Source organism: Streptopelia decaocto, assembly GCF_964273445.1.
Source record: "Streptopelia decaocto genome assembly, chromosome: 10".
NCBI lineage: Eukaryota > Metazoa > Chordata > Aves > Columbiformes > Columbidae > Streptopelia > Streptopelia decaocto.
Window position 1 is genome coordinate 1 of NC_138665.1, and position 72,089 is coordinate 72,089.

Here is a 72,089-nt window from a genome sequence, read left to right on the forward strand (position 1 = left end):
AGGCGGCGCCGCGCGCAAGGGGGCGTGGCCTTAAAGGGAGGCCGCTGAAGGTCCAACCCGAGCGTCCCCCAAACCCGCCATTTTCAGCCCGTTTCGAGCTTTTTTTACCTCGTACCGCCACCTCCAGCCCCGCCGCGGCTCCGCCATTTCCCTCCTAAGGGCTGAAAACCTCACCCCGACGCAAACCCAGCGCTTAATTAAGGGGCAGAGAGTGTTCAATAATGAAGGAAGAGCTAGTAAAGAGCGCTAATTGGCGCCTTCCCGCGGCGGCCGACTGGAAAAATGGCGGTAAGCCACTGCGCATGCGCGGTTGCGACACGAAGGCGGCGGCGCATGCGTGCAGGCAGTGCTTGTCACGGCGCGCATGCGCAGAAAGTAAAAATGAGGGCGGGGGAGAAGGGCGGACGCGCGGGCGGGAGCTGGGCATGCGTAGTACGGGAAGTGAGGGCGGGAGGGAAGGGACAGGCGGGAAGTGAGGGAAAACCGCGGAGAAATGGGAAAAAACGGTGGAAAGGGGGGGAAAACAGGAGTGAACTGGGGAGAAATCGGGGAAATTTGGGTAAACTCCGGGGGGAATTAGGACAAAATGAGAGAAAACTGGTGGAATTTTGGGAAATCAGTGGAAAAGTGAGAACATTTGGGATGAAATCTGGGGAAAAAACGAGGAAATTTGGGGACAGTGAGGTAAAAATTGATGAGAAATCAGGCAAAAAAACAAGGAAGTGGGAGCAATGCAAAAGGAATTTGTAGAAAATTGGGGGGCATTTGGGGAAAGTAGGGGAAAAATTAATAAATTTGCGGAGATTGGGGGAAAACTGAGGAAATGGGAAGAAAATTTGGGAAAATTGGGAACTGGAGAAATTTTGAGGGAATGGAACAAATTTGGGGGAAAATAGTGGAAATTTAGGAAAATCAAGGGGAAACTGAAGAAAACTGGGAGGATTATAGCAGGAAAACAAAGAAGTTTAGGGAATATTGGGGAAAATTTGGGGAATCCTGAGGAATACTGGCAGAAAATTTGGGAAAAAAATGGGGGAAAATCAAGGAAAATGAGGACATTTGGGGTTGAAGAGATGAAAATTTTTGGGAAAACGCTCAAAAATTAGGGAAATCGGAAAACTGAAGAAATTTGGGAGACAATTAGAGAGGAAACCAAAGGAATTGAGGGAAAATAGGGGGAAAGCTGAAAAATAAGGGAAAACTGGAGGAAATTGGGGTAAAATTTGGAAAACCCGGGGAAAACTGTGGAAAAATGAGGACTTTGGGGGAAAATGAAGCAAATTTGAGTGAAAATGGGAGAAATTTGGGGACATCAAGAAATTTTGGGGAAAACAGGAAAAAGTGAGCAGACAATATGGGGAAATTTGGGAAAGATTATAGAAAATGGAGGACATTTGGGGAAATCACGGAAAACCTGATGCAATTCATGGAAACTGCTGCTAAATTTGGGTGAAAACCCGCAGATCTTGGTCAAAAAAAAGGCCTTTGGAGGCTCCATGTCACAGCATGCTCTTTATTTCTCGCCCCGCCCCTCCCGTGGCCCCGCCCCTCCCGTGGCCCCGCCCCTCCCGTGGCCCCGCCCCTCCCGTGGCCCCGCCCCTCCCGTGGCCCCGCCCCTCCCGTGGCCCCGCCCCTCCCGTGGCCCCGCCCCTCCCGTGGCCCCGCCCCCGGCTCTGTCCTGTGCCATCCGCAGCAACAGAAATGATCCATGTGTGTCGTTTACTAAACATGGGGAGCTGACACCTTAGGCAATGGTGAGGTATGTGGCGGTGTGAGGTGGATCCCTCCGCTCTCATCAGTGCCTGGTGGCTTTTCAGGGTGACGTGGGAGTGTGATCATCCTCTGTGTTGGAGAGGTGCACGCCCATGGCAGCTGGGAACGAGACAAAGGGACAAACAATCTGCCCTCACTCTGCACTGAGTCACAGACCATCCTCTTGCCTTGCAGGACTCGCTCTGTTCTCTGTGAGTGCAGCAGAAATGCTGAAGATTTCCGACATCCAAGGATATTCCTCAGGGGAAATGGTGGGGGAGCTGTAAAAGAACCTGGAGCTGCCTTTACTACTGCTGTTCCTTACCCCTGGGTGTGCAGATGCTGACAGACCTTTCTGCATTAGATGTGCTTTCATCACACAAATTTGAAACTGGGACTGGTCCTCGCTGCTACCCAATTCTGCAGAGTCAGGCTGACCTTTCAAGAGCCTGCAGGCAGAGGCCCTGCTTTCTATTGCACATTCGACCAGAGCACTCAGGCCTTGTACCAACCCAAGGGATCAGAAGGACAGTGTGGGAGTGGAAGGAGAACAGCTCCGGAAGACCAAGCGCTGGTGCTTCCTGTCAGTGCTGGACTCTCTTCCCCTCTTCCCATGCACACAGAAACTGTGCCCGTAGCTCCAAAAGAACCTTAGAGGAAGCATTTCAGGATCAAAACAAAACAAAAGTATCAGTAGGGAGCCTGAGGCGTGGAAATTACTTTACAACCTGTGAGGTTATAAAGAAGGTATGTTTATTCAGCACTGGGCACACACGGGGATAATTCCTCCAAGGTGTGGCAAATGCTCAGCGGCCACTAACGTTTTAAAATGCTGTAAAGTATTACATATTCATGAAAATTCTAGGAACGCCTATGCATATTCATAACCTGTCCCCGAGAAGGTGGTTCTTATTACAATGAGTTCTGGGAAATAATTTCCATAGTCTTCACCTGCAGCCCCTCCTGGCTGTGCCTGTGCAGTGATCGTGAACTGGGGTCTTCTTGGCTGTGCACTTTTACATCCAGCCTGGTACGCTGGGTTGGCTGGAGCTCAGACTGATGAGCTGGTTAGAACTGACGTATCTCCTGTCCTGTGCCCAAGTTTCTGCTATTTAGTTCACCCAAGGATGCAGCTAGGTTTTTTTAATCTTTGCAAGGCCTGGGAAGTCATCAGCGAACTCCTGTTTCTCATACAATAAAGTTACGCAAAGCCCTAAGCTAGGCAATTGCTATGTGGGTTAAGGGTTAGCTTTTTAACTGTTAAGTGTTACTTTAAGTGTTAGTTGGTTAGTTTCCTGTATCACACTTAAACTTCTTTAAATACACAGAGTGTCGGGGGTCAAGACCCCGGCATGGGTCCGGGCCTACGGCGACGGAGGAAGAAATGTAACCAATTCAATGTGAATTATAAACATGCTTCATTTTATTGACAGCGAGCGCAAGCTTTTATAACAGTTCTATTAATTATGCCTACTTGTCAAACACCGATTTGATAGCATACGTAATGAGCCCATCCCAACATACATAATGAGTCCATCCCCTTCTGTGGCCCCCTGGTATGTGAGTTCCCTCGTTATCTCGGAGCTGCCTCCTGGTACTTGTTTATCCAGGCCTTTCTCAGGAGCTGCCTCCTGAGACTGTGAGACTTGTTTGTGCAGGCCTTTCCCAGGCAATACCTTCTCACCCACCCTTGCTCAGCTCATGCTAACTGAGGCCTACTCATGCTAACTAGAAGAGATCCTCTCCGTAGAGAGGGTCTCATGCCCTTTCTCTCTTGGCCATTCTCCAACAACAGAGAGCACATCTCCTCATTTACACAGCCATTCAGTCAGAAAATAAAACCAGGTAGTGAATAACAAAGGTGATAACAACATTATTACAAGTAAAAGAACTACAACTACTACTAACAATGCAGGCTGTGCCTGCAATGAGTTACACTATGACTGCTATGCAGAAGATCTTGGGCAGCTTATTGCTCCAGAAAAAAGTCCAGTTATCAGTTTCCATACTGCATCCTTGAGATCCCGGTTCCTCATGCTGTAGATGAGAGGATTCGTTACTGGAGGTACCACCGAGTACAGAACTGCCACCACCAGGTCCAGGGCTTGGGAGGACATAGTGTGGGGCTTCAGGTAGGCAAACATAGCAGTGCTGACAAACATGAGGACAACAGCCAGGTGAGGGAGGCAGGTGGAAAAGGCTTTGTGCCGTCCCTGCTCAGAGGGGATCCTCAGCACGGCCCTGAAGATCTGCACATAGGACAGCACGATGAACACAAAACAAACAAATGCTATGAAGAGACTGAACACACTAAGCCCAAATTCTCTGAAGTAGGATTGTGAGCAGGAGAGCTTAAGGATCTGGGGGATTTCACAGAAGAACTGGTCCACAGCATTGCCCTTGCAGAGTGGTAGTGAAAATGTATTGGCTGTGTGCAGGACAGCAATGAGAAATGCACTGCCCCAGGCAGCTGCTGCCATGTGGACACAAGCTCTGCTGCCCAGGAGGGTCCCGTAGTGCAGGGGTTTGCAGATGGCAACGTGGCGGTCGTAGGACATGATGGTGAGAAGATAAAACTCTGCAGTAGCACAGAAAAAGAAAAAAAAATACCTGTATAGCACATCCTGAAGAGGAGATGGCCCTGACGTCCCAGAGGGAGTTAGCTATGGCTTTAAGAAGAATGGTGGATATGGAGCCCAAGTCAAGAAGGGAGAGGTTAAAGAGGAAGAAGTACATGGGTGTGTGGAGGTGCCGGTCACAGGCTATGGTGGTGATGATGAGGCCATTACCCAAGAGGGCAGTCAGGTAGATGCCCAGGAAGAGCCAGAAGTGCAAGAGCTGCAGCTCCCGTGTGTCTGTGAACGGCAGGAGGAGGAACTGGGTGATGGAGCTGCTGTTGGACATTTGCTGCCTCTGGGCATGGAGCACTGTCATAGGAGGAAAAGACAGTTAGGGGACACCTCTTAGCAAAATCAAAGCCATTTCCCATACACCCTCCCCTGCTCCACACCCCCTTGTCCTTTTCCAGACCTTCCTCCAGCTCGGTGTCTGAGCCCTGGGTGGTGCTGGCTGGAGGAGCCGTGAGCAGCAGGGCCTGTGCCCGCTGGCTGCCGAGGAGTCAGCCCTGCTCTGCAGCCGGGGCCATGGGAACGGGGGCAGGGGCCAGGCCTGGGGTTCAGCTGTGTCAGACGAACCTGCTCCTGGTGCAGAACAGCCTGTCAGCATCTGCACTCCCAGTGGTAAGGAACCGACGATGGCAGAAGGCAGTTTCAGAGGTTTGGGGTCTCCACAGCTCCTTCTTTGCTCCCACCCTGGAAACTGTTGTTGGATGTCAGAAACCTTCATCATTTCGGCTTCACTCAGGGAGAACAGAGTGAGTCCTGTGAGGCAGGAGGATGCCTCTGCGTCGGTGCAGAGTGAAGGGAGCTGCTCTGTCTCTGTCTTACTCTCAATTGCCTTGGGCTGGCACCTTTCTGAGAGGGAGGCTGATCACACTCCCAATGTTACCCTGAAAAGCCACCAGGCACTGCTGAGAGCAGAGGGATCCACCTCAGACCATGATATGTCTCACCCTTTCCTAAGATCACAGCTTCCCATTTCTAACCCAGGACACACCTGGCACATTTCAAAATACCAACAGCATTTTCTCTGCATAGCATCTCTCTGCTTATCTGTGGGGCTTTCAGATAACACAAAGATACTATAGAACAGGTTTGGAAGAAAACCTTAAGGAGATAGCCAAGTGTCCTAATGATGGCATTTGATTCAGGGAGGTTCAGCTCATTCCCCAGCCCCACAGGCTGCATTGCCCACAGCCCCACAGCTCAGAGCAAAGCTGGGACGTGTTCCCGTGGATGCACCTGCAGGAAAGGACCCACAAGATCAGGGTGTGACTCTGCAGCTGAAACTGCCATCCCCAGCGAGCCTGACAGCAAGAACAAGATCCCAACAGCAGTGACCCAGAGCAGGGGAGCAAGAAGGACAATGCGGTGAGGGTGGGTGTGAGAGAGGCCAGGGCAGAGGCAGCCGGGCACTCAGACAGCATCACCCTTCCCCAGCTGTGCAGCCACCTCCCAGACACCAACACTGCGGGCAGCTGCTCTCAGCCCCTGTGCTCTGCAGAGGAACTGCAGCTCTGGCTGCACAGGAGCTGCTTCATGCCTTGGAGCCCCCGGCCCTGAGGGCAGAGGCTTTGCTGGGTGGGAGAGGAGGTGAGGGGGCTGCTCAGAGGAAGAGCTCTGAGTTGGATGGCATCATATGGAGGTTTCTGTCTTCTCCCTCCCACAGCATTTCTGGGTTTTGTTTGCTGTCCTTCCCAGATCATGTCCCTGCTGCCTGGATGTTTTCCTCCTGGTCTTTCCCTGTCCCATGTCTTTTCCCTGTCAGTGCTTGCAGACCTCATCCCACCCTCTGTGCACTCCCTCTGGCCCTACAGAAATGAGCCTGTTTGCAGGGCACAGCCTGGACACATCTTCCTGTTTGCAGGTGGAAAAGGGCAGGTCAGACTAAGGCCAGTGGGTCCAGTATAGTTGACTCCGGTTCTGTCCACAGGGAGAGGACTGGCTAAAGGCATGTGAGGAGGCTCCTATCAGACCTACTGACCATTCAAAGTTATAGCTCAGTGGTCTCAGTTACTTGTTCAAGCATGAGAGCTAGCTTTGATTTTTTCCAAACAAGTTCCCCAAAGAAAGGTATTTCAAAAAACAGACTCACGAAAGCTACTTAGTTTCACAGTAGTGCCTGCCTTCATCTTGCCCTTGAAAACTCCCCACAGATATGTCCCAGGGTAATCTGGAGCTTCAAGCTACCCTGGACCACACAGCATCCTCTGAACAGCAGAAGGACCCTGTCCTGCTGGGGGTCACTCCTTCCACCCACAGCTTCTGCCATGGGATCTCCACGGGCAGGTTGAGTGCTGACCCTGGCAGGCAAGAGAGTCCCTGCCCTGGCACACAGCGCTGGGGTGCAGGGACCCTGCTCTGCAAGAGAGCCCTGGGCACCCCTGCCTGCACACCGAGCAGCACACCCTGCAGTCATCCCAGGGAGCAGGCAGCCATCACACCCAGTCCTCTGATGGTTTAGTGGCAAACCCCTGCTCTGGAGCACACACTTCTCCCTTACACTAGAAAAATTCTGAGTCCTCTTGATATGTTCCATAAACGGTGGCACGTGTCAGCTTTAGAAGATCTTTCCAGGAACTACAGCTGTGCTGCCCTACACACAGACACTTACTGTATTAAGGGCTGTGAAGAGTCTTCCCCTAGTGAACATTAACCTCTCCTCCTACTGCAGATTGCCATCTCTTCCTTACTTGTCTCTCCTTAGCACCTGCAGGCAGAGCCCTCACCCTGCTGCGTGTGCAGAGGAGCTGCTCCTGGGCAGAGCTGTCTCTCTGCAGCGCTGCCGCTGCCATGAGCTCCCTGTGTCCCAGGAGCCCAGCCCAGCTCAGCAGCACTTTCTCTGTCCCCTTTGGGCTCCCTCTTCAGTTTCAGCAGTGTCATTTCTCATATCATGAAAGGAGTCAGATGCAGGAAACACCTTTTCTTGGGCCATGTTTAGGGAGGACACCCAGAGAGGGAGAGGGAGGGATCTCCTTTACCCCACTGAGGGAAGCAATTCATCTCAGTCAATCAAGGCATCTCATCCTGGGTTTGTAGTCCTGGGGCTCAAATGCACTCAGTTCCCTCCCATGCCTGACAGGAGCCCACATGAGCTGGGATTCCTCTTGCCTCACTTCAGGTGGGCATAAAATAGGCACCTGCATGTGATCTCCTTTTCTAAGCTCCCCTGCTAATTAATGGAGATGGAGGTCAGGAGTGAGGTGTTCAGATAAAAATGTCTGATGACATGTGGCATGCCAGAGGTGATCTAAGATTAGTGCAGGTACCTGCAAACTCAAATGGAGCAGTTCATACAGACACAGCAAAATCTGAGGGCATCCTCTTGGAGATTGTTGGGAATTTCCTTTGCCCAACTGAAACAACAGTTTATGCTCAAAATAAGGTCAACTGAGCTTTTCCGTACTCATCATGTTCAGGGCAGCATATAGAGGTGTTCATGTGAATGATTTGAATCATGTGCCATAGGGAGAGCTCAGTGCCTCTCTTCATCTGTTTTTACTGGATCATGGCTGGCTATATTGGCAGTTGCCTCATCCTCAACCTCACACTGCCTTACAGCACTCAGGGTGCCTATTCAGTTTAGTTCAAATCAAGGTCCACAGAGCTACATGAGATGCCAGGGCTTGCAGGAGCAGCAGAGGATTTACAGAAAAGTAATCCCCATTCAGGGCAGGTGTGTGACAGACACCCCAGATGGCATCGCAGGGATTGGGATTTTCTGCCTGCGTGCCATTGGCAGGTGCCATCAGTCAGGGGCATCAGTCATCAGATGTGTTCGGAGAGGCAAGGCCTGTCCCCCGTCTACCCAGCAGCTGCAGCATTGCATGAACACAAAGCCCATCACACTGGGGTCTTTAATCACACCCATGATGATACAGTCAAGGAACAGACCAATCATTTTCACATTGTGCCTGGATATGTCTTGTCTTCAAGAACAACATCCTTCAAGCACAGCAATGATCCTGTCGTGGTTTAACCTGAGCTAGCAATCCAACAACAATAGCCACTCACTCACCCCTTCCCCCTCGCTCCCAACAGGGGAGAAACTTGGATTGAGATAAACTAATACACTACTGGTAAATATATATATAAAATAGAAATAAAAGATATGCAAGGCTATTCCTCACGAACTCTGTCCACACTAAGCAGCCAGTCCCAGGAAGCAACACCCCAGTCCCAAGCAGCTGATCCCAAAGAGAGGAAAAAATTGAAAAAATGGAAAAAGGCAGAAAGGCCTCTGTAAAATGACAAAGGGCTGAACTAAACATCCCGGTCCAAACTCCCTGGGCTCTGACAAAAAGAGTGAAAAAGCAAGTGCAAGAAATGCCTGAGAGAAAAAGAGAAACCAGAAGGCCACAACTCTCTTTAAGTATGAAGCATGACACTAATGGGCTGGAATACTCTTACTGGTCAGTCTGGATGTCAGTCAAGCTCTGCCCCATCTCTGCCCCCTTTCCTTGATGCCTCACACCTGTGGGCAGAGCTCAGAATGTCTCAGACCAGAGCAATTAAAAACTTTAACTCTGTGCTGGGGTGTTTTCTCTTGTTCTCAAAACAAGTCCAAATAATGACTGTGCTAGCTATGAAAAAGAAAGATTTCTAAATGCACGAATAAAATTAGCTGCTTTTAAATCAAACCAGCACAGATCCTTAAGAAAACTCAGTTGAACACAGAAAGTGAATGCAACGACAATGAAAATGAACTGTTGCTACATCAGGAACAGTTAAAGAAGAAACAGAGAATGTGGGACCACTGGTGAATTTAGTAAGAGTAGGTGTAGGTGGATCTGAGATAGTCTGTGACCTCTTTTTCTCATTTACCAACAGGCAGGTCTCCCGGGCCTTTGAGCTTTGAGACAGAACTCTGGAGGACAACATCCTGTGGGCGCTGGGTTTCAAGCCAGGGGTTGAGTAAACTAGACTCTTACCCATTCATGGGACTGGAGAGGTTTCATCAAGGGTGCTGGTCAGCAAGGTGAGCTCATGTGGGTGACTGAGCACAGCCACCCCAGCAGTGGGCATTCCCCATCCGGCAGACTGAGGCATGCACACAAGATGGAAACATCTTTATCATCCCTGATTTGCACAGGAGGGGCCTTCCTGCTATACTTTGTAGGACAAACCTCTTCCCGCTCTTTTACCTGCAGACATCAACTGTTTTCTCGCTGGTTTCAGATATGATATTTAAGGTTCATTAAAGCCATCAGCCATCCCCTTGCTTCTCACTGACATCCTCCCCAACCCTCTCTCTCAGACCTGCAGATGGCTGAACACTCTTGCTCTGGATGACTCACTCCATGGGCTGCAGAAGACAACCTGCCTCACCATGACCTTCACCATGGCCTGTAGTGGAATCTCCACTCTGGTCCCTGGAGCACATCCTGCCTCTCCTTTTTTCTCTGACCTTGGTGTCTGCATATTCTCATATTCTCACTCTTCTCTTGAGCTGTTGTTTCACAGCAGGTTTTGTTTTTTATCCCCCTTCTTAAACATGTTGCTGCAGAGGTGCTACCACCATTGCTGATGTGCTCGGATTGGCCAGCAGTGGGTTTGTCTTGGAGGCATCTGAAGTTGGCTCTGTTGGATGTATGGGAAGCTTCTAGAATCTTCTCACAGAAGCTGCCCCTGTGGCACCCCACTAACAAAACCTTGACATGCAAACCCAATACAGAAGTCTGCTATTCTCCTTGCCCTTGGGAGGTCAGACCCTGATATTTCATGGTCACAACAGCCAAGGCTGACACTGTTATTCACATCCATGACCAGCTCTTCCTGCTTCGTGAGTAACAAATTCACGAGTGTCACTGCAGTTGGCACATCTGGAAGCTGTCCTATAAAGACCTGCGTCCCCAGCCGTGCCCAAGGACCTCCAGAAACATTCAGAGTTGTTTACATATTGTTTTAGTCTCCTTCCACTTAATGCCAAGGTCATCAAACTCCTCAAGGGGAATCTGGAGTGATTGACCTGGAAAAATCATTGGGTCATGTGAGCTGTTGCAACATGTGTCAGCTGTTATTTCCTCAAGATCAAAGTCTCTTCTTGAACACTGTCAGGCTTGGGGCCGTGACCGCCTCCCTGAGGAGCTTGTTCCAGTGCTCCAGCACCCTCCTAATGTCCAACCTAAACCTCCCTTGGCACATCTTGCTGCCATTCCCTTGGGTTCTGCCATTGGTTGCTGGAGAGATCAGTGCCTACCCTTCCTCCTCCCCTTGTGAAGAAGCTGTAACTGTGATGATGTCTCCTCTTCATCTCCTCTTCATCTCTGACGAAGGGTGAACAAACCCAGTGACTTTAGCTGCTCCTCATACAGCTTCCCTTCCAAAACCTTCAGCACCTTTGTGGCCCTCTTCTGGACACTTTCCTGTAGCTTGATATATTTTTTATCCTGTTTGTTAAGCAGGACTTTCCCTTCATAAACCCATGCTGGCTGGGACAAATGATTGTGTAGTCTCTCATGTGATTTTTCATAACTCTCATAATAATTTTCTCCATAATTTTGCCAGACACAGAAGTGAGACTGACAATCCTGTAGTTGCTGGGGTCATCCCTGCTGCCCTTCTTGGAGATTCTCACCTCACTACTGATACTCTTTTCCCTCATTTTTGTCAGTGGGATGACCAGAACATCTTTCCTGAGATAGAGAGAGAGAGAGAAAGAGAGAGATTGGGTAGATAGTTTGAAAAAGCCCTTTTTCAACACCATCTTCCATCACCTGCTAAACCTCCTCATCTACAGCTTGTGGAGGAGAAATTTTCGGTGCATGGAATCACTAAAAAACATTCAGGAAAGTTGTGAACTGCAAAGAGAGCCCATTGAAGTGTTGGGCCTGTGGGAAGAAATCACTTCTGGTTCTCTTCTGAACTGTCCTGAGGACCTGGACAGTCATGTGTTGTGCCCTGGGCACACCTCTGGAAGTGTGGGATATTGAGAAGGCTTTTGTTGTCAGAGTGACTGAGAAGGCTGGCCAGTGTCATTGTCCCTGATGAAATTCAACAAGGGCAAGTGTAGGGCCTTGCACCTGGGGAGGAATAACCCCAGGCACCAATACAGGTGAGGGGTTGACCTGCTGGAAAGCAGCATTGTGGAGAGGGACCTGGGAGTTCTGGTTCACAACAGGTTGACCATGAGTCAGCAATGTGCCCTTGTAGCCAAGAACACCATTGGTACCTGGGGTGCATTCAGTTGGAAGAGACCCTCAGGATCATGGAGTCTAACCATTATCTAAGTCTAGCACTGAACCATGTCCCTAAGAACTTAGTCTAAAGGCCTTTTAAACCCCTCCAGGGATGGTGACTCCACCACTTCCATGGACAGACTGTTCCAATGCTTGACAACCCTTTCCGTGAAGAATTTTTTCCCAATATCCAATCTAAACCTCCCCTGGCACAACTTGAGGCCATTTCGTCTTGTCCTATCACTTGCTACTTGGGAGAAGAGACCAACACCTTCCATGCTACAACCTCCTTTCAGGCAGTTGTAGACAGCAATAAGGTCCCCCCTCAGGCTCCTTTTCTCCAGGCTGAACAGGCCCAGTTCCCTCAACCGCTCCTTATCAGACTGGTGCTCCAGGCCCCTCACCAGTTTCGGTGCCCTCCTCTGCACTCTCTCTAGTACCTCAATGTCCTTCTTATGATGACGGGCCCAAAACTGAACACCATATTCAAGGTGCGGCCTCACCAGTGCCCAGCACAGTGGCACAATCACTTCTCTAGCCCTGCTGGCCACACTATTCCTGATACAGGCCAGGATGCTGGTGGCCTTTGGCTACCTGGGCACACTGCTGGCTCATGTTCAGCTGCTGTCAATCAACACCCCCAGATCCCTCTCTGCCAGGCAGCTTTCCAGTCACTCTTCCCCAAACCTGTAGCGCTGCCTCGGGTAGTTATGACCCAAGTGCCAGACCCAGCACTTGGCCTTGTTAAGCCTCATACAATTGACCTCAGCCCAGTGATCCAGCTGGTCCAGATCTTTCTGTATGACCATCCTACCATATGAGAAACTTCTTTACTTTGAGGGTGCCAGAGCACTGGAATGGGCTGCCCAGAGTGGTTGTGGAGTCTCCTTCTCTGGAGGCATTCAAAACCCACCTGGACACATTCCTGTGTGATCTACCGTAAGTGAACCTGCTTTAGCAGGTGGGTTGGACTAGATGATCTCCCGAGGTCCCTTCCAACCTCAGCTATTCTTTCATTCTGTGATCCCAGCCAGACCCAGCACAGTGGTATTCAGGGGTCTCTTCCAACCTGCGGTATTCTAGGATTCCATTAATCTTTTCCTTCTAGAGCTCTTTGAAGACAGAAAAGACAGAGGAAGAAAAAAAAGGCAGAAGCAGAGATAGAAAATGCAGCAGTGTAAATATAGCAATTCCTGAGGAACCTTTCTCCACTCAAAACCTTGGTAGGAGATCTGTTAGATAACTTGGATGAAATAGCTTACTTTTGTCTGCTCACGTAGTGGACAAGGAGGTTGGGTTGATGGTTGGGTACGGTATGATGCAGACAGTTGTATTTCAGGACCTCATAATCCAGTAGGAAGTCAATGGCTGTGGAGGTGGATGTGAAGTCACTTCTGCCTCTAGAGGTGACAGGCAAACAGCAGGAACATGGCTGGGAAAGGCACTGTGAGGTCACTTCTTTCTGAAACAGCTGATAGGTCAACCCTTGACTCATGTCTGGGATATGTGATTTTAAGCTCACAACTACCAGTGTCTCTGACAGGGCAGCAGAAAGTACCTGGTTGGCACATTGACTGTGAGATTCCCCTCTGCCAAAGGATCTGTGCTCTCTCCAGGAAGGGGGCTGTTATTTTGGTTGTCATGTCTCTTCTGCCTGAGCACATGATAAGACAGCAGCAGGCACAGGGCTTGGTCATGTATATCTGAAGAACTGAAAGCTTGGAAGAACATGGTGAGGTTACTTCCCTCTGGGCAGGTGATAGGCCACAAGAAGGCTGATGGTGAATATATGGAAATACCAGGGGGACAACAAGGTGAGGAAGTGAGATGGGTGTCTACAGCCTACAGGGAAACAGAAGCACCTCTGAGACAATATAGGACAACCTGTGGTGGAGTTGGTAAGGGGCTCTGGCAAGGCTGGAAGTCACCAAGAGGACCCAAGTTTTCATCCCCTTGGCTATGGCAATCATCTCTGCTACCCAGGCCTGTGAGGAGACATGTCCTCAGGCAGTGGGGCACCTCATGGCCTTCTTGCAACCCCCAGTAAGACTGGGAACTGTCACACCATTGTCCTTCACTTAGCATCACGCACCACATATCCCTCTGCCCCAGGAAGAGCCCTGAGCAATGTGTGAGGGACAGGATCTGCCTTCCCAGGGGCTGGGGGTCAGGGCTTGACCACTGTGCTTCATCAAACGAAACCAGGGATTTCTCAGCATCTGAACTGCCTGCACATTACCTTTGCCTATCTGCCATCATGGCCTCCAATTATCTGCTCTAATAAGTCCCTGGGGAGGCTTTGGTAGTATTGGCCCTCTGTGGAACTCATTAATACAGTATTTTTTTTCTTCTGACTTTGACTTCTGGAAAGGTTTATGCAATCTCCTTGATTGCACATGAGGTTCAAGGACTAGGCACCAAATGTACCATGGGGCTCATTACGGTGAAGAAAGTCCTAACAAACCATGTCTCTTCTGGTATTTTTCTTCTAGTCTTGTACAGTTAATTAGAGAGGTTTTCTACTGCAGTTAAGGAGAACGATTTCAAAGACCTTCTAATAGAAATTACATTTTTTTGGTGAAGGGTATAGTTTATTATTTTTCAGTTTAGAGAAGAGGTGATTGCAGCATTATCTGAATGATGTTGTTCGAGGGTCTCTCCTAAGGTGGTCTGGACTGGCTGGAGAATCTGTCCCTTGAGGTCTGACATTGTGGACAACCTTGCTCCATACCTCTCCAACCCCAGCTCTCATCGGCCACCTGGGACTTGCACCCCTTTTCCTTACGTCAGACTTCTCCACTGCAGTCTGCAGCTGGATGTTACAGCTCCTTTGCACCAGCTCCCACCTGCTCTCCTTAGAGACCTTGCTGCACACAGGCAAAGAGGCATTTTTCTTTGTTTTTAAACAAACAGAAGAAAACTTACAAGATCCAACATTAAAATAAAACATGCTCCTCAGTGATATGCCAAGTACAACCTACCACCAACGAGGTTCAACTTCCACAAGACATAACTATGCAAACAATGTTTTAGACAGAAATGAAATTATAAAATAAACACAGTTAAGGAGTTGGCCAATGACAGAATTAGACAGGGTACTGAAAGATAGGAAGTCCTTTAACTCCCTGAAGCTGGAGTGACACTGGCTTCCTCCAGTCCTCAGGTACCTCTCCTGTTCTCCAAGAGAGGAAATGGAGCAGTTCATAGAGACAGGGCAACATCTGTGGGCATCATCTTTGAGGCTGTTAGGAATTTCCTTTGGCCAACTGAAACAAAAGTTGATGCCCAAAATAAGGGCAGCTGAGCTTGTTGTGTTCAGGGCAGGTAACAGAGGCAGGTGTGTGACAGACAACCCAGACAGAATCACAGGAATTGTGATTTGCTGTCTGTGTGTCATTGCCTGGTGCCATCAGTCAGAGGCATCAGTCATCAGATATATTCAGAGAGGCAAGGTCTGCAGGCATTGAATGAATATGAAGAACATCATAGCTGGGGTCTTTACTCACACACATGTTAATACAGTCAAGGAACAGATGAACCATTTTCACAATGTGCCTGGATACACCTTGTCTTCAAGGACAACATCTTTCAAGCACAACAATGACCCTTATGAAAACTCAGTTGAAAATGTAAAGGGAATGCAACAGAAACCAAGATAAGCTGTTGCTACATCAGAAACAGTTAAAGAAGAAACAGAGAATGTGGGACCACTGGTGAATTTAGTAAGAGTAGGTGTAGATGGATCTGAGATAGTCTGTGACCTCTTTGTCTCAGTTACCAACAGGCAGGTCTCCCAGGCCTTTGAGCTTTGAGGAAGGACTCCGGAGGAGATCAGCCCCCAGCGGATGGGGATCAAGTCATGGTTACTTGAGCAAACCACACTCTTACCCATCCATGGGACTGGAGAAGCTGCATCCAAGGATGCTGGTCAGCAAGGTGAATTCATGTGGAAGACTGAGCACAGCCACCCCAGCAGCAGGCATTCCCACTGGAAACATCTTTATAATTGCTGATTGGCACAGGAGGGACCCTCCTTCCTGCTGTACCTCTAGGAGAAACCTTTTCCTCTTTCACCTGTAGACATCAACTGTTTTCCTTTGCTGGTTTCAGACATGGTTTCAAGGATTCGCTAAAGCCATCAGTCCTTCCCTCATTTCTCATTGGCATCCTCCAACCCCCTCTCCCAGATCTAGACATGACCAGTCACTGCTGCTGAGGGCCAGTGACTTTTCAGAAGAGGCCTTGAGCATTTTGGATCTTTCTGGTTCTTCTTATAATTATCCTCACTGCCTCTAGAGCTCATGGTGAGCTTTCCTGGCCATAACAGGGCCTTTAGACCATCTCTTACAAAACAGCTCTCTTTTTATGATGATCTGTGCAGAGTAGGGTCAAGAAACCCAACTACCCTCAGAGCCAACCAACAAAAATGTACCATAGGCTGTGAGTTCAGTATATACCTATTTTTTCTTCTTTCTTTATAACTCGGGTCTCAATATTTATGGATTTAATCTGCTCTGCCATTTTGAAATAATTTAAAAGCCTAGTTCAGCATGTTTTTGGTGTTTATTTTTAACCCAAATGAATATGCAGCACTGAAGTGGATTTGCATATATGGAGCAGCTTCATACAATAGGTACTTCAAGAGGGTAAATATCTCTGACAGCAAGTGGAAATTGGTGAAACTGTGGGGGATAACTGTTGTTTCAGATAATATTTGATATGCATACAATTAAAAAAAAAAAAAAGGAAGACAAAAAAAAATAAAAATAAAATAAAAAATAAAAAAGACTAGTGAAGGTGAATAACCATGAAAGAAACAGGAAAACTGCAAACTACCCAATCAATGGTGCTCTGCAGAAGAAGGATGGATCTGTACATAATATGATGCAACACACTTGGAATCAGCACGAAGAGAGGACTCTGAAGGGAGTACCCTGACTGCATGCAGCTGAAAACCAGAGAGGTGGCGGTGTGCTGAAGGGATGGGGAGAAGCGTCCTGGGTGAAAAAAACCAAAAAAGTGTGGGCGACAGAAGACTGAAGAGATGTGGTTTGCAGAGATTTGCAGTAGTCCTTTCCAGGTCTGAGCAGGATGAGCTTTGGAGACAAGGAAAAACAAAGCAGTTCCCAAGCGTGTTTCGGAATTAGTGGTACTGTCACTAATAAAAGAAAGAGGAAAATGCTAATTCTTCATTATGATAAACTAAAGGTCTTTCATTTCCTTTCCACCAGTTATTCTTACTTGTCAAAGCATGTGTAGTTTTTAGTAATTCACCTCTGGCATTAAGTTCTTAGAATGGTGCTTCTTCTCTCACTGCTATCTGTTATCATTTAAAGATTATACCTCTTAAACAGAATTGCCCTTAAATCCTGCCTGCTCTGTATATTTGCTCCCTGATTTTGGTGAGACGGGTGGAATGAAATAGTTTTTTCACTGAAAGGAGGCCAAGATAAAGATCCTGGATTTCTGAAAAGGCACAAAGGAAGGCAACATTTTTGTGGTGTTGTGACTGGTACCCTCTGCTTCTGACCTCTGGTGTGCACTGACACGACACTCTTACCTGCATTTCCAGTGTCTGAAGTTGTAACTGCAGCAGACACCCTGGAAGCTCTGATCTCCTACCCTGCATTCCAGCATGGAAAATTAAAGTAACCTCATCAAGAAGTTGGTTTTGATTCTCTTCACAGCCTAAAGCACCACATGGGTAATGACACTGGCCAGGAAACATGAAGATGAATCAAGGTGGGACTGGAGACCTCCTAAGCACAGGACAATGTCACCTTGAATCACCCATGAGCCTCCGCTGCAGAGACCCTCAGCTACACCTGTTTCCTGCAGCACACTGCAAGGCACAGGTTCACGGAAGGGGTTTTGGGAAAGGGACTGATGAGGCAGTCTCTGGTAGAGTATCACCAACCCCAGGGTCAGACTGGGTGACACTTTGGTGAGCTGAAATCCTCCAAAGGTGGAGATCATCGAGAGTCCCTGGCTGTCCTGCTGCAGGGCAGCACCACCCCCCGGTCAGTTTTTCCTAATGCTCAGTTCAAAGCTCCCTGGAGGGTGTTTGTGACTGTTGCTTCTGCCCCACCAGCTGCCACTACAGAAAGGTTTACCTCCACCATCATCTCTCCAAGTAGGTGTCGCCTGCTTTTAGACTAGCCTGTGCCTCCCCTTCAGCAGACTAAGATGCCAAATTGACTCAGTTGCTCCACAAAGCTCATGTGCCCCTAACCCCACCATGACAGATGGTCCTCTGGACCTTCTGCAGTTTCTCCATCCTCATTTCAAAGTGGGAAGCCATAATAACTGCCAGGGCCGCCTTCTCAGGGCTCCTCAGCCGGTCACATCACAGCCTGTCCCAATGCACCAGGTTTACTCTGCTCCCAGTGCAGACCTTGCCTCTTTGCCTTGTAAACCTTACAGAGGTTTCTGTTGGCCAAATCCACCACTGTGTGAAGGTCCCCCTGCACTGAAACTACAATACGTGACCATTTAATGTTTGTGGGCCACTGCCTCAAGCAAATGAAGAATATGAAGAATTGCAGAACACTACAGGTGATGAAAGAAAGTCATGCACTCAATGGAGTTTCTACCCAAGGCAGAAAATACCACAACAACCATCTCAGAAATACCAACAGGGTATGAAACAAGAAAATAATGGACAATGGGGAAAGGATTAGTGGGGTAGGATGTTCTTTTGGGGGGTATTAGGATAGCAAAAGAGAAGATCTTGGGCAGGGGTAACCAAAATAGAAGCAAAGGATGTGGTCAGGGCTGTTTGGGGGCACCTCCAAATTCCTTCTGTGAACAGGGAGAGCCTGAGCGCTTTCCCTAATTTAAAAACATGAAGGGGAAGGAAGGAGAGTATCATTCAGTCTGGAAGGAATCTTCAGACATATAACAACCGATTTCCCACTCAAAGCAGGGCCAGATTACTCAGGGCTTTATCCAAACACATCCTGGACCCTTTCTGGGACAGAGCTATCATGTGATCCCCAGGAAACAGCTTTTAGCATTTTACTTTTTCCATGCTGGGAAAGTTTCTCCCTATATTTAGCCTTACCATCTCTTAGAATCATGGAATATCTTGAAGTGGAAGAGACTCACAAGGAACATTGAGTCCAACTCCATGATCTTCACAGAACTGCCTAAAACTAAACCATATGTTTAAGAGTATTGTCCAGACACTCCTTGAACATGGTCAATGCTATGAGCACTTCCCTGGTGAGCCTGTTCCAGTGACTGACCATCCTCCCAGTGAAGAACTTTTTCCTAATGTCCTATATGAACTTCCCCTGACACAGATTAGTTTCCTCATGTCCTATCACTGGTCATCAGAGAGAAGAGATAAGCACATCTTCCCCCACTGCCCACCTTGGGGAAGGAATAGACTGAGATGAGGCCACCCCTTAGCCTTCTCCAAGCAAAACAAACCAAGTGATATCAGCTGCTCCTCGTAATCTTGCCCTTGAGATATTTCACCATCTTGGTGAAATGGCGGGAAAGATGCCCCATGGAAAAGAACCTGGGGGTGTTGAGTAACAGCAGCTGAATATGAGCCAAGAGTGTGCCCAGGTGGCCAAAACATCCAACAGAATCCTGCTTTATGCCAGCACTAGTGTGACCAGCAGGACCAGGGCAGTAACTGTCCCCTTGTACTGGGCACTGCTGAGGCCACACCTCAAATCCTGGGGTCAGTTTTGGGCCCTTCACTATAAGAAAGACCTTAAGGTGCTGGAGCAAATTCAGAGAATGGAATGGAGCTGGTGTAGGGGCTGGAGCACAAGTGTGATGGGGAGCACCTGAGGGACCTGGAGGGTCTTAGACTGGAGAAAAAGGGGCTGAGCAGAGACCTCAGCCTTTTGCTCTCTGCAACTGCCTGAGAGGAGGTTGTAGCGAGGTGGGTATCAGTCTCTTTTACCAAAGGCCTTAAGATGCACCAGGGGAGGTTTAGATTGGATTTTCTTAACTGAGAGGGTTATCAAGCCTTGGAACAGGTTCCCCAGGGAAGTTGTTGAGTCACCATCCTTGGAGGTATTTAAAAGACATGCGGATGCCAAGCTTAGGGACGTGGCTTAGTGGTGGACTTGGCAGTGTTCGTTTTATGGTTGGACTCAATGACCATAAAGATCCTTTCCAACCTAAATGATCCTATGATTTTGTGACTCTACGATCCTATATTCAACTTGCCATCAACTGAGTCACCCTGATTTCTTTCCTCAGGGCTACTCTCCAGTTTCTCATCCCCCAGTTTGTACATACAAGCAGGATTACCCCGTCCCAGGGGAAGAATCCAGCACTTGCTAAGTTAAGTTTGTTGTTAAGTTTCATGCAGTTGGTGATTGCTGAGTTCTCTAGTCTGTCCAGATCTCTCTATAAGGCCTCTTGCCCCTCAGGGGTGTCCACAGCTCCTCCTAGTTGAGTATCATCAGAAAACTTACTTAATGTACATTCTATTCCTGTATCTAGATGATTGTTTCAGCCCATTTCTTCTTGTCCTTGTGTCTTGTATCGCAGATATGAACCTGGTTCATTTTTCCTGTGAATTCTGTAATGCTTCTACATTTCTGCCCCCTCTGCCTTCCCCCAGTCTTCTCTTTTCACAGCTGATCAAGCCCGGATCTCTAAGTGTGGCAAGGAGGAACAACACATACAGACACAGACAGAGACACACAGACACAGAGTTCTTGTTAGCAGCAAGAGCAGAGCTAGGCAGAGCAGAGCAGAGCTGAGCCAGGCCGAGCTGACTTTCATTAACAGTTCTCTATTTACGGGCTTACAGATATGGGCCTGGACTAAGAGGTTAGACAGGATGTTTTTTCAATAATTGTTATTCCAAACACACTGCACTCATGTTGTGTCTGTTTTCAGCCACGTTCCCATGCATATCTTGTGGGCAGCGTTCTGACCCACTCATTCATACACCCAGGCCCAACATTCAGACATCATACATACGGGGGCAGTTTTCTGGCCTGAGATATCATTCTCACTGTCCTGGGCTGTCACTCCTTACACTCATAGAAAACATACTTCTGTATAACCTGTCCAAGGCCCTTTAGCTGGAACCACACGTCCTGCCGTTCTCACATCTCCCCCTTCTTTGTTTTTGAACATCATGTTCACAGTGAGTGCAGAAAGGACCCTGGCCTTATTCTTCTTTGCATTCTGTATCGGTCTCCAGATGATTTGGAGGACTACAAGAAAAAATATTACACAAGCACATACAGTTCCCACAAAATCCCATATACACAGATTGAGACCTGAAAACCATGTTTTTGGGTCTAACCACTTTACACTATTAGAAAATGTCTTGCATTATGTCTTGCAGTGTTAATTCTTGCAAATCACACAATTGTTTTTGTAGGGCACTGGCTAAATTTTTAACCAGGCCTTGCACGTTAACTGACTGCTCTCTGGAGATGTTGTTTCACTTGATTCCACTCATGAACACTATCATTCCATTTTAACGGTGTTACATATAAATTCTTGTGAGTGTATTCCCAATCACAATGCAGTTTTATTCTGGTAGCCGAAGTGTTCTGTCCATCTCCTATCCACAACAGGGCTGCTTCACATATATGTATTGCAGAGGTGTAAAAAGTTGTCCAGTTTTATTCTTCCCCTTAGATTACTGCTGTCCAGTCCCAGCAGAAGTCGTATTTACAGAAAGTTTGACTCCTTCTTTATCCGTGTCACGGAGATATCCCAAAGTCAGTTTTAGGTGGACAACAAGTTCCAAAACAGACTTAATTCTAGCTGGAAAAGTGTAGCCAGTAAACCAACTAGAAACAGGGTTTATGCAATTATTTAGCACTCCAACAACATAAAGTACAGGTTTGGATATCAGTTGGGGAGATTATTGGGGTATAACAAAATAAAAATAATGAGGATCCACAACGTGCATGCAGTCACAAGAAACAAAACTAGAGGCCTCTCACTTCAGAGTACTCACAAGAAATAATCACTCACCTGGGTTAGGCGAGGGCTCATTCAAGGATATATCCAGTAAATAATGAAGAGGTGAGGCGCTCTCAATCCTGGGAAGTCTCCTTAGACTGTGTTCCAGTCTAAGGAAGGGGGTCCAGTTCACACACCTGCGGCTTCGAGAAGACCACTCCAAGGGTGTCTTTGGCGGGAACCCTGTTTTATAATCTGGTCAGATGTGGCTGAGGGCATTACAACACGGTCCAGAAACTTTGCAGCTACTTTGGGCACCTTCTTTGTTGAGGACCTTGTCTATCATTACACACTATCATTACAGATCAGCCTACTAATAAACAATAGAATAGTGAAAATTACAACAATTACAGTTATTATCAAATATCAGAGGATGCTGGTTAGCCATCCTGATAAGAAAAACAAATGCACTGAAAGTTTTTTCACCAGGTAGTCCCCAGTCCAAATAATGTAAATCTGTACTGTTCTGATATGCTGGTGTCTCTAATTTACAGGGGGCCCAGTAAAAATTCGAAACATCTCCCATGGTTACGTTAGATACCTTGCATGTTGGAATGCGAGCAAGGTGTTTCAAAGTGGAATTGTGACTTATATCTCGGTGTTCAAGCTGGAATTGAAATAAAAGTTAAATTGCCTTGCACTACCCCTTCTTTTGTTGTTGATAAAACAGATGAAACTTCTCTGACATCATCAAACAATTGTTAACTGGCTTGTTAGAAGCACATACAGGATGGGTCTCAACAAAATACTGTTGCGTTTGATAAAATTTAATCCAAGTCCTGTTTTCCAGCAACTGACCTTCTGGTGGTACCCATGCACCACCTACCCAGTGCATGTCATTGTTGGAGAGAGGAACTCCAGGATCCCACCATGTTATAGGTCTAAAAAGAGGTGGATCCACAATATAAGCCAAATTTACAAGATTTCCCCTGCAGTTGTAATCATGCCAAAACTGATCATCATGAAACAAAACCTTACTGCATTGTTGCAGGAGATGATAACCAAATAAGCTAAGAAGGTGTTATTTGGAGTGAGGGGGTGCCTGTGTCTGCCATTGTAGTACTTGTGTTCTGTTGTAACTTCTGCAGCTGCTCCCAGGTAACATCACTGTCTTCTTACTTTGATTTCTTCTGTTTCTTCATTGTCCTCTGCTGCAGAGACAGACATTGGATCTCTGGCATTGGGTTCTGTGCCGGTTTTCCAACTCATAGTAAAGTTTAACATATTTTGCAGGAAGCCTCTTCAGTGTGGATTATCTGAATTTAGAGTTGATAATCTAAGTTTTTGTATTTGGAGTTAATAAGTTAGTTTGCTATATGTTTGCTGTGTGTTTAAGGTTAAGTGTTGTAATAGTTGCGAGGTGTGGTGTGCTCGGGCAGGACTTGGAGGAGGGGAGCTTGTGGACAATAGCAGTGCCTGCACCCTGAGGCGGGAAGCAGCTTGTAAATACTGGTTAGACGCATTAACCACGAAATGGCCGATTTGTTGCCATGCGAACACCGCCTGACCAGCCTTCACACCCTAGCTAGCCTTCTGTCTGTTAAAGTGATTAGCCAATCAGCAATAAGACGTGTGCCTTCTGATGTATAAAAGGGTGCTCACCGAGCAAATAAATTGGACACTTTGCTTGCATCAAGTTGCGTCCCCGTCTCTCAATAGCGGCACTTCAGTACTGTTGGAAGAAGAACACACGCATCTCCCCTTCCCCAGGTGATTAACTCTACATGTCCTTGCCATTGTCTGTTGTGCAGGGATTCTGATACAAAACCTTTGGTCTCTGAGACAGTGAATCTGGAGCACAGAAGTGTTTTTCCACTGCTGTGATAGAGGAGGGAGGCATAGCATGATCCAAAAAGTATGTATTGCATTGTCTAATTGTTCCTGGGGCATCATATTCTGCCTTTTCTGTTTCAATAATATTTGTTTCTGTGTGGAATGTGCCCATTCAATAATAGCCTGTCCAGTGGGAGCATGTGGAATACCTGTGACACGCAAAACACCCCAATGCTATAAAAAATATTGCGTGGATCTGGTAGTGTAGCCAGGACCATTGTCAGTTTTAATCTCTTGTGGCATGGCCAGCAGAGCAACACAGCGCGTCCAGTGGCACTGAACATCTCTGCTTTTTTCACTAGGATAAGCAGATGCACAAAGCTTACCTGAAAAAGTATCTATAGAAAGGTGTACATATTTCAAATGACCAAAAGATGAGACATAACCTCAGTCTGATAAATGGCATTAGCTGTGAGCCCACAAGGGTTAACTCCAAGGGAGCGTAAATTTGTAATAAGGCCTTGACATTCCAGGCAGGAACGAACTATGTGTCAGATCAAACATCTTTTTTAAAGCAGCAGCATTTTGATGGAAGAAAGTGTGTGATGCCATGGCAGACTGAAAGCAGACTGCAGCTACAGTATAAGAATCAGCAACTGCATTTCCTTCTGTTATGGAACCTGGTAAAGTGGTATCAGAGCACATATGAGTAAGAAGCAGTGAGTATCTGCAATGCTGTGATGCAGTTTGCAATGATACAAACATTTCAAAGAGCTGCTGTTGTGAGATTTCTTTAAGAAAGTTGGAGGGGATGTGCTGTAGGACCTTGACTATGTACTCAGAATCACAAATCAAATTCAGAGGTTCCTCCTTAAAAAACTCTAAGTAATGTAAAGCTGCACCAAGTTCTGCTAATTGGGTTGAGCCATCAATAATTTTAACAGAATGATGCTGATTTTTATCTTCACGCCAGACCACTTCAGCTTTATGAGACTTCCCAGAACCATCAACAAAAACTGTGCGAGCATGTGGGATCAGAGCAAATAAAAGTGTGGCCTGTGGCCTGATGTCGAAGACATAGAGATTCTGCATCAATTTACATTTAGGCATAACAAAAGCTGTGCTGTTAAGAAAATCAGCTGATGCAATTTGCAAGGACATAGATTGTGAATAAAAAAAATCAAAATCAGATTTCAGAAATGGTATATATCTGACAGATGGGTCATGGCCTACTAAGACCTGAATCTATTCCCTGCCTTTTTTGATCAAAGTAACAATCAATTCTAGAAGCTGAGAAAAAGTTTTATGGAAAGAATTGGGAAAAAAAATGCTTTCCAAATATATGAATCTGTTTGCTTTCTCATCATAGTGTCCTACAATAGCCACAGGTGGTTTCTGTGTTGTAGCTATTAACAGACAAATCTGCAAGTGTAATCAGATGCAGTCAGCCTACAAGGTTGACATAAACTTGCTCATCAAACTCTCTAACCCTATTTTGGCTTTCATGTTTATTGGATATTGTTTTTCCTTACCGTCTTGAAGTCCTGTTTCAGTTCTATCAGTGTAGTGTTGGCTTTACCGATACTTCAGCTGCCCATACTAGTGGAAATACAGCACCCAAAAAATGTACTTAACAAATCTTGACCTAAGAGAGGTAAAGGGCTTTCTGGGAAATATGAGAATTCATATGGTAAAACTTTCTTCCAAATTTGGTATTCCATTGTTTTCAAAAAACAGCCTTTCTTTCTTTCCTATGACCTCAAAAACTAGCACGGTGAATTTACTAAGAATTCTCTTACAGCTAGCTACCACAGAATAAGTCTATTAAAAGATTTTTGGTTTAATTTTCCAGCTTCATTAGAACTATGAATCTGCTGGGGATGCCTTTAAATTTCACCCTCAGACTCCTTCATTCAGTATTACAGTTCTCCAACAGCAACATCTCTACAATGGGGGGGCCAATAAAGCCCCCCTTTCTCCTTTTTGGCAGCAGGCAGCCAGGTTTTTCTGTTTTCTTTCTTTTTTTTCCTTCTCTCTCACCGCAGTTCAGACACAGCCAGGGCCACGCGGGTGGCGTGATCGCTGGTGCCAAGCGGGAGCTGTCAGACCCTGGCAGACTCCTCAGTTACAATGAGCTGAGTTTATCTTGCAGCTTGACACAGGCCTGGAATTTATGTTGAAGCGCAGGCCTGGGATATTTTGCTTTTTTGTTTTTCCATTTCATTCCAGCCATAATACACTTTGTATGCAATTCCAAGTAGCTCAGCAATAGTTACATTCCTTAGCTCCATTTACCTTTTACAATTTCTTACAGAAGTCAATAAACAGCATGCTAACCATCTATCCATTATTTTCACTTTCCTAGATCCAAATCAGTTCCTATTCCAGCAGCTTTTAAACACAACCTCTCCCAAGTTCACATCCATCATAACATTTAGTTTTCTTTCCCCTGTCTCCAACTAGCACATAAATTCAGTGCGAATCAGAGTTTAACAACTAAAATTCTTTTCTGGTCTCAAAATTATTAGACAACAATAAGAGCAACTTAACTTACAGTGCTGTACTTCATCCCATTTTTTCCAAAGTTCTGCAGAACAATATTAACTGCAATACAGCACTATAACTCAGAATCCCACATTCAAGCCACAATTGAGTACAATATCATTTCAAACTTTTTTTTTTTTAATCAGAGGATTCCCCCACAAAGTTACTCTAATGTGTAAGGATGCATCCTAAGTGGGAGCAAGGTGGTACTTTAGTAGCGGAACTGGTTCCCATTTTGTAATTATGTCCCCAAACAAAATTCTTTTGGTAACAAATATAAATATGCAAACTAAAATATCGAGCTCAGATACGCAAACCAAACACCAAGTTCAAATATGCAGATGGATCACAGTTACACTTATTCAAGACAATATCTCGATTTTGGCATTGCGCCTTTGAACCGCTCACTGCTCAGCAGGCGGAGACACCGCTGGGCGTCCCTGACAAAACAGGTCAGAATGGCTGGAGCCCCATCGGCACCCGCCCCCGCTGCCCTGGCAAGCTGGACTGGGCACGGCTTTTATTAGTGCCCCATCTGGGGTGCTATGACTGTTATCCCAAACCAGGATTCTTTATCCGGTGTGTGTACAAAAGAGCCAAATCCAGCACATCGAGATGAGACACAGCCTATCACAGAGTTGCGCAAGTCTGGATGCTGGAATAAAACTAGCATGTTAGAAAGAAAAGTAACAGCTATCACACACACAATTTTATAACCACATTCACACAGTAAAGAACAAAGTTACTCATGGTCTTCTGTATTATCACAAAATGTACATTTTGAGTCCATGGATTCTCATGATTTAACAGTCTGTGAACTTACTGTACCATATAACAGACAAAGACTTATTGAAACTGTAATACATTTAAACAGATACCTACAAAGAAAACAGGTTAATAATGCAAAGCATCTCGCTGAGTGTTCTGCAAGTTTTCTGTGACTTGTGTGTTATCCAGTAAATTCTCTCACAGCTTGTTGAAGTTCAAACCATTCTGACTGTAAAAGTGTCTGCAATGATTTAATGATCTCTTGTAGAGATTGATTTTTGTCTTGCTCTTCCCACTTTAAAAGCATTAATTGCAACAAAATATTATACTTCAAGGTTCTATTCTCAAGTCACTTTTCCCAACCATCTCACTTACATGGCAGCCCCCACTGATTACAATACTTCTCAAGATCCTCTTTCCTCATACTTCCAAGTGCTTTCCTATGTTTTAAAATACTTCCCAATACTGATTTCTTAGGAACACGACTGAAAACCGTGGCTTCCTAACCCCATATCATAAGTAAAAACCATGAGAAAAGGTGGGGGTAGGGGTAAGCATAGAACGGCTTGCAGCACAAGTGGGGGAAGTTGAGGGAGAAGGCTTACAGTGCACTTACACAAACAATACCACAAAGAAACAACTGTAACAACAACCAGTAAAACCATTAACTCACATTCCTGACAAGCTGCTTGATTTTCAGAAAGGCAATACACAGAAGCATGTAATATGTACTGTAAAACTTGCAGATATAGCTTATGTACACGTGAAGGAGCTTGACCCATTACTCTTGTTCAATGAGGACTGCTTTCCCTGTTACACCCAGGGATTGTGTGGCCACAAAAATTTACTCAGGATCACAGAACGTCAGGGATTGGAAGGGACCTCAAAAGCTCATCCAGTCCAATCCCCTCACCAGAAAAAGAACACTTAGGTGAAGTTACACAGGAATGTGTTCAGGCAGGTTTTCAGTGTCTCCAGAGAAGGAGACTCCACAACCTCCCTGGGCAGCCGGTTCCAGTGTTCTGTTACCCTCATTTTGAAGGCATTTCTTTTCATATTTAAGTGGAACTTCCACGGAAGCACCCCAGAGTCAGTTTTAGGCAAATAACAACGTCCAAAACAGACTTTATTCTGGCAGGAAAAGTACAGCCAATAAGCCAACCAAAACAGGGTTTATACAATTAGTTAGCACTCCGGTAACATAAAATACAGATTCATGTATCAGTTGAGGAAATTATTGGGGTGCAGCAAATGAGAATAATGAGGATCCACAGTGTGCATGCATGCACTCACAAGAAACAAAGCCAGAGCCCTCTGACTCTAGGATACTACACTTGCCCAATGGGCAAGGGTTACACTTGCCTGAATTAGGCAAGGACTTACACTTGCCTGAGTTTGGCAAGGACTTAGATTATCACTTGCCCAAAAGAGGAGGTGAGGCACTTCCAATACCAGGAAGTTTCCTTAGGTGGCGTTCCCGTCTAAGGGGAGGACTCTTGGCTCGACAGACTCCAAGAAGATCACACAAAGGGAATCTTTGGCAGGAACCCCATTTTTTAGTCCGATCAAATCTGGCTGTGGGCATTCCAGAAGCTTCTTGGCTTCTCTGCTAATGACCCTGCCCAACCAACTCCAGGTCTCAAAAAAGAGCCATTAACTGCCCCTTTGAAGGAGAGGGGGATGTACAACTGCCACAGCAGTTCTCAGAGCGGGGAAGAGTGCAACTGCCACAGGAACCTCCTGTGTTACAGTTTGTACCCATAGCCCTTTGTCCTATCATTTGTTGTCACCGAGAAGAGCCTGGCTCCATCCTCGTAACACTCATCCTTTACATATTTATAATCATTAACGAGGGGACCCTCAGTCTCCTTTTGTCCAAGCTCAAAAGCCCCAGCTCCCTCAGCCTTTCCTCATACAGGAGATGTTCCACTCCCTTCATCATATTTGTGGCTCAGTGCTGGACTCTCTCCAGCAGTTCCCTGTCCTGCTGGAACTGAGGGGCCACAACTGGACACAATATTCCAGGTGTGGTCTCCCCAGGGCAGAGCAGAGGGGCAGGAGAACCTCTCTGACCTACTGACCAACCCTTCTAACCCACCCCAGGTACCATTGGCTTCCTGGCCACAAGGGCCCAGTGCTGGCTCATGGTCACCCTGCTGTCCCCAGGACCCCCAGGTCCCTTTCCCCTACGCTGCTCTCTAATAGGTCATTCCCCAACTTATACTGGAACCTGGGGTTGTTCCTGCCCAGACACAAGATTCTACACTTGCCCTTATTATATTTCATTCAATTCTTCCCTGCCCAACTCTCCAGCCTGTCCAGGTCTCTGGATGGCAGCACAGCTTCCAGTGTCAGCCACTCCTCCCAGCTTGGTGTCATCAGCAAACTTGCTGATAGTGCACTCTATTCTCTCATCCAAGTCGTTGATGAATATACTGAATAGTACTGGTCCCAGTACTGACCCTTGAGGCACTCTGCTAGATACTGGCCTCTAGCTGGACTCTGTCCCATTGACCACATCTCTCTGACTTCTTTCCTTCAGCCAGTTCACAGTCCACCTCATTACCCAATCGTCCAGAACACACTTCCTCGGTTTGGCAGCAAGGATGCTGAGGGAGACTGTGTCAAATGCTTTACTGAAATCAAGGTGGACCACATCCACTGCTTTGCCATCATCCATCCACCTCGTTATGTCCTCATAAAAGGCTATGAGGTTGGTTAAGCATGAGTTCCCCTTGGTGAAGCCATGTTGACTGCCCTGAATGACCCTCTTAACCAGTTGGTGCAAGACCTGAGTGCTCTGGCCACTTGGTCACCATCGTGCTGCATGGCAGAGCTGTGACTGCAGGCAGTGACAGGTAATGGGCACTTCTGTGACAGAACTGGCCTCCAGAGCAACCTTTCCAGAAAGAAAGGTGATCTCTGCAGGGCAGGGCCTGAAGGCTTAGGTTTTCTTCCAAAGTTTATCTCCAGAACACGCCCAAGACAGTGACTCACAGATCCAAACACCAGGGTACAGCTAAAAAGTGTGGGTGTGCAGGACTGGGGCACACAGCTATGACCTCTCATAGCCAGATGTCCTGTGAGAGACCTGAAGAACCAGCAGAGCAGGGTCTGGGCTGTACCTGCATGCACTAGACACACTACAGAAGCTGCCCCAGGGCAATCATCATGAACTGGCCCCTCAGAACCACCATTTCCAGCCCTGGACTTTCACCCCAGCTCAGAGGAGTTGTTCTTCCCTCCATGGAGGGACATCGAATGAGTAGGTCAGCAGTCCGTGTTTACATTGTACGGATGAGATGTGAGCATGCACATCATGTATGTGAGGTGAGATGAACCTGAGTGAACACAGATGCCGTCAGGTATTCCTTGGGGTTCCATGATGGCCTATCAGAAAGACTTTACTTTGGGAATAACATCTGATGGGAAATTGCCTAAATGAAACACTGGGATGTGCTTCCTTGAACCAATGTTCCTGTGTCCATTCCTCATGATGTGGGGCATCTCAGACGAGTGCAGAGCAGAGCAGAGCAACACACTGCAGGGCTGAGGTGCCACCCATCCTTTGGGAGTGGAAACAGGAGACCAGAGAGACTGTGACTCCTGCTTCTGTGCGCATAAGGGAAAGAGACTGTCTCTGAACACCCCTGCGTGCTTAAGGAGTCCATGAGGCCTACTCAGATGTGGACACCTGACAGAACCCTGACATTTCTGTGTGCAACTCCAGGAACAAATGCAACTAGCCCAGTGAGATTCATCTGAGCTGCCTTGGACAGGCTCATTGCAAGTGAGCCTGTGTCACCCTTGCTCACGATTCTGTATTGTGCTCTCAAGAGCATGAGAGCAATTAGAGAGGTTCTGGGCTCCTCGGACAAGGGAGACATCTAACGTGTCTTCAAGAAGGGCATGAATAAGAATCAGAAGAATGTCGTGGTTTAACCCAAGCTAACAATATAATGCATGATAACCCCTCACTCACTCCCCCTTCTGCAACCCCTGAATAGGGCACAGAAGCAGGCAAAGAGTGGCCTGCAAATGGGTGAGGAGCCCCGTGAACAGGTAGGTAGGCCGGGGAAGGTGGGAGGATGGGGACACGGTATCTCTTTGTCGAGAAGAGATTTCTGTTTGGTTGGGTTTTGTTTCACTTTGTGGTTTTGTTTTGATTTTTTCTGCCTCACCCCTTGTGCTTCACGTTGGCTTCTTTTTCAGCCCACAGCTGGGGTGGGCAGCAGGGTGAGGGACTGACCGACCGACCGAGCCACCAAGGAAGAAACGCGGGAGGCGGGAGAACAGGTAGGTGAAGGGGTTAGGGCTCCCACAGCTGGGCTTAGAAACTGCAGGCCACCGTGCTGCCCCTCTGGCTGGCAGGGGTACCCCAGCTTCCCTTCCCCGGGAGAGGCAAACTCGCTGGCAAAAGGCGGGGAGGTGGGATCAGGGATGGGGGAAGAAGGGCAGCCGAGTTCGCTCGGTCCATAGCCCATCGGCGGCGAGGCGGGGGGGAGAGAAAAAAGGTAAACTAAGTTGGAAAAAGAAAATGAATATGCATTATTTTTTTAAAGAGGTAGTAAACTGATGTAAATTAAAAAAAAAAAAAAAAGAAATAACAGACAATGAAAATGAATACATAAATTACAAAAAAAAATCTAACTAAAGTCACAACAATAAAAAAGAAAGGGGGTTCAGGTAGGGTGTACTTGTATTTCTTCTCACAAAATTGTCTGGGGGTGAGGGGAGGGAGGGGGGGTGGTGGTGCTGGTGGAAGGAGGGGGCACTGGGGGAGGTGGGCAGGCAGGATGGTGTTTGTGTGAGGCGGGGCTGGGGGCACACATGTTTAGGACGATTATTAATCTGGGGCCATCCATTAATCACTGATAGAATTAACATAGTCCTACCAACTGAGGTGTTTTCGAATGGGTAATTAGCATATGAGGTGAGAGCCATAGAGAGGTATGGTTTAGTTTTTACTGGTGTTCATTAACATGCACGGGGTTAATGTCCCATTCAGAACTGATCTTTCACTGATTTGTCAGAGGTACTTTCCCAGTCATGTCCCTGCTGCTGGCCTGTCACCTCCTGTGACAGAACTGACCTCACAGTCCCCTTCACAGACACATGCTTCTTATTGGGTTATGACTTTCTGAGACACAACTGACCTCATAATACCATACTACCATACCCACACATCACCCTCCTTATGGCCCAGGACCTGACCAGATAAAAGTATGCTTTTTTTTTTTTTTTTCCTAATTTATCAAATCTATTTCCTACTGATGATTTGAGCAAGAAACATTCTTAACAGGAACTACTGTATTTATGTTAACATATTTCATATCTCCTCTTCTGCCTGTTTTTTTTCTTCCAGCTTTGCTGTCTTCAAAAACTTCTCCCAGGGAAAGACTCATTGAATCACAGAGTAACTCAGGTTTGAAGAGAGCCCTGAACATCATCTTGTATCACTCTCCTGCTCAGGGCAGGGTGAAACATGTGAGGTTGTTCAAGGCCTCCGCCTAGCTTTGCATCATCCACAAAGGAGCTGAAAGTGCACTTGTCACATCATACAGGGGGAGAATAACGACGTTCAAAAGTGTTGGCCCAAGTGCTGGCCACTGAGGGATTCCACTGGTAACTGGCTGCATGAAGGACTTTGTATCACTGATGATATTTGGGCTTGATTGTTGAGCCAACTTCCCACCCAGCATCTACTTCTTCAGCCCAGACAGCACCAATCTGGCTATAAGGACACCATGGGAGAACATGTCTGAGGCCTTTCAAAATTCCACATACACAAGATGCCTTTCTTTCCCCTGCCCGTTTTGGTTCAGAAATCCCTTTCTTGTCCTTCAAGTGCCTGGAAAATGGCTGCACAAGGATGTGTCCAATCCATTTCCCAGAGACGGAGGAAGGCTGACCAGCCTGTAATTCTCCTGGTTCTCCTTCCTGCTCTTCTTGAAGATGGGTTTGCCATCTACCTTTTCAAAGGACCTCAGAACCTCTCTGGTTTCTCTGTCACTTTTGAGAGCACGATCAGGAATCACAAGCAAGTGTGACATAGCAGACAGCAGCACTTGCAATGAGCCCATCCAAGGCAGCTGAGATGAACCTCACTGGGCCAGTGGGGTTTGTTCCTGGAGCCACACACAGAAACGTCAGGGTTCTTTCCCAGAAGCCCAGCCCAGCTTACCAGCAGGGAAGCACCCCAAGGCATTTTAATGAGGAACTAGGAGCTCAAGGAGGCCTAGCTGAAACTATTTGAATATAGACTATTTCAGATTCAATAAGGTGTCTGTCATCATCAGAAAAACCTTGGAAGCTCTTCTGATCATGTGTCTTCTTTGACTTTATTTATTGTACTTCAAATAATATTCCCACTGAAATACTATTTTTAGTGTCCTATGTATGTTTTTGGACTTAAAGTCCTCATGTACATATGGAATCATGCTTTTGGTGTAGGTAAACACAGTAAAGCAACCAAGAGAATGTTGTCTCTGGTCCCATCTTTTACATCCCCGCTGAAGCTGGAGGTGAAGCCCCAGCATACAGGAGGGGTGAAGGAGCCAAGAGTTCAGCTGCCACATGGTTCATAGCCCATAGCTTCCTGTAACACATATCTCCATCTTCCTGCTTCACCAGCCCCAAGCAACAGGAACCTTGTCTGTTAATTCCCTACATGTTCTATTCAGTCAGAGACTTCAGAAGGACCTTTGAACACCCTCAGAAACGTGGAGGTTTGCTTCTGACCTTTACTTCTCTAGAGGTATGTTCAGTCTTCAAGGATCTGCGGTTCAAGAACTCGTCACCAGAGGACTCATTAAAATGGAAAACGCTCCAAGGAGCCAAGTCTGCGCATAATTTTCCTTTAGTCTTCAAATCTTATGTGGTTAATTAGAGAGATTTCAGGAGAGTAGTCCAAGTGAAAAGATGACAAAGCAAAGAGGTCAAGTAAATAAAAAAATACTTGATTTTGAATAGCCAGTTCTGGATTAATCTCAACATACCCAGGTCACAGGAATGCCTTCAAGTAGATCCTGCACTATCTCAACCCATGTGGGTGGACTGGCACAGCTACCCCCAGCACGGAGCATTCCCCATGTCCTAGGCTGAGCCATGCAGTCAAGATGAAAACCTCTGCAGTGCCCACTTGTTACAGGACTCCAGGTATGGTGTGAATCATTCTGCATGACCCCCCCATGCCTCTGTCACCTCGTTTTGCTTCTGCTGCCCACCTTTGCAACTACCAAGACTATGGGAGCTTTGGCTTTGGCATCAACTCTACATTCTGGGGCAAAGTTTCTAAATTCCTCCTTTGCAGCTTCCCCTGCTTCCAACTCCTGTGTGCTGCCTTTTTGCCCTGGAACTCCAATCAGTTTAGACAAGCAGCCTCCTGAGATGAATGCTTTTTGGGTTTTTTTGGTGGGTACTCAGAGACATCATGGTTGTCCTTGGAAGAGGCTGTCATGTAAGGCCTATCAGTTTTCCTTCAGCCTTCAGAGCTGCTTCCCATGGCACTACTTGTATCAGTCCCTCCATTACATGAAAGTCATCTCCCCTGGAGTCATAGAATCATATATAGATCATAGAATGTCCTGAGTTGGAAGGGAACCACAAAGATCATCGGGTCCAACTCCTGTCCCTGCATATAACAAACCCACAGTTCACACCATGTATCTGAGGACATTGTCCAGTCTTTTCTTGAACACAGCTTGAGGCCATGACACCTCCCTGGGGAGCCTATTCAAGTGCTCCACCACTGTCTGGGTGAAGAATCTTTTCCTAATGTCCAATCTGAACCTCCCCTGACACATATTTCTGTCATTCCCTTGGGTTCTGTCATTGGTCACTAAAGAGAAGAGTTCAGTGCCTGCCCCTCCTGGTCCCCTTATGAGAAATCTGTAGACCATTATGAGCTCTCCCCTCAGTCTCCTCCAGGCTGAACAAACTGGGTGACTTTAGCCATTCCTCATATGGTTTCCTCTTCAAACTTTGCACCAACCTTGTAACCTCTTCTGGACACTCTCTAGTAGCTTAATATCTTTTTTATACTCTGGGACCCAGACCTGCACACAGTGAATGCTCCAGGTGAGGCCACACCAGTGCAGAGCAGAGCGGGACAGTCCCCCCCTGCCCGGCTGGCCGTGCTGTGCTGGATGCGCCCCGGACACGAGTCCCTCTTGGCTGCCAGGGACACTGTTGGCTCATGTTCAACTTGCCAACAACCTGAACCCCTAGATCCCTCTCTGCAGAGCTGCTCTGCAGCATCTTATCCCCCAGCCTGTCTGTACAGCCAGGGTTGCCATGACCCAGGCGCAAAATCCAGCACTTGCTCTTGTTGAACTTCATGCAGTTGGTGATTGCCCAGTTCTCCAGTTTGTCCAGATCCCTCTGCAGGGCCTCTCTGCCCTCGAGAGTGTGAACAGCTCCTCCCTATTTTGTGTCATCAGCAAACTTAGTATTCCTGCAAGTCCTGTGTCCAAGTCATTTATGAAGACACTGAAGAGCACGGGCCCTAGGATGGATTCCTGTGGAACCCACTAGTGACTGGTCCAACATAACCCCATTTACTAGAACCCTTTGAGCCTGGCCCATCAGCCAATTGCTCACCCACTGCATTGTGTGTTTATCCAGCTGTGTGCTGGACATCTTATCCAGGAGGAGACTGTGAGAGGAACTATCGAAGGCCTTACTGAAATCCAAAAAGATCGCATTGACAGGCTTCCTTTGGTCAACTAGGTGAGTAATCTTGTTGTAGAATGAAATTAAGTTTGTCAAGCAGGACTTTCCCCTCATGAACCTCTGCTGGCTGGGACCAGTGACTACGTTGTTGTTCAGATGTTTTTCAGTAACTCCCAGAACAATCTTCTCCATGATTTTGCATGGCATTGTCGCGGTTGAGACGGACAAACGACATGCACCAAATTCTTTCAAGATGAAAGTAATAGATACCATTTATTGCTACAAGTGCATTTTTATACAATTCTACCAGTTCATGTGTCTTTTCACTATTGGTTACAAGTTACAGCACTAACATCTCCTTGGTTAATTTTGCTGTCATCCGTGTTATTCTTCTATCCCCTTCTCTCTCACGGGTACATCTCTCCTCTCTCCAGATACTCCTTTACTCCCATCCTTCTCAAGGGTAAATCTTAATATCTCAAGGCTGATCTCTACTCCCATATTTTCTGTCAAGGATTCCACAGACCCGCTGCAGTTTCCCACAATTCCCCCTTTTTTTATTTGTGCTAAAAATGCTGCCCTCATTGTCCGCTGCAGGGCCCTTTGCAGCAGAGAAATCATGCATGGCAACATTAGTAACACAACCACAACAATCATCAAAATGATCAGTCCTGTTTTCACTACTGATAACAACCATCCTAAAAACCTTCAACCACTAAGCAATTTATTTAACAAATCCCACCAAAATCTTCACACCCATGTCCTTAAGCTAATAACAAAAAATCTATCGCGGCCCTACTCTGCCATGTGGCATGTCTTACAGAATCTACATCTAACAAAAGTCCACTTAAAGCCTTTGAAGTTCTGTTAGTTTGCTTAACTAGCCAGCATCCTCGTTTTCTAAAATATTTAAAGCTTTTAGCTGTGCCAACACCAGATACAAGAGATCCTAAAACCCTTAACCTTGATCCCCAAAAATCTACATTATCATCACATTTTGACTCATATACACGCAAAAAGTGTTTTTCTCGTCTTGCTCTTCTGTGATCTATTATCATAGATACATTGGGTGTTAAGAGAGTTAATAGTCCCAAAATACACAGTCCTCCAACAGCATTAGAAGAAATTCCTGGTCAGGCTCTATCTCCACAGATCAAGAATACACCATACAGGAGGTTTTGGGGTCGCTGTCCCACATTATCAATGACATCCCTTGGATTCTTCTGTGAGGCATTACACCATCGAGTTTCATTTCTATAGTCACCAATGGTAGCATTAACATTTTGCAGTTTTAACCATTCATGCTTTAGCATATTGTCCTGGCACTTTTCACAAACCAGCTGGATACAAGCATCCATGGGCACAGATGCCAGCAATTCCAGTTCCTGTGGTTTAATGTCTATTTCCAGGAGACAGTTAATCCAAAGTGCCATGTTAGTATTATTACAGTTTGTTGCAATGCCTTTGCACCGACCACTATTTGAAACAGTCGTGTGATGCTGCTGTAGTCATCAAGGGGGATGCCAACCAAGCATGCGTGGAACGGGTTTTCCGGAGATACCATAGCCAGGCATGCGGAGTCCTGGTCAGTCAGGTTGGCTGAAGTAATCCACATGTTAATCTTTGTCTGTGTGGGCATTCAAAACACAGCAGCTGCAACAATCATTGTCAGGAAAATAACACAGGTTTCACATTTTGTGCCAGCAACCATTGCGGCCCTTGATCTGTAAAGACACAAGCAGAGCCTCTCCCCCAGGTTATCATTTGATTTGGCCTTTTCCATTGACTAGTGATTTGACCATAACTAATGTAGGTTCTTTCTGATTTAGCATGGTTTTGGGTCACACTTGCAAAGTATTTCATCACATACAATGCTTTTGACAATTGGTTTTGTGGTGTTTTCCCTACTTCTCCCCCCTTTTTGTTTTAAAAAAGAACAAAACCAAAACAAAAACACAGTTCAGAATCAGATACGTGCGTTGGACCTCGACTACGTACTCACAAATCAAATTTAGAGGTTCCTCCTTAAAAAGCTCTAAGTAATGTAAAGCTGTGCCAAGTTCTGCTAATTGGGTTGAACCTTCAATAATTTTTACAGAATGATGCCAATTGTTATCTTCACGCCAAACTACTACAGCTTTATGAGACTTCCCAGAACCATCAACAAAAGCTTTGCAAGTATGTAGGATCGGACCAAATACAAGTATGGCCTATGACCTGATGTTAAAGACTTGCAGGTTCTGCAGCAATTTACATTTTACATTTATGCACGCCAAAAGCTGTGCTGTTAAGAAAACCAGCTAGTGCAATTTATAGAGACATAGATTACAAATAAAAAAATCAAAATTAAATTTCACAAATGGTACATATATGACAAAAGGATCATGGCCTAGTGAAACTTAAATTCATTCCCTGCTTTTCTTGATCAGAGTAACAATTGGTATATTAGTCTGCTAGCAATCTCATCATACTGTCCCACAATAGCCACAGGTTGTTTCTATGTTGTAGCTATAAACAGACAATTCTGCAAGTCCAATCGAATGCAGCCAGCCTGTAAGGTTGTCATAAATTTATTCCTCAAAGTTTCCAACTCCATTTTTGCTATCATATTTATTGGATATTGTTTTCCCTTACCAGATCGAAGTCCTGTTTCAGATCTATCAGTGTAGTATTTTCTTTATCGAAACATTGGCTGTTAATACTAGTGGAAATACAGCATTCGAAATTTCCTTGGAGATTTCTCACTTGCAGCAAGCAGATCTGCGCCATCCCAGCAGCTTCTTGTAGGCCATGCAACTAAACAGAATTCTCAGAAAACATTATTTGAGCTTACAATTTACTTAACAAATCTTAACCTAAGAGAGGTATAGGAGTTTCTAACAACTATAAGAATTCATGTATTTAAACTTTTTTCCAAATCTGGCATTCCATTGGTCTCAAAAAATGGCCTTTCTTTCGTTCTCTCTCATGACCTCAAAAACTAGCACGGTGAATTTACTAAGAAGTCACTTACAACTAATTACCACAGAATAAGTCTATTAACAAATTTTTGGTTTAATTTTCCAGTTTCATTAGAACTATGGATCCACTGGTGATGCCTTTAAATTTCACCCTCAGACTCCTTCATGCAGTATCACAGCTCTCTAGCAGTAACATTGCCTGGGGGAGGGGCGTGGGGGGGAATAAAACTTCCCTCTCGCCCCCATCTGAGATGGCAAGACGTCCAGCCCAGCATGAAAACACATCAGTTTGAACTCCACATCAAACCAATCTGGCTGCACTCCACACTCAAATCAGTACCAGTCTGACCCAGAGAAACACTGAACACTGTGACCCCCCAAAGCTGACCAGTGTGAAAAGACTGACTTGAGCAAGGAGGCAAAATTATGAACTCTTTTCCCCAGATGTGCCAAAACCTAGGAAACAAGACAGAAGCAAAAATAAATAACACCAACAACCCCTGATTCAAAGCCGAAAAACAACACAGTGCCACAACAAAAATGGATGACAATACTTCAGGAAAAAAAAGAACAGAGCTGGGGGAGTAAAGCCCCCCTTTCTCTGCTTAGCAGCGGGAAAACAGGTTTTTTTCCTTTTTTTTTTTTTCTTTTTTTCTTCTTTCTCTTCTCGCCGCAGTTCAGATATAGCCAAGGTCACGCAGCTGGTATAATCACTGGTACGAAGTGGGAGGCTCTGGCAAACTCCTCAGTTACAATGAGCTGCACACAGGCCTGGGATATTTTGCTGTTTTGTTTTCCCATTTCATTCCAACTACACTTTATATGCAATTTCAAGTAGCTCAGCAAGAGTTACATTCCTTAGCTCCATTTACCTTTTACAATTAAGAAATGTCAAAAAACAGTATAAACCAGTATAATAAACATAAATCCATTAGTCTATTTTCCTAGATCTAAATCAGTTAATATTCTAACAATTTTTAAATACAGCCTCTTCCAAATTCACATCTATCATAGCATTTTAACAATTTAAATGCTTTTCTAACAATACAAGCAATTACTCTAATGTGTAAGGATGCATCCTAAGGGGAGGCAAGGTGGAATTTTAGCAGTGGAACCGGTTCCCATTTTGAAATTATCTCCCCAAACAAGATTCTTTTGGTACCAAATATGAATATGCAAACTAAAATACTGAGCTCAGATATGAAAACCATTTACCAAGTTCAAATATGCAGATGGATCACAGTTACACCAATTTAAGACAATATCTCAATTTTTGCATTGCACCTTTGAACCACTCACCACCCGGCCAGGTAGCAGTGCCGCTGGGTCTCCCTGACAAAACAGGTCAGCGCGCGCCGGAGCCCATCGGCACTCGCCCCCCCCGCCGTCGAGTGAGCTGAACTGGGCAAGGCCTTTTTTTTTTTTTTTTTTTTTTTTTAGTGTCTCATCTGGTGCGCTACAGCTGTTATTCCAAAACCAGGATTTTTTACATGATGTACATACGGAAAAACCAAATTCAGCACAGCGAGATGAGACACAGCTTGTCACAGAGTTGCGCAAGTCTGAATGCCGGAATAAAGGTAGCATGCTAGAGAGAAAAAAACAACAGCTACTACACACAAAATTTTACCATCACATTCACGCAGTAAAGAACTAAATTACTTATGATCTTCTGTATTATCACAAAACGCACATTTTGAGTCAATGAATTCTCATGATTTAACAGACTGTGAACTTATCGTACCATATAACAAAGACCTACTAAAATTGCAACATACTTAAACCGATACCCACAAAGAAAACAGGTTAATGAGGAAGGCATCTTGCAGACTTTAGCAAGTTTGCTGTGACCTGTGTGTTATCAGTTAACTCTCTCTCAGCTTGTTGACGTTCAAACCGTTCCAGCTGTAAAACTGTCTGTAATGATCTAATGATCTCTTGTAGAGATTTATTTTGTCCTGCTCTTCTCACTTTAAAAACAACATTAATTGCAACAAAATTCTGTTCTCCGGACACTTTTCCCAATCATTTAACTTAAACAGCAACCAACACTGATTTCAATATTTAACAAGATCTTCCTTCCTTATAATTCCGAGTGCTTTCCTAAGTTTTAAAACACCTCCCAATACTGATTTTTCAGGAACACAACTGAAAACAATTATTCCTGACCCCATCTTGCAAGGAAAAACCTTGAGAAGGGGGAGGGAGGGATAGAAAACACAGGCTGCTTGCAGCACGACTGGGAAAAATGGGGAGAGAGTTTTATGGCGCACTTAAAAACAACTAGTAAAACAATTAACTCACATTCCTGACAAGCTGCTTGATTTTCAGAGAGGCAATACACAGGAACACATAATATGTACTGTAAAACTTGCAGGTAACATGTTGATAGCAAACATTAGCATTCTCTTCTGCTAAATTCAACACCAGTGCTTCCTTAGCTTCTAAGTTTTCAACCTGCTTATCGATGGCCTCTTGAAGATGGTCAATAAATTGCATGTAATTCTCACTGGGACCCTGATTAATAGTTGCAAATGATTTGGCTGCATTGTTGGTTTCAGGTACCTTTATCACAGCTTGATATGTGAGGTCGGTTGACAGCCTCAGGATTTCAGAAAGTTATCGTGCCTGTAATTGTGGTGTGTCAACTAGTGTCTCTTCCAGAAACGCACAGGGTCCTGTGGTTTAACTGTAACCGAAACTGGGGGTAAATCCCAGCTTTTTGGTAAGTTCGGTTTACGCTCTGAAATTCTACCCTCACCCTCAGGAATTCAGTGTGGGAGGGAGGTGGGGGCAGGTTGGAGGGACCCAAATCTGTAGGAATTACGTTATTTGGCTCGGTCTGGCTCACCATGGTGGGGTCCTCCCCACCTAAATCTCCAGGCAAAGGGGGATAGGAAAAAAAATGTCCATTTTTTCTTCCGCGACTGATAGCGGCGGGGCAGAGGGTTGAACTGTGATTAATGGCGGTGACGCAGACGGCGGAACCGCGGTTGATGATGGTAGAGGAGAGGTTCGAGCCGTGATCGATGACAGCGGAGCAGTCGGCCGAACGCGGTGCTCTGACCGGTGCTCCGACCAGTGCTCTGAGGGCCCCTCCCGAGACCATAATGCTGTTTTTTCATGTGAGTCTTTCATAGCTTTTATCTGATCTCGGGGCGACACATATGTATACGACTCTTTCATAATTTTTTTCTGATCTCGGGGCCACACATACGTACGCTCCTCCTTTATTCCTTTTAACTTTCCAAGAAAGTGCCACGGATCCTTATCCGTGTCAGATAATATGGACTTGGGTGGTTTTGACGAATCTTTAGTAATAGAGGGGGTCGAAGTAGTACTTAATCTTGATTTTCCCTCCGAGTCTGGCCCAGGAGAGCCAGGAAGACCATCCCCCTCCGCCGCCTCTGCCTGTTGCTGTTTTAACTCTTTCAGAGTATCTAATAACAAGCGCCACGTCGTTAACAGTTCAGATGCTTCCTTGGACCCTTGGGTAGCACTATCAAACAATTTATCTCCCAAGTCCATCCATTGTGACACACTAAATGCTGTCACAGGATTAACCTCTAAACCTTGTGCTTTGCCCCATAGTAACATTTTTCTTAAAGTCAGTTCCGGGAGGCTAACACCCTGCTTCTTCAGAAGCAGCTTCTATGTGGATAGTATAGTACCCTCTTCTTTAGATAAGTTTCACCCCCCCTGTTCCCGGTAGCTCACCTACTCCTTAGCGAGGTGTCTTTCAACAATCCGGATCTTCGGCAGCTCCTTCGGCTGCTCTCATCAGCTGTACCGGGCTCCGTCTCCACAGCTCTTCTTCGGCTGTTCACAGCTTCACGCTGTCACCTTGTTAGGCGAGATCCTCTCCAGGCAGGATCACGTCGGGGTCACCATATGTCGCGGTTGAGACGGACAAACGACATGGACCAAATTCTTTCAAGATGAAAGTAATAGATGCCATTTATTGCTACAAGTGCATTTTTATACAATTCTACCAGTTCATGTGTCTTTTCACTATTGGTTACAAGTTACAGCACTAACATCTCCTTGGTTAATTTTGCTATCAACCGTGTTATTCTTCTATCCCCTTCTCTCTCACGGGTACATCTCTCCTCTCTCCAGATACTCCTTTACTCCCATCCTTCTCAAGGGTAAATCTTAATATCTCAAGGCTGATCTCTACTCCCATATTTTCTGTCAAGGATTCCACAGACCGGCTGCAGTTTCCCACATGGCATAAAAGTGATGCTGACAGGCCTGTAGTGACCAGGGTCTTCCGAGTCCAAGTACAAGCCAGACTTGGCAACTGGTTGGGTTTGATCAGAACAGAAACCAGAGAGTGTGGGATGTAGGAGGAAGTAGGTGGGACTGTGCAAAGTAGTGAAGGAGCTGGGAGGGAAGGGAGCCCTTGGCAGGGTCATCTGCATGGACAAGCTCCAGGAGACACTGATAACCACCTCCTGGCCATCACATTAACCACTCCTGGTGATCTCATAAACTTTCATAGTAATAGGTAAATAAACCAAAATAACAATAGTCCTAATTATAATATAACAAATCCTTCCTTAACTCTCTGTGTATTCTCAGTCTCCTGGGGATGAGGAGGTGTGTGAGTTCCACACGGATTAAATCCAGCTACTGCAAGAGCAGCGTGTGTGGATTTGAGGCCAGCAACAGGACTGAGACCAAGAGTGTGGGTACCCTGTGACCTTTGGTGTTGGATACTGGACCCCAGTGGGATCTGGGCCTCCAGCAAGTGGGGTGGGAATGGTGTGTGTCTTCAAAACAAGAGGCGACTGGTGTTGGGGAGTTTTTCCTTGTACCCCTGGAACACGCCTTTGTGCTTAAACTGAGATGTGAGGGGCCACACGTGAAGCAGAGTGGCAGCACCTCAAGGGCCGCTGTGAGGGCTCTCACTGAAAGGGCAGGAGCTGGTTCTTGCCCCAGGGCGGGGCCAGCACCGGTCATGTGAGTGCTGGCTGTGGGTCCATCCCAGCCCAGCTCTGCTGCTGGGGGGGTCTCTGAGCACCCCATTGCAGGACCCTCGGAGTCCATCCTGTGGCATGTCCCATCTTACCAGCCAGGGAATCTCCATGGCCTGGAGTCCAGTGCTGGAAATGGTGGTTTTGAGGAGTCAGTTCATGTTGGTTGCCCTGGGGCAGGATCTTCAGGGTGTCCAGTGCACACAGGCACAGCCCAGACCCTGCTCTGCTGGTCCTTCAGGTCTCTCACAGGACATCTGGCTATGAGAGGTCATAGCTGTGTGCCCCAGCCCTGCACACTCAACTTTTTAGCTGTACCCTGGTGTTTGGATCTGCGAGTCATTGTCTTGGGCGTGTTCTGGAGAGAAACTTTGGAAGAAAACCTAAACCTTCAGGCCCTGCCCTGCAGAGATCACCTTTCTTTCTGGAAAGGCTGTTATGGAGGCCAGTTCTGTCACAGCAGTACCCATTGCCTGTCCCTGCCTGAGGTCACAGGACTGACACACAGCAGGATGACGACCAAGCAGCCAGAGCACTCAGGTCTTGCCCTAACACAAGGGATCAAAGGAGAGCGTGGGAGTGGAAAGAGAACAGCTCTGGAAGACCAAGTACTGGTGTTTGCTGGCGGTGCTCCTATTCAGGACTCTTTTCCCCTCCACCAATGCACACAATAAATGTCCCTGCAGCTCCAAAAAGGCTTTAGAGGAAGGATCTCATGTTACAAAAAAAAAAAAAAAAAAAGCTACAGGACACAAAGAGCACAACTCCTCACCCTTCTCACCTAGGCCACCACTCGGTCAGAAAATAAAAGCAGACAGTGAATTACAAATGAGATGACAACATTATCACAACAGAAAAACCACACCATCAGCACTAAAAGAAAAAAAAAAGACAGGCTTAGTTTCCAGCAAGTTACGTGATAACTGCTATGCAGAAGAAGATGGGCAGTTTATTGCTTAAAAAAAACACCCAGTCATCAGTTTCCACAGGGCATCCTTGAGCTCCTGGTTCCTCATGCTATAGATGAGGGGGTTCACTGCTGAAGGCACCACCGAGTACAAGACAGACACCATCAGATCCAGGGCTGGAGAGGAGATGGAGGGGGGTTTACAGGAGGCAAATGTACCAGTGCCAATAAACAGGGAGACCACAGCCAGGTGAGGGAGGCAGGTGGAAAAGGCTTTGTGCCGTCCCTGCTCAGAGGGGATCCTCAGCACGGCCCTGAAGATCTGCACATAGGACACCACAATGAACACAAAACACACAAAGAATAAACAGGCACTAACTATAATAAGCCCAGCTTCCCTGATGTAGGCATCTGAGCAAGAGAGCTTGAGGATTTGGGGAACTTCACAGAAGAACTGGCCCACAGCATTGCCCTTGCACAGGGGCAGTGAAAATGTATTGGCCGTGTGCAGCAGAGCATAGAGAAACCCACAGGCCCAGGCAGCTGCTGCCATGTGGACACAAGCTCTGCTGCCCAGGAGGGTCCCGTAGTGCAGGGGTTTGCAGATGGCAACATAGCGGTCATAGGACATGATGGTTAGAATAGAATATTCTGCTGTGATCAAGAAGAAAAAAAAAAAAACCTGGGCAGCACATCCTGTGTAGGAGATGGTCCTGGTGTCCCAGAGGGAATTTGCCATGGATTTGGGGACAATGGTAGAGATGCAGCCCAGGTCGAGGAGAGAGAGGTTGAGCAGGAAGAAGTACATGGGGGTGTGGAGGTGCTGGTCACAGGCTATGGTGGTGATGATGAGGCCGTTGCCCAGGAGGGCAGCCAGGTAGATGCCCAGGAAGAGCCAGAAGTGCAACAGCTGTAGCTCCCGTGTGTCTGCGAATGGCACGAGCACAAATTCAGTGATGTAGCTGCTGTTGGACATTTGCTGACTATAGACATGGAGCACTGTCACAAGAAGGAAGAGAAATTGACAAGTTAGGGGAGACTTCCCTGAGCAAAATCAAAGCCATTTCCCATACACCCTCCCCTGCTCCACACCCCCTTGTCCTTTTCCAGACCTTCCTCCAGCTCGGTGTCTGAGCCCTGGGTGGTGCTGGCTGGAGGTGCCGTGAGCAGCAGGGCCTGTGCCCGCTGGCTGCCGAGGAGTCAGCCCTGCTCTGCAGCCGGGGGCATGGGAACGGGGGCAGGGGCCAGTCCTGGGGTTCAACTTTGTCGGATGAACCTGCTCCTGGTGCAGAAGAGCCTGTCAGCATCTGCACTCCCAGAGACAAGGAACTGATATGGCACAAGTCAGTTTGAGACGCTTGGGGTTTTTACAACCTAGGGAGTGTTCTTGGATGTCAGAAAAATTCACCATTTCTGCTGCGCTCAGGGAGAACAGACTGAGTCCTGCAGGGCAAGAGGATGCCTGTGGGTCAGAACAGAGTGAGAGGAGCTGGTCTGTCCCTCTGTCTTGCTCCCAGCTGCCCTGGGCTGGCACCTTTCTGAGGTGGAGGGTGATCACACTCCTCTGTTACCCCGAAAAGCCGCCAGGCACTGCTGAGAGCAGAGGGATCCACCTCAGACTAGGATACACTTGGCTCATTTCACAAACCCAACAGCATTTTCTCTGTCATAGCATCTCTGTGATTCTCCATGGCGCTTTCAGATAACACAAAGATGCTACAGGACAGGTTTGCATCCTGGAGAGAAGCTCACAGCTTGCAGGGAAACCTCAAGGATACAGCCATGTGTCCTAGTGGTGGCATTTGATTCAGGGAGATTCAGCTCATTCCCCAGCCCCACAGGCTGCATTGCCCACAGCCCCACAGGTCAGAGCAAAGCTGGGACATGTGTTCCCATGGATGCACCTGCAGGAAAGGACCCACAAGATCAGGGTGTGACTCTGCAGCTGAAACTGCCATCCCCAGCGAGCCTGACAGCAAGAACAAGATCCCAACAGCAGTGACCCAGAGCAGGGGAGCAAGAAGGACAATGCGGTGAGGGTGGGTGTGAGAGAGGCCAGGGCAGAGGCAGCCGGGCACTCAGACAGCGTCACCCTTCCCCAGCTGTGCAGCCACCTCCCAGACACCAACACTGCCGGGCAGCTGCTCTCAGCCCCTGTGCTCTGCAGAGGAACTGGAGCTCTGGCTGCACAGGAGCTGCTTCATGCCTTGGAGCCCCCGGCCCTGAGGGCAGAGGCTTTGCTGGGTGGGAGAGGAGGCAAGCGGGCTGCTCAGAGGAGGGATCTGCACTAGAGGGGGTCACAGGGTGTTTCCTATGTTCTCCCTCCCACAACATTTCTGGGTTTGGTTTCTTCTCCTTCCCAGATCATGTCCCTGCTGCCTGGAGATTTTCCTCCTGGGAAGTGTTCCTCTGTCCTATGCCTTTTCTTTGTCAGCACTCACTGATCCTGTCCCACTGTGTATGCACTCACCCTGGCCTGCCTGTTTGCAAGGTGCTGCCTGGGTACATCTTCCTGTTTGCAGATTGGGAAAAAGGACAGGTTAGACTAAGCCTGATGAGTCCAGCAGAGGTGGTGCTGGTGCTGTCCATTAGCAGAGGGGTGGCAGAAGGGACGTTCAGGAGGCTCCTATCAGACCTACTGATCACTCAAAGTTACAGCTCAGTGGTCTCAGTGACTTGTTCAAGCATGAGAACTCTTTTTCCATTTCTCCTCTCAAATTCCCCAAGAGAAGCAAATTGAAAACAGGGACCCCAGAAAGCTCCTTAGCTTTACAATAATCTCTGCATTTACCTTCCCCTTGAAAAGTCCTGGCAGGAACTTCCTGGAGCTATGTGGAACTTCAATTAGTCCAGACACACACAGCATATTCTTGACAACAGAAGAAGCCTTCCATGCCAGGAGGTGCTTCTTCCACCCAGAGCTTCTCCCTTCAATGCTGTTTTGATTTCTCTAGCACACAGCCCTTGGGGTGCAGGGACCCTGCTATAAAGGACAGCCCTGGGCACCCCTGGCTGCCCACACAGCTTTACTGACCTGGAGTCATCCTCAGCAGAAAGCAGTTGTCATGTGTTGTCCCTCTGATGGTTTCGAGAGGAAATCCCTGCTCTGCAACATGTCCTCCTTCTCTATACAAGACAACCTCACATCTCATAGGCTGTGCATTCTGCCAGCATCAGGAAATCCCAACATGATTTGCAGATGCAATGAGCTGCAGCCACAGACCTACTGTCTGTGAAGATTTGTCTCTCTGTGAACTCACAGCAATATTCCCACCCCGGACTGCATTTAACCTCTCTCTGCCTGCCTCCTCTCCCCTTGTTCCTGCAGGCAGAGCCCTCAGCGCTGCTGCGTGTGCAGAGGAGCTGCTCCTGGGCAGAGCTGTCTCTCTGCAGCGCTGCCGCTTGCCATGAGCTCCCTGTGTCCCAGGAGCCCAGCCCAGCTCAGCAGCACAGGAACAGCCCAAGGCAGCATTTCCCTGTCCCCTCTGGGCACCCTCCAGGTGTCCCTGGCACTCCAGAGGAACCTGCTTTGAAACAGGCTGAAGTCATCACTGAAGTTCCTTCTCTCACCTCCAGAGAGACACTCCTTTCCAGCATTGTATTCTTCCCATTAGAAAATAAATTAGTATGAGAATTACCTCTCCTTGTGCCATCATTAGACTGGACACCAGGAAGGTTACAGCAAAGGATCTAATCTCTCCAAAACAGGGCGGTATATCTTCAGCTGAATGGATTTGGGCATTTTAATCTGGGTTTGTAATCCTTGGGCTAGAAAGACATTCAGCAATCTTTTGACCATGTCATGTGTCTGATCTGAAGCAAAGCCTTTGCACACATGGGGTCTTGGACGCTTGGTACCAGGTTTCCTTGTGGCAGGTCACCTGGTGCCACAGCTCTGGGGGTTCAGCCCAGATGGGAGACAATGTCCTCAGCCTGCTGAGGACCTGACTGCTGAGCTGGAGCTGTCAGTGTTGGAGACAGAGCTGTGACACTGATGGAGTGAACTGCCAAGGCAGGGTGGCAGAAGTTAGTTCATCTGGTCTTCAATGACAGCAGCCTCCAAGCACAGTGACACTCAGGATTGAAACGCAGTCCAAACCTTTAAGGTAATTCAAGAGCTCTTGGTGGCCACTGATGAATTTAGTAAGGGAAAGAGCTGAGAACCTCTGTGTTCTCTTGTTCTCCATCTTCATCAGCGAGGTCTCCCAGGCTGCTGTGACTCGAGACAGGAATCTAAAGAAGAACAACCAGCAGTGGATGGGGATCAAGTTAGAGGTCACTTGAACTAACACAATCATTATCAGTCTATGTGACCAGCTGTCACAGGGGGAGTAATTTAGGGTTCTGCTTGCTGCAGAACAATGTTTATATTCCTTAAAGAAAAGCTATATGCATATTCAGAGCTTGAGCTTGGAGCTCAGCAGAGGTCATATCTGCTTGCCTGTTGTTTTGTGATTCAAGTGTATCAACCTTATTGTGTTCTTCTATTAACCCTTCACAAGGGGAATCCTCCTGCACAGAAGATGTGGGGATAAAAGTTCTCCAATGCCCTAAAAATCCCCAAAAGACATGTAATTGTTTTGCTGCAGCTGGTACAGAAAACTGCTGGACTGTGTGCTGTACCTTATCTGGTGTTTCTCTAAGCTGTCCATACCAAACTATTCCTAGGACCCTGCATTTTAGTCAGATTAATTGTCCATCCCTGGCCTGCAAATGCACTTTCAGAAATCCAGTAGCAGCTTCAGTTTCTTGTTGTGTCAGTATTAAAATTTGTGTTCCTGTGTCTATTAAAAATTTCACCAACTGTCCATGAGGGACATCTGGAATTAAAATGTATGGGTCACTGTCACTTATCTATTGATAATCATTTGGCTTTTTTTTTCTTTTTTGGACACATGCCCTGCAATTCCTCCCTCAGAGGGAGGAAAGGGTAAACACTCCTCTCTGAGCAGGCAGCAGAGCAGTTGAGATATGTTTCTTCTTCTCATTACTATGTCACTTCAGGAATGCTTCAATGAGACCCAAAATAATGCTGGGACACTGTTTCTGGATTGCAGCTTTAGGAATGCCTAGTGCCAACGCCTTTCTCTGCAGTCTATTTCTCCACTTCCAGGGCTCTGCTTGAAAATCTTTAAATATATTTTGCCTTGATACAGTTTCTGTCCCCTGTAGGTTTGTTCATTTCACTGGTCTTACTCGATGAGCAGACTTTTGTTCTGATCTCTCCGTTGCTGAGGTATCCCATCCCATCTCATGGGCGTAAGTTATGTCGTGCATTAATTCTGCCCATGTGGGAAGTGGAATCCAGGCGGCATTGGGGCCTAATCCAAAGTACTGTGTGTCTCTCATGATTTCATATCGTTTTGCAACAAGGTGGGGTTTAAGAATTGCTGGGGCCCCTCTTATCAGTGGTTTTAGCCTTGTATAATCGATTGTGGCATATATCGGGGTTTCATGTACTCCCCTCTCATACATTGCTTGTATGCAGGCAGCTTTTGCAATAGCTGTCTGGATGTCATCAATAGATTTTATGAGGATCATAGAGGGTTCACCTCATTCCATAACATCTATTCCACCAGCCCAATAAGCTACTCGGCTGGCCCTCATCGTCCGGGTTAGGTCCCATATTCAGGAAAATTCCTGGACCCCAGAAGCCTTTAGATTCACTTCCGTTAAGCATTATTCGGTCACCACTGGTTAGATAGACTCGCCACAAATACTCTGTTTCAGTTTCACCTGGGTTTCTGCTGTACTTTTCCTGTAAATTTGCCAATTGCACTGGATCCCAGGGAGTAATCTGCAGATGGCGTTGTGGTGCACCACCCTGGGGCCTGCTGGACGTTTCTGTTTTAACGATAGGTCTGGCTTGATATTCAGGGGAATCCAAAAAAGACAAGGAATCATCCTTCCTTAGATCACCATCATCAAGTTCAGTCCATAAATTTCCATCCCATTCTTCAGGGGACACAATTAGTTTCTCAATCTGTAGAATATCATGGGGGTGAGGAGCCCGCCTAAGCATCATTTCCATTTTTTTCTCTAATTCTCTTTTCCCCTCCCTTTCTTCTTGTAGCTGTTTCTGCAGTTGCTCAGTTCTCAAGGACAAAAACAATTCAGCAGCCTTTTTACTTTCTATTACTTCCCTCAGATCTTGTTTTTCCTTATTCAAGGTTTTCCACTCCTCACAAGCAGTTTCTAAGCAAGTACGTAACATTTTGCAAATAATTCTCTTTCCATCCTTGATCTGGCCCTTTGCCGCCATTAGCTGCTCTCCCACAACTTTGCAATGACGCCAATTAACACAAGCCCATTCCTCTGAGAATTTGGGACCTGGAATCACACCATGCCTCCATAAATAATCAGTGATAATGCCCACCATCCCACTTCTGACACCAAATTGTCGCAGGGGGAGTAATTTAGGGTTCTGTTTGCTGCAGAACAATGTTTAGATTTCTTAAAGAGAAGTGTGACTTAAAAGAGTTCAGTGACAGGTTCGCTCTACTATTTACTGCATGGGGGAAATGTGCCAAGACAAATGCTGCTGACCTTCTCTCCAGGTGCTTGTACCCATTCACAAAGCAAACTTTCAGGTGTCTTCCCTTCCTGATAACCATTCACTACAGGGGCTGTGTCTTGGAGCTCCAGAGACAAACTTTAAGGTGAGGCCATATCCAGGATTCCTATTTCCCTGGTAACCATTCACTCAGGAGTCTGTATTTTAGAACTCCAGCAGCAAAATTTCAGGCCAGACCTTGTGACCATATGCAGAGCAGACTTTCAGGAGACAAGATCCTCAGAAAATAAAATGCAAGCTAGACTTTATCTTGCAGGTATTTAGTGTAGTCTGCAGTTGCTTTGGGTAAATACAAGCAGGACCTTACAGCTTAAAATTTTAGCAAATCTGATCTACCAAGTGACATGAATCACAGAGTACACTAAAAATCATACAAACTTATATCTCTAAATAATCCATTACATTTGGTGTGCATCTACTTAAGCTAAATAATTAATATTGAACTTGAATTGGGCTCATCCACTGACCTGTGAGTACTAAAACCGCTGCCATACAAGTCACTTATTTCGCAGGGAGAGCTCAAAGTGAGCTCATCCAGGTTGTTGTATTTATAGAATGAAGTGGCTGACTTGTAGTCAAATTGCACACAGTAGGAAAAGTGTGCGTGAGACTCCCTGCGCCCACAAGTTACCGGTGTCCAGTTGTCATTCTGCTTCCTTGTGGGCCTCCTGAAAGGAGCTATCAGCCTGGCTATGGCTTAGGCCCTTCCCTCCTCTGAAGCCTGGACCAAACTGCTGCTGGTTTGGCTGGGGAGGGTTGAATGCATCCGCCACACCACAGGGGAGCATCCCAGGGAGCTGGGAGAGCAAGACGATGTCACAGTGAGGCCGCTCTCCACCATGTTTGAAAGGTCATGGAGAATGGAGGAACTCCCTGACAACTGGCAGCACACACACATTGCATGTACTTTTCAAAAATGGCCAAGGGATGAGTGGAGGAACTAAAGGCTGTGCCCCAGGGCATGTCCACTCAGACCACATTTCTGGGTATCTGAAAGAGAAGGTGATGGGGTTTACCCAGAGTAGGTTGTGCCTGTCCATCCTCTTTACTTTCTCTGAGGAAAGGACAGGATAGCTGGATGTGGGCAGAGCAGTGATGGTCTTTTACCTGGAAGTCAGCAAGGCATTCAGCATCTTCCCCTTCAATATTATTATGTCCAAGGTAGGATATTATGGTCTGCATCAGTGTGCAACTGGATGGGTGAAAAGCAAGCTGGATGGTTGTGCTTAGAAGGACAGTAGATAAAAGGAGAAACTGTTCAATCATGAGCATAGTCACGCACTGGAAGCTGTTTCCCAGGTGTTGTGCACCCACTCTGTCCCAGGAAGTGTCCAACGTGTGTTTGGATAGAGCACTGAGTAATCTGGTCTGACCCTGCTTTGAGCAGGAGGTTGGTCAAGACACCTCCTGATGTCCCTTCCAGCCTGAATGATGCTGTCCTTCCTTCACCTTCATGTTTTCAAATTAGAGAAACCTCTCAGGTTTTCTCTGACCATAGAAATAATTCGTATGAGGTACAGGACTACTTTACAAGTACCCCTAAACAGCCCTGACCACAACTTTTGCATCCCTTTTAATTTGCCCCAAACCATGTTCTTCTTTTTTTACTATCCTAATATCGTTCCAGAAAGAACAGCCCACCTTCTTAATCCTTTCAGAGTAGGTTGTTCAATAGGTGTCAGTACCCATGTACAGAGTGTCACATCCTGCCCAGGGTCATGGGGGGTGAGGAGAAGTGGCTCAGGTACGTGGCACCAAGCTGCAAAATGGAAGCCTTTTGTTTATGGACCTTAAGTACTGTGTGTACTGTTTTCCAACCAAGGGGACCCAACTGTAGGTCCAATTGGTAAACATAAAAAGTTTGTGGCACATGCGGGGCTGTTAATCTTATGTTTCTATGTTACTTATGAAAAGCAAAAGAAGTAGAAGTATGGGAAAGAAAGAAAAGAGAGAGAAAGATTTCACAATCCTTATGGCTTCGCTTTCTGTATGATGAAGTTCGCAGTCTTGGATCCAGCAGTGTGCGGCATCCTCTGGTATCTTGTTCATGTGTAACCAGTGTCTCCAAGCTTTTCTTTCACCAGCCTCTAGGGACCTGGACTGGTTCTTTCTTTCACAGCTTTGTCAGTGATGACCATTCATGGGGTCCCAAACACCTTCAGAAACTTAGGTTTTGGTTCTGTCTTTCACTTCATTAGAGGTTTGTTCATTCTTTCAGTATCTGCAGTTCAGGATCATGGCAGCAGAGGGCTCATTAACATCCAAAATGCCCTTACAAGCCAAGGCTCTCTGCATCATTTTTTCTAAAGGCTTCAACTCTGGTGTGGGTGATTAGAGAGATTTCAGGACTGTCGCCAAACAGAGAGATTTTCAAAAATAAATAGCAATAAAGCCAAATTACTTCTATATCCTTCTCCCTCTCTCTGGTCTCATTTCCAGAACAGGTGGTATCAGCAATATCCAATTCATATTGACCAGTAGTGTGTCCTGATAAAGACTGAGTGTGTTGGAAAAGTAGGTGCGTGAAGCACCACTTAAGTTACAGTATAGTCTAGGACATTTCAAGAGGAATCGCACTCCTCGTGACCAAGAGGTGGGTGTTCCTGGGAATCTCAGGTGCCACAGCACAGCGATACTTGTGTTCAGGGAGCTGGTCAAATGACCCATCTCCTTTTCTGTAATGGTGTCTGAGTTTGCTCAAGTAACCTCTGACTTGAGCCCCATCCACTCCTGGTTGTTCTCCAGATTCCTGCCTTCTGGAACAAAGTCCCAGGAGACCTTGCTGGTGAAGATCAAGGCAAAGACGCCAAGAAGTACCTCAGTCCTGTCTAATTCTACTCTTACAAATTTCAGCAGCAGGCCCATGTTAGCCCTGTCTATTATTTTACTGTAAGGAAGCAATGTCATCTCATCTTGCTGCCCTCACCCTCCTCTGCAGGTATCAAATCCAGAGGAGTTTTGGCATCGTCCCTACATACATGGACAAGGTTTTGAAATCCCTCCTTTGCAGATTCCCTTACTTCCACCTCCTATGTGCTGCCTTCTTGCCCTGGAGCTCCACCAGTTCAGACGAGCAGCCTCACAAGATAAATGCTTCTCTTCATGGGTACTCGGAGAGATCATTCTTGTGCTTGGAGCAGGCCGTCCTGTAAGGCTTCTCAGATTTCCTGAACTCCTTCACCCTTCTGAGCTGCTTCTAATGGTACCACCTGTATCAGCCCCCTAGGTAGATCAAAATCAACTCCCCTGGAGCCCACCAACCTGTGCTCCACTGCTGGCCTTCCTCCCTTCCCTCTGGTTCCTGAGACCCCACTACTTCCTGGTGACAACAGCCATGGTGGACACTGATGTTCACATCCCTCACCAGCTCTTTCTTGTTTGCCAGTACCAGATCCAGGTGAGCATCACCCTTGTTGGCCCACCAGGCAATCCTGTTAAGAAGTTGTCCCAAGATCCTCTGGACTGTTGGCACCTGCAGCTTTGCCTGGCCAGCAAATGGCAGGAAAATTACAATTCCCCATAGGACCCTGCTCATTGACTCAAGACTCCCTGAAATTGTTGACAGAATACCTTTTTCATTTCTTGATCAGGTAGTTTTTTAACATCCAACACAATGTTAACCTGTATTGGGTTTACATGGAAAAGTTTTGGAACTGAGGGTAGGGATGGGTTTTGTACCATGGTAGCTTCTGTGAGAAGACACCAGGAGTTGGCCGCATGTGAGACAGAGATAGTTTCAACTGGCTCCAAGATGGACCCACCACTTGCCAAATCTGAGCCACTCAATGAAGCTGGTAGTGCCTCAGCGATAACATATTTGAGAAAGGATAAAAAATGCTGCACAACAGCAGGTGGGAGAAAGGAGGGAGGAAAAGTGAGAGAAACAACTCTGTAGGCACCAAGGTTAAGTGAAGGAGGAGGAGGAGGAGGTGCTGCATGTGCCAGAGCAGAGATTTCCCTGCAGCCCATGGTGAAGACCATGGTGAGGAAGGTGGACCCTTGCATCAGGCAGAGTTGCATGATGGAGCAGATACTGACACTGCAACCCATGGAAGACGCCACACTGGAGCAGATAGATGTGCCCTGAAAGAAGCTTTAAAGCCCATGGCCAGCCCACACTGGATCAGGAGCCTGGAGAGAAATGTGACCCTGTGGGAGACTCACGCTGGAGCAGCCTGTTCCTGAAGGACTGTACTGGGGGAAAGGACCCATGCTGGAGCAGTTTGTGAAAAACTGCAGCAAATGGGAAGGACCCATGTTGGAAAGCTGCATGAAGGACTATCCTGTGGGAAGCACCCCATGCTGATGCGTGGGAAGAGAATCAGAAGGAAGGAGCAGCAGACACAAAGCATTAGCAACTGGCTGCAGCCTGTGCTGGTTGTCCACTGAGTGCGGTTGTGTTTGGCACCTCAGGCACCTGGCATGGCACTAGAGGCTTCTTTTTATGCCAGTAAAGTGAGGGCCCTGATATATTCAGTGCAGGGATGTGGATGTGACTGAGCTTTGCAGTGACTGGAGCTCTACTGAGTACTGCGGATAAAGAGAGATCTGGGTCTCTGCTGGCACAGTCCTCCGTTTAGTTAGCTGAACAGCTCTGCATGCTCCAGGGTGTCAGGATTGGCTCAAGGAGCATGGACATGAGTCCACCGAGCAACTGTACGAGCAGAGCCCGTTCTAGTTGACATAAGTAGGCCTTAGATTGCTTTACTAGTAGGCCGTGGGAAAAGGAGAAATGGAAAAGTACTGATTAAAGCAGGGTCAGCATGTCCTTTGAAGAGGTGATAAACAACTTGAGAAAGTAGGAGTCAGAAGAGTGCGGAATGTGCATAGTTAGCTAACTGCAAGTAGGTGGAGTAAGTGAATGTATCCTTTTAGTGCTTAGCCTATTAGATAGAGACAAGTATGCATAATTATGGTATTTGGTATAAATACGTGCTATCTCGGGCAATAAAGGTGAATCATGCTTTATCACTCACATTGGGTTGGTCGCATGTTTTCCTCAGCCGCGCACTAGCACCAGGGAGATATTGATAAAGGCACGTCAGTGGCTGTTGTCATTGTGGGTGGCAAAGGATGTCCCCCTTCCCTCTCTGGCCCTCAGCTGATGCTCAGGAAGAATGAGGGAATTCTCAGAGATTTTCCATCATAGCTTGCAAACATTCACGTCTTGGACCACCACTGCCACCTCAGTCATCACCAAGTGTCTGCGTTTGAGCCCCTGAGTCCTCATTGAATAAAGACCAGGGGCTCAGAGCAGGTGCTTTCCTGCACTCCTGAGCTAAACCAAGAGGATTCCATGGGGGTGTGGGGTGCATGGGGGAGCTGGATCATAATGCAGCCCAAAGGCTTCCAGCTTGGGAGGAGATGCCTCTGTTGCTTGGGCTGAATCCTAGCCTTGCACAGTGGAAGCCAACCCCTTCTTTTCCCTGTCTGTGTGCATTTTTATTATGGTAGAGGAATGGAGGTGTCCAGAGGGGAACATTTACACCTTGCAGTCAACCATGCTCTGGTAGGACAAACCATGCTGTGGGAATCAGTCTTTGTCCACACTTTAGTGAAGGATTGTCCATGATTACTTGAGTTGACTTCAAAGCATGTTCCACAGGAGGGTCTCTGCTGCCTTTCAGGAGGTGTCAGCCCTTGGAGCCCCAGGGACATCTCAAGGAAGCCCACAGGGGACAGAGAAAGTGTTGCCTTAGCGAGTCTTCTGCTGCTGAGCTGGGCTGGGCTCATGAGACAGGGGGAACTCATGGCAAGCAGCAGCACTGCAGAGCAACAGCTCTGCCCAGGAGCAGCTCCTCTGCAAAGCCCAGCAGGGCTGAGGGCTCTACCTGCAGCACCGAGGGGAGAGGAGCCAGGCAGAGAGAGGTTAAAGGCCATCTGAGATCGTGAGACAGCTGAGAGCTCACTGGAGGAGAAACCTTCACAGTCCTTAATGCTGTAAGTCTCTGGCTGAAGGGCAGTGCAGATGAGGATCCTGCAATTTTCTCCCAGCTGCAGAGTGTGAAGCCAAGGGAACATCCAGGGGTGCCCAGGGCTGTCGTTCAGATCAGGGTCCCTGCACCCCAGCACTCAGCCTGCCTGGGAAGATCCCCACGGTGCTGTGGGGAGAAGTTGTGGGTGTAAGAAATGATGCCTTCATGGAAGGGTTCTTCTGCTGTTGAGGGCAGCTGTGTGAGTGAGCACTGCTCAGAGCTTCAGCTCACTTCCAGAATATCTCCAAGAGAAGGTTTCAAGAAGGAGGTCAAGACAAGGACTAGAAAAAGGAGTTCTTAATTTTAAACAAGCCCTTGAGACTCCTGAATTGAAACTTTGAGTGATCAGTAGGTTTGCCAGGAGGCTCCTGACCTGCCTTCCTGGGCAGTCCCCAGGCTGTGGGCAGCACCAGCGTCACCTTTGTTGGAGTCAACAGACTTAGTCGAATGTGTCTTTTTCCACTTGCAAACAGGAGCATGTGCCCAGGCCATGCCCTGCAAACAGGCAGGTGTTTGTAGGACCAGGATGGAGTGCACAGAGGGTGGCATATGGTCTGTGAGTGCTGACAGGGAAAAGACACGGGACAGGGAAACACCTCTCAGGAAGAAAAATTCCTGACATCAGGGACATGACCTGGGAAGAAGAAGAAACCAAAATAAGAAATGTTATGGGAGGGAGAACACAGAAAGCTCTGTATGATCCCCTCCAGAGCAGATCCCTCCTCTGAGCAGCCCGCTTGCCTCCTCTCCCACCCAGCAAAGCCTCTGCCCTCAGGGCCGGGGGCTCCAAGGCATGAAGCAGCTCCTGTGCAGCCAGAGCTCCAGTTCCTCTGCAGAGCACAGGGGCTGAGAGCAGCTGCCCGGCACTGTTGGTGTCTGGGAGGTGGCTGCACAGCTGGGGAAGGGTGACGCTGTCTGAGTGCCCGGCTGCCTCTGCCCTGGCCTCTCTCACACCCACCCTCACCGCATTGTCCTTCTTGCTCCCCTGCTCTGGGTCACTGCTGTTGGGATCTTGTTCTTGCTGTCAGGCTCGCTGGGGATGGCAGTTTCAGCTGCAGAGTCACACCCTGATCTTGTGGATCCTTTCCTGCAGGTGCATCCATGGGAACACATGTCCCAGCTTTGCTCTGACCTGTGGGGCTGTGGGCAATGCAGCCTGTGGGGCTGGGGAATGAGCTGAATCTCCCTGAATCAAATGCCATCATTAGGACACTTGAGTCTCTCCTTGAGGTTTCCTTGCAAGCTGTGAGCTGCCCTCCAGGATGGAAATCCATCCAACAGCATCTTTGTGCTATCTGAAGGCCCCATGGAGAATTGCAGAGATGACCCATGGAGAATCGCAAAAATGCTACGACAGAGAAAATACTGCATGGCCTGTTGCAAATGAGTCCTGGGCTGCAGCCCAGGTGAAATCATGGTGAAATCATGATGCTGATCATGGTGAAAACAGAATCAGTGTGGTGAGGCTGTAGAGTGGCCCTTGGTTTGTCCTGCCAACAAGCTCTGAATGCGGATTCTTGCAGGTGCAGCGGAGCAGGCAGCAGCATCTGAGCAAAGCTCTGGGGGACGGGGTCCTGTGTGCTGGGGACAGCTTCCCTCGCCATTCTCTGCTCCCTCCTCCTTCAAGCAGGGGCTGCCCCACGCCGCGCACAGGCAGTCCCAGCCGGGCCCGGAGGTGGGTGTCTCCGTGATGACCGCCCGGGCTCTGTGACGTGGGCACCTCGTCATAACCAGAGGCCATTGTGACACGGGGGTCCCCGCCCGGACCGTGGGGGTATTTAAGGAGCAAGAGCCCTGGGGTGCTCACTCCCAGGTGAGCAGCTTCTCAGGAGGCAGCAGCTTCTCAGGAGCAGCAGCTTCTCACGAGGCAGCATCTCCCCTGGGTGCCCGTTGCGGCTCTTTGATAGACGAGACCCAAGATGCCCATTGACGAGGAGGCGAACGCCCACTCCCAGCCCTTTGGGCTTCCCCCCTTGCTCCACAGGCCACAGGGGAGGGACGGGACAGGGCAGGAGGGAAAGGCCGGTGGTTGGACGGGGCCGCAAGCAGCTGCTGCGGTGCCAGAACTGCCACCTCCATCCCCTGTGTCCTGCTCCTCCTCCTGCTCGGAGGTCAGCCACAGCCTGGGCCAGCACAGCATCCAGAGCACCTCGGTCACCCCCTCGGTCCGGGAGCGCGTCCAGGACCACCGTGAAGGTCCCCAGGAGGGGTCTGGCTGGCCTCGCAGCACCAACACCGAGGCAGCAGCAGAGGCAGAGTGCCCAGCACCTGCCCCACAGGGCCCCACAGCCTACGACGCAGCTCTGTGGGACACAGCCCAGCGCATCTTCAATGAGAGCTTGCGCAGGGCTGTGGCTGAGATCATGGGAGCTGGCCAGGAACCGGAGGAACAGCAGGACCTGGCCCAGCGCGTGGACTTGCAAGATGAGAACAACAAAGAGGGGTGCCAAGGCGGAGACATCATCATCCACAGCATCTCGATCAACCCCTCGGTCCAGGAGCACCTCCAGGACACCCCTGCAGGTCCCCAGGAGGGGTCTGGCTTGCCCAGCTGCACGGACACGGAGGCGGCAGCAGAGGCAGAGCGCCTGGAACCTGCCCAGCACAGCCCCACAGAGGACGATGTGGACCTGTCAGACATTGTGGAGCACATCATCAGTGAGGCCGTGCGCAGGGCTGAGGCTGAGATCCAGGGACCTGGCCAGCAAGCGGTGGAACAGCGGGACCTGGCCCAATGCACGGATGTTCCAGCGGCAGCACAAGCACCTGCAGGACTTGAAGCCATTGAGGCTCATTTGGCAGGAGAGAATGAGGGACAGGCCAGCACAGCCCCTCTCGTCCCAGCTGCAAAGGAGGAAGAAGAGAACACGGTTTCTCCAATGTCTGCAGAGCATGGAGGAGAGACCAGCACAGACATGGCCTGCCCAGCGCAGGGCCCAGCTCCACGGCGACGGCCTTCCCGGTTCCGGAGGGCGCTGCGGGCTCTGCGCAGGGCTTTCCGCTGCAGCTGCACCGCGGGACAGCAAGAGGAGTAGAGCCCGGCTGCCAGCGCCACGCGGGTGCCTGCGCAGCGTCCACGCCAGGGATGGGTGCATGGACAGTGACCGCGGGATTCACCTGCCCTGAGGACATGGTGCTGCCAGCCTCTGCTCGGCCTTGCATTGATTTTAGAAATCAATAAAGCCAATAAAAAAAAATGACAGTTTTCCCCTGTGCTCATCTGTTCCTGCTCCACCTCGGGACAAAGAAGGCTGCAGGAAATCTCTGTCCTTGGGGTGTCCCGGCACTGGTTGCAGGAAGCCCTGGGCTGGTGCTGCCGCAAGCCGGCGGTTTGGCTGGATCCCCCTCAGGCTCCCTTCCCACCCGCCTGTCTCCAATTCCAGTCAAGGACTTGGAACATTTGAGATCTACTGCCGACTTGGCCTGCTTGACCTGCACCGTACGGCATCCCCTTCGTCTCACAAGGAACCTCCCCATTGCGGGGGTGTTTCGGAACACCTCCATGAGCTGATACCGTTGAGACCCTCCAAACCCACACGTGGTCCCTTGCCTCCACCGAGGGTCTTCCAAGTCAGGCAGAGCCGGCTGCTCGCTCCCTTGCTGGAAATCTGAGCCATGATCCATCTCTGCACAAGGCTCTGATGCACAAGGCTTCCAGCGTCACGAGAGCACGTTCAGGCCTGAGACACCGGGGAGAAGCGCCGCAAACAGGGCTGGTCTTGACAAGAAATCCACCCGCTCAGAGCTTCGTCTCAGATGCGAGTTACTCTGCCCTGGGTTTCTGGGGCCCAAAAATGGAGGGAGGCTCAGGTATAAACCCAGTTAGCCAAGAGCCGCAGCAGCTGCTGATCCCTGTGTGGCGCATTGCAGACCAGCCAGGGCTGTCTGTGGCTGCTGCATGCCCCGGGCTGCAGCCTTCGCAGCATCCTCCTCTTCCCCAGCACCCCCGTGCACTGCACAGAACCAGAGCTGATTGCAATGACTGGGGCAGCACCGGGCAGCAGCAGCATCTCTCTTCCCAGCCTCCAGCTGCCGAGTTGCCCCGCGGGGAATTTCTGCCTGGGAAGGGCACAGTTGTATTGCGATCGGCCGGGGGCTCAGGACAAAGCACAGCACCGCCACGTCCCCGGAGCAGAGCCCTTCTTTTCCTGGCTCGGACTGGAGTACTCCTCCTGCTCACAGCACGGTCCTTCTCTGGGATAAGGTGACTCCAGCACTTTCAGGGAAGTTGGAACTTCATGATGGAGTGGACGTGAAACAGCCACACTTCCCAAAAAGCCAAAGGAGTAAAACTGACATGGAACCAAGCAAGTAACTTGCCACAGCTGTCCAACCTGCGCTCCTCAGGCGGGACGCGACCGGCGACATGTTCTGGTGCTGCGGGGCTGTGCTGCAACAAGTCAGTTGGGGCCGTGGCCAGAAAGGTAGTGATGCACATCTAGAGATACCCACATCGTTTTGTGGGGATCATCTGTTTCCTCAGCACGATTTGGAACACTTTTGACACACGGGACTTGCTGGGCCCTAAATCACTGCTGCGTTGACTCCTCTAAGCCTCCCAGCTCCAATTCAGCAGGTGCCCAGTTCAAGGTGTTGACACAGCAATGTGTTCTTCTCTTGAATCTGTATTATATGTTCTCTCTGAAATCAACACTTCCTTCCTAGGAGCGATCTGGGTCCCAATGTAGGCTACGAAGCCATTGGACTTGTTGACAGTAGTTTACCAACAGTAATTTGCCAACAGGAGGAGTTCTTGCTAAATTAACAGCAAAAGCCATGCTGAAAAGTGCAAGGGAGCAATCAGGGAGGGCTGGAGTCGTGCTCGGGAGCTGTGTCCGTGCGTGAAGGTTTACGTGTCTCGCTGGGTAGTGCCCAGAGAGTTGGTCTGATCACGCTGCAAAGCTCCAGGAGACATCAATCTGTTTGCTTCTTTCCTACACCAAGCTTTAAAGGCTGGTTTGGATAGTCAAATGGGATTCAAATGTAACGTTCCTCCAAGAAGGCCTTGGGTAACTCATTTCCCAAAATTCAAACTTCTTTTCCCAGGGAGGCTGAATTTCCTCCATAGCAATCAAATGATCAGGTTTTGCACAGAAGAGCTGCTGTGGTTCTAAGCGTCTTTATTTTGTCTATGCTGCCTTAAAGAAGCAGGCTGTTCTGCCTTTTGCTTTTGGTGATGGAAGTCAGGAATGGCCAGCGCTGTGCATCATGTCAGGATGGTTTCGTTCTCGTCTTATTGAAACGTTTGCTGGATGCAAATAAAAGAACAACACCTCCGTCTCTTCCAGGGCTCTGCTCTTTAGTCCGCTCTCAACATCACCAGCAAAGAGCTGCTGCTTCTCTTCTGCACTGGATGTTTCGACATCTCTTTGCTAGAGGGACAAGGTCCCTTCGATCAAGAGACTGAAGCAGAAGCATCAGAAATGGACATTCCTCCAAGTTTTCCCCCAGTGCCTCAAGTTCCAAAGCAAAGAGAAGGGCATGGCGATGGTGCCATTTTCTACCTCAGGGATAAAGTTGTGGCAGGAATCGTAGTATGGAACATGTTCTACAGGATGCCTATTGGGTGCAAGGTCAGTGCAGGACTGGTGTGCTGAACAGTGAGTCTTGCTTAGATTGGGGATTTTCTTGTGGAAAAATCCATCTGCCCATTTAAAATGATGAAAAAGAAATGGAGATGCTCTGTGTGTGTTGGTACGACACTTGCGAGAGACTTGTAGGTTGGTTGTGCTTTAGTTGTTAGCAGTGCAGGTCAGAGCGGCTTCACAGTATCACAGTATGTTTGGGATTGGAAGGGACCTCAAAAGATCATCTAGTCCAATCCCCCTGCTGGAGCAGGAACGCCCAGGTGAGGTCGCACAGGAACATGTCCAGGTGGGTTTTGAATGTCTCCAGAGAAGGAGACTCCACAACCCCCCTGGGCAGCCTGTTCCAGTGCTCTGTCACCCTCACTGAGAAGAAGTTTTTTCTCAAATTGAAGTGGAACCTCTTGTGTTCCAGCTTGATCCTATTGCGCCTTGTCCTATCATTGTTTGCCACCGAGAAGAGCCTGACTCCGTCCTTGTGGCACTCACCCTTTATATATTTATAAGCATTAATAAGGTCACCTCTCAGTCTTCTCCAAACTAAAGAGACCCAGCTTCCTCAGCCTTTCTTCGTAAGGGAGGTGCTCCACTCCCTTCATCATCTTTGTTGCCCTACGCTGGACCTTCTCCAGCAGTTCCCTGTCCTTCTTGAACTGAGGGGCCCAGAACTGGACACAATATTCTAGATGGGGTCTCACCAGGGCGGCCTAGAGGGGAAGGAGGACCTCTCTCGATCTACTAACCACCCCCCTTGTAATACACCCCAGGATGCCACTGGCCTTCCTAGCCACAAGGGCTCAGTGCTGGCTCATGGTCATCCTGTTGTCCACCAGGACCTCCAGGTCCCTTTCCCCTACACTGCTCTCTAATATGTAATTTCCCAACCTATACTGGAACCTGGGGTTGTTCCTGCCCAGATGCAGGACTCTACACTTTCCCTTGTTCAATTTCATTAGGTTATTCCCCGCCCAACTCTCCAGCCTGTCCAGGTCCCGCTGGATGGCAGCACAGCCTTCTGGCGTGCCAGCCACTCCTCCCAGCTTAGTGTCATCAGCAAACTTGCTGATAGTGCACTCTATTCCCTCATCCAAATTGTTAATGAATATATTGAATAATATTGGCCCCAGTACTGACCCCTGAGGCACTCCACTAGATACTGGCCTCCAACTGGACTCCGCACCATTGACTACCACTCTCTGGCTTCTCTCCCTAAGCCAGTTTGCAACCCACCTCACTACTCTATTGTCTAGACCACACCTCCTCAACTTAGCTGTGACGATGCTGTGGGAGACTGTGTCAAAGGCTTTACTGAAGTCAAGGTAGACAACATCCACCGCTCTGCCATCATCCATCCACCTTGTTACATTCTCATAAAAGGCTATGAGGTTGGTCAAGCATGACCTACCCTTGGTAAAGCCATGCTGACTGCCCCTAATAACCCTCTTATCCTTGATACGCCTTGAGATGGCACCAAGGACAAGCTGTTCCATTACTTTCCCAGGGACAGAGGTGAGGCTGACCGGTCTATAATTACCCAGGTCCTCCTTCTTGCCCTTTTTGAAGACTGGAGTGACATTTGCTTTCCTCCAATCCTCGGGTACCTCTCCCGTTTCCCAAGACTTGGCAAAGATGATGGAGAGCGGTCCAGGAATGACTTCAGCCAGCTCCCTCAGCACCTGCGGATGCATCCCATCTGGACCCATGGATTTATGGATGTCCAGACTATTTAATTGCTCCCTAACCCAGTCCTCATCGACTAAAGCAAACTCCTCCATTGACCTGGCTTCATACAGGGTCCCAGGGGTACAGGGCTCCCCAGGACAGCCCCCGGCAGAGTAGACAGAGACAAAGAAGGCATTCAGTAATTCTGCCTTCTCTGTATCTTCTGCCACCAGGGCATGCACCCCATTCATCAGTGGGCCTACGTTGCCTCTGGTATTAGTTTTATCTGCTATGTATTTGAAAAAGTTCTTTTTGCTGTCCTTGACCCCTCTCACCAGCTGTAATTCTAAGGAGGCCTTGGCTATCCTAGCTGCCTTCCTACATCCTCTAACAGCAGCCTTATATTCCTCCCAAGTGGCCAGCCCCTGCTTCCATGACCTGTAAACTCTCCTCTTCTGCTTGAGCATACCCAACAGATCCCTATTCAACTGCGCAGGCCTCCTGGCTCCCTTCCTTGACTTCCCACGTGTGGGGATGCTCTGATGCTGAGCGTGGAAGAAGCAATCTCTGAATGCAATCCAGCTATCTTGGGCCCCTTTACCTTCAAGCAGTCTTGCCCATGGGATTTCCCCCAGCAATTGCTTGAAAAGGCCAAAGTCAGCCCTGCTAAAGTCCTGGGTTGCAATTCTACTTGCTGTTCTGTTCCTGCCACACAAGATGCTGAACTCCACCATCTCGTGGTCACTGCAGCCCAGGCAGCCCTCAACCTTTACTGCTTCGACCAGACCCTCCTTGTTAGTGAGGATGAGATCCAGCAGTGCACCTCTCCTGGTCGGCTCCTCCACCATCTGCATGAGGAAGTTCTCATCAATGCACTGGAGGAACCTCCTGGGGTGTGGCTGGCTGGCTGAATGGTCCTTCCAGCAAACATCAGGGAAGTTAAAATCACCCACAACAACCAGGGCCTGTGACTGTGAGGCCACTCTCAGCTGCCCATAGAAGGCCTCATCAACTTCCTCAGCCTGATCTGCTGGCCTGTAATAGACGCCCACAACAGTGTCAGCCCTGCCAGCCTGCCCCTTAATTCTGACCCAGACACTCTCAACTCGCTCCTCATCCGCTCCTGGGCAGAATTTAGTACACTGTAGTTGCTCTCTCACATAGACAGCAACTCCACCACCACGCCTGGCCGGCCTGCCTTTCCTGAAAAGGGCATAGCCATCCATGACCACATTCCAGTCATGTGAACTGTCCCACCATGTTTCTGTAATTGCCACTAGATCATAGTCTCCCGACCGAACACAGGATTCTAGCTCCTCCTGCTTATTCCCCATGTTGCGCGCATCGGTGTACAGGCATTTCAGGGAGCGAGCAGAGCACACCAATTTCTCCCTGGGGGCATAGGAGGCCACTGGTCCTCATCAGTTTTAGAATGCTGCCCCACTGGGACAAGCCCAGCTACAACCCCATCCCCCTTCGAGCCTATCATCTCCTTCTAAAGAAGTGCTGTTTTGTCTTAAGCTTTCAGACTTTTTTTCTACTTTTTGGTGCATGTGTTCTTCTACCTCTCTCAAAATCACTGAATCGTATATGAACTAGTGGCACATCATGCTGGGGGATGGTGGGGACACGTTGGCCTTCCACTTAGGGCGGTGTAGATGTTGAGACTTTGGGATTTTCTTCTTTTCCTGTGCTGACATAGGACATGAAAAGAATGCCTACTTTTTCCAAGGATTTGTCTGCTCCCTAGGCTGAAACCAAACTGCAATGAGGGGAGACGAAGTGTGCTAGGGGAGCAAAAGGAGATTGAGAGCTTGCAAGGACCATGTTAGGGTCCACTCAGTGATGGACTCGTGATGGTTCATTGACGTTCTTCTCGAAGCACAAAATTAAGGCATCTGAAATGCCACGGGCTTAGAATGCAATCAAACAGTGTTACTTTATTATTTTGCCTGTAAAGTGGCACGCAATAGCGAGAGAGTAAGAAAACGGGAAAGGAAAAAGAAACAGGGAAAGGAGAAGGAAAAGATGGGAATGAGGACTGGTTTACCAGCAGATGAGTTCCAAAGGCGTCCATCCCTCTGGGGTCCAGTCCCGCGGAGTCCTGCCGGTCCTCCATGGTGGTTTGGGATCCTCTGGTGGGGAGATCTCAATGACGTCCAGTCAGGAACCATCTTTATACTTCTTCACCCCCCCTCTCTCCCATTGTTTCAGGCCAATCTCCGCCTTTGGTTCTCAATCCGGGATTAACTGCGCAGGCTCGAAATGTCTTCGCCTCTCTTGCCAGCGCTTGTCTGCGCCTGTGTGGCCTGCACTCAGGGCTATCTCTCTGGTCCATTGGGTGACCTCAGGACCCTTGGCCAGCTTCTGGGCATGCTCTTTTTTGTTGTCCTTTGTTCGAGGGAGCGGGTGAGGGACAAGGTGTGACTGAGGCTGCAGGTAAGAATCCATCTTCTGGACGGCAGCGATTGTCCCTGGGTCAGAGAGACCCATCTAACAACCCCTTTTAGGAGGTGGGGGCTAGCTTGGCTGAAGCAGCAGGCAAACTCCACACAGCAGCCATTGTTAGCAGTAGCCTTCCAGGCTGGAGACACCTGTGCAACACAATGCTTCTCCTCAGGCCTCTGTCTAAGTCACTGTCAGTCTGTTCTGGATGACGATGTTCAGGCAGATACTGGTTTTGGACCGACGCTTACGGACCTGGAGCAGATTCTGAGAGTTTGCTGTTCCAGAAAGGTTTGGCTGGTGCAGCAGCTGAGAGGTAATGGCCAGCTATGATGGGTCCCCAGAGTGATGCTTTGGGACCGGTGGCACGTGCATCTCCCTAACCAGGCAGCAGAATGCACTTTGGGCCCGGTAGAAGGAAGGCGGCAGAGGCAATGCATTGGAGAGCTGGCAGGATGAAACTGGGAGGTGGATGAGGCCACCTCCTTTAGCAAGTGAGTCAGTGAACAGCTCACAAGTACTGTAAAAGCGCACCTTGAGAGAGGGGTTGTCACAAAAGGGGGAAACGGTAGATTCTATTGCTGAAAACGGACTGTGTGGTTTTGTGAATGTGGCTTCAGCCCTTTTTCTTCAAAGGAGGCTCATACCTACTTAAGAAAACTCCTGACGATCATGGTGAAAACAAAGAATCAGTGTGGTGAGGCTGTAGAGTGGCCCTTGGTTTGTCCTGCCAACAAGCTCTGAATGCGGATTCTTGCAGGTGTAGCGGAGCAGGCAGCAGCATCTGAGCAAAGCTCTGGGGGACGGGGTGCTGTGTGCTGGGGACAGCTTTCCTCGCCATTCTCTGCTCCCTCCTCCTTCAAGCAGGGGCTGCCCCACGCCGCGCACAGCCAGGCCCAGCCGGGCCCGGAGGTGGGTGTCTCCGTGACGACCGCCCGGGCTCTGTGATGTGGGCACCTCATCATAACCAGAGGCCATTGTGACACGGGGGTCCCCGCCCGGACCGTGGGGGTATTTAAGGAGCGAGAGCCCTGGGGTGCTCACTCCCAGGAGAGCAGCTTCTCAGGAGCAGCAGCTTCTCACGAGGCAGCATCTCCCCTGGGTGCCCGTTGCGGCTCTTTGATAGACGAGACCCAAGATGCCCATCGACGAGGAGGCGAACGCCCACTCCCAGCCCTTTGGGCTGCCCCCCTTGCTCCACAGGCCACAGGGGAGGGACGGGACAGGGCAGGAGGGAAAGGCCGGTGGTTGGACGGGGCCGCAAGCAGCTGCTGCGGTGCCGGGACTGCCACCTCCATCCCCTGTGTCCTGCTCCTCCTCCTGCTCGGAGGTCAGACACAGCCTGGGCCAGCACAGCATCCAGAGCACCTCGGTCACCACCTCGATCCGGGAGCGCGTCCAGGACCACCGTGAAGGTCCCCAGGAGGGGTCTGGCTGGCCTCGCAGCACCAACACCGAGGCAGCAGCAGAGGCAGAGTGCCCAGCACCTGCCCCACAGGGCCCCACAGCCTACGACGCAGCTCTGTGGGACACAGCCCAGCGCATCTTCAATGAGAGCTTGCGCAGGGCTGTGGCTGAGATCGTGGGAGCTGGCCAGGAACCGGAGGAACAGCAGGACCTGGCCCAGCGCGTGGACTTGCAAGATGAGAACAACAAAGAGGGGTGTCAAGGCGGAGACATCATCATCCACAGCATCTCGATCAACCCCTCGGTCCAGGAGCACCTCCAGGACACCCCTGCAGGTCCCCAGGAGGGGTCTGGCTTGCCCAGCTGCACAGACACGGAGGCGGCAGCAGAGGCAGAGCGCCCGGCCCCTGCCCAGCACAGCCCCACAGAGGACGATGTGGACCTGTCAGACATTGTGGAGCACATCATCAGTGAGGCCGTGCACAGGGCTGAGGCTGAGATCCAGGGACCTGGCCAGCAAGCGGTGGAACAGCAGGACCTGGCCCAATGCGTGGATGTTCCAGTGGCAGCACCAGCACCTGCAGGACTTGAAGCCACTGAGGCTCATTTGGCAGGAGACAATGAGGGACAGGCCAGCACAGCCCCTCTCGTCCCAGCTGCAAAGGACGAAGAAGAGAACACGGTTTCTCCAATGTCTGGAGAGCAGGGGGGAGATACCAGCACAGACATGGCCTGCCCAGCGCAGGGCCCAGCTCCACGGCGACGGCCTTCCCGGTTCCGGAGGGCGCTGCGGGCTCTGCGCAGGGCTTTCAGCTGCAGCTGCACCGCGGGACAGCAAGAGGAGTAGAGCCCGGCTGCCAGCGCCACGCGGGTGCCTGCGCAGCGTCCACGCCAGGGATGGGTGCATGGACAGTGACCGCGGGATTCACCTGCCCTGAGGACATGGTGCTGCCAGCCTCTGCTCGGCCTTGCATTGATTTTAGAAATCAATAAAGCCAGTAAAAAAAAATGACAGTTTTCCCCTGTGCTCATCTGTTCCTGCTCCACCTCGGGACAAAGAAGGCTGCAGGAAATCTCTGTCCTCGGGGTGTCCCGGCACTGGTTGCAGGAAGCCCTGGGCTGGTGCTGCCGCAAGCCGGCGGTTTGGCTGGATCCCCTCAGGCTCCCTTCCCACCCGCCTGTCTCCAATTCCAGTCAAGGACTTGGAACATTTGAGATCTATTGCTGACTTGGCCTGCTTGACCTGCACCGTACGGCATCCCCTTCGTCTCACAAGGAACCTCCCCATTGCGGGGGTGTTTCGGAGCACCTACATGAGTAACATCCCATGGGAAACCAACTGAATGCAGCACTGGGATGTGCTTCATTGAACTGAGGTCCCTGTGTCCATTCTTCACGAAGTGAGACATCTTAGATGAGTGCAGAGCAGGGTGACACACCGCAGGGCTGATGTGCCTCCCATCCTTTGAAAGTGACAACAGGAGGCCAGACAGAAACTGTGACTCCTTCCTCTGTGTGTAAAAGGGAAAGACTCTGTGTCTGAAAATCCCTGGGTTCATAAACACTCCATACCTGGAATTTTGCAAGTCCACAGGCATGAAGTTCCCTGGTGTCCTTGTAGCCAGTTTGGTGATCTCTGGACTGGAGAAGTGGATGCTGGGTGGGAAGCTGGCTGGGCAATAAAGCCAAATGTCATCAGTGGCACAAGGCACTTCAGCCAACGCTGTTAAACGTCTTTATTCTCCCCATGTATGATGTGACACAGTGCACTTCTCAGCTCCTTTGTGGATGACACAGATCTGGGCAGAGGCCTTGAACAACCTCACATGGTTCACCCAGCCTTGAGCAGGAGAGTGAGACAAGATGATATTCAGGGTTCTCTTCAAATCTGAGTTATTCTATGAGTCGATGAATCTTTACCTTTGAAAACTGTACATCTGTAGGAAGAAGAAAAAAAAAGCAGAGGAGGAGATGTAACAAGTGTCAACATAAATATAGCACTTCCTGTGAATAATGTTTCTCCACTCAAATAATTAGTAGGAAATAGATTTCATCAAATTCATAAAACAAGCATACTTTTACCTGGTCAGGTCCTGGGCCATAAGGAGGGTGATGGATGGATATGATATTATGAGGTCTGTTGTGTCTCAGAAACTCATCGTCCAGTTAGAAGCTGTGAAGGGGAATGTGGAGTCAGTTCTGTCTCAGGAGGTGACAGCAGTAGGGACATGGTTGGGAAAGTAGCTCTGACAAAGTTCCCCACAGGCCCTACCCAGGAAGAGGAGATCTGCACATAGGACAGCGCAAGGAATACAAAACATCCAAATATTACTAAGATACCAGCCATAATAAACCAAACTTCCCTGAGGTAGGCATCTGAGCAGGAGATCTTAAGGATCTGGGGGATTTCACAGAAGAACTGGTCCAGGGCATTGCCCTTGCACAGGGGCAGTGAAAATGTATTGTCCATGTGCAGCAGAGAATTGAGAAACCCACAGGCCCAGGCAGCTGCTGCCATGTGGACACAAGCTCTGCTGCCCAGGAGGATCCTGTAGTGCAGGGCTTTGCAGATGGCAACATAGTGGTCATAGGCCATGATGGTGAGAAGAGAATATTTTTATGTGATCAAGAAGAAAACAAAAAAGACCCAGGAAGCACATCCTACATAAGAAACGGCCGTGGTGCCCCACAGGGAATTGGCCATGGACTCTGGGATGGTGGTGGAGATGAAGCCCAGTCTGAGGAGGGAGAGGTTGAGGAAGAAGTACATGGGTGTGTGGAGATGCTGGTCCCAGGCTATGGTGGTGGTGATGAGGCCATTGCCCAGGAGGGCAGCCAGGTAGATGCCCAGGAAGAGCCAGAAGAGCTGCAGCTCCTGTGTGTCTGTGAATGCCAAGAGAAGGAACTGCATGATGGAGCTGCTGTTGGACATTTGTTGTTTCTGTTCATGGGGCCTCTGTTCGAAAACGGAAATGACAGCTTATAATTAGGACAGACTCCTGTGGGAAAAGCCACTCCAGCCATGTTTCTCAGTAGCACTTTCCATTTTCTCCTCTGGTAATGGCCATGTCTCTCCGTTGCACATTCATGGACCCCAAACTAGTAGCTGGGGAGGGGAAGACCTCCCTTAGCATTCCTGTGCTTTTTAAGTTCCAAGTGCTTGTGCAAGGCTCAGGATGGAGCTCATTTGGTACTCACATTTGTACTGAAGGTGGTTAGAGTGCACCATTACCCAGCAGGAAGCAAGAGATTTGGTCCCAGGACAAGATCTGCCTGATAGAGATGGAGCTACAGGTGCAGTGTTTCAGAGTCATTGCCCCACATAAGTTGTGTTTGATAAATGGCCATGTTGCTGTAAATAATTCAGTTTGGGTGATGTGCTCTCACCGTTATAACTAGGCAAGATGAAGCCCATCCCTTGCAGAGAGTGTGCATAAGCTGAAGGAACTTCTCTCCAGCTGCCCAGCATGGTGGGAACCTTCCCAGCCTGAATGTACAAGCACAGCTGTGCCTGGCCTGCAGAGCTGAGAGTTCTCCACTTTCAAAGAAAATATAAGCACATTTTTTGTCAGCTGAAATGCACCAAACACTGTTCCTCCACAGAAAATGTTTTTCCCTGATGCCAACATGGACATTTCTGGCCTATGTGCTACACTCAGGAGAAGAAAGATTGATCTTTCCTGCTACACCCATGATACTGTTCTGCCCAGGATACTGTGTAGTGACTCTCACCACTCTTTCACATGTTTCCACAGGTCCTGCTTAGACTTGCCACTTCTAAAGGTATCTGTTCTGCAGACTGTCTGGACTTGAAATTTTTCCAGTGTCTGTCCAGTTTTCCTCCTCCCATTATTCTCTATTTGTTCAGACATCTCTCAGCTACCCAGGTGATGCTCTGAGCTTCAGGCAGTTTAAAGCTTGCCCTGTCTGTCAGTAGTCTGTCTGAAGGGCACTGTAGCCAACTCCTTAATTGCATTTGTACCTGTCCTTTCCTAGGTATCTCACTGAAGGTTTTCCTCTTAGGTTATCCACTGTGGAAAGAAGACTTCAATGGAAGAAAGCTTAGATTTGAGAAAGCATAATGCAAGTCCCAGGTGGCAGATGACAGAAAGGGAAAGAGGAGGAAAAGGGGAGGTGTGTCATCAGGAGATGCTCCAGACCCAGGTGAACTGGAGAAAGCTGATACCATTTGTTCTCTAAGAGGAAAAGTGAAGAACACTAGAGGAATTTCCTTTTGAAAACCTGGTTTACTGATATTTATTACTGAAATAATATTCTGTGTTTGGCTATATTCCTGAAATATCTCTATCTAGGCACACAAGTCTTGAAGAC

General features: G+C 48.3%; 1 pseudogene across 1 annotated transcript; it reads right to left on the bottom strand.

Annotated features, from left to right (window-relative positions):
* Positions 1 to 3,698: 3,698 nt before the first annotated feature.
* Positions 3,699 to 45,085, bottom strand: LOC309444403 (olfactory receptor 14A16-like; annotated as a pseudogene). Its single transcript has 2 exons — positions 44,792 to 45,085; positions 3,699 to 4,362 (listed from the first exon to the last, which is right to left on the bottom strand). The product of its transcript is annotated as an olfactory receptor 14A16-like (transcript).
* Between the last annotated feature and the right edge of the window lie 27,004 nt (positions 45,086 to 72,089).